This window comes from Mchenga conophoros, linkage group LG3 (assembly GCF_057382185.1).
Source record: "Mchenga conophoros isolate Kocher_MC1m ecotype Shallow Benthic linkage group LG3, M_conophoros_male_GT1.1, whole genome shotgun sequence".
Taxonomy (NCBI): domain Eukaryota; kingdom Metazoa; phylum Chordata; class Actinopteri; order Cichliformes; family Cichlidae; genus Mchenga; species Mchenga conophoros.
The window spans coordinates 67,815,538-67,887,223 of record NC_140528.1 but is presented as its reverse complement, the minus strand read 5'-3'; the positions used below and the strand labels follow the sequence as shown (position 1 = coordinate 67,887,223).

The following is a 71,686-nucleotide window of genomic DNA, read 5'->3' as shown; positions in this document are numbered from 1 at the left end:
CTGTGTTGTACACATTTAGCAGAAAGGTTAAATGAATCATTCTGTCTCTGTCTGCGTGACACAGAGGCAAAAATCACTCGCCTACCCCTGTGAGACCCGAGTCTCTAAGACATCCAGAGCCGGGTCATAGGAGGTGGGATGAGATTCATTTAATTTAGATTTCTGTCAAATGCAAATGATATGCAGATATACTTCTTTTTTTTTCCTTTTCTTTTTTTTAAATCTGCTTTATTTTTATATGTAAACATATTAGTTAACCACAGCGCAAAGCAGAAACTACGTCGTCCCAGATTTTTATGAATCAAAAGCTGCATTTGCTGACAGGCCAGTAACAATGTTCGGCTGATATACTGGTGCACACCTACTGTGAAGGCCGGCAGTCACCACATTATATCAGATGAACAATCGCTTTGAATGACAGGTAAAGCTCGAAAAGTGTGATAATAATCACAGCAGCACTTGTTTCTGCGTAATTTCCTGTCCAATTTAGGTGAACTAGCATGTCCTGACCTAGTACCTGTCAAGTGGCATGACAGATAAAAAGACACAAGAATGTCCAGGATCTGGAAATGCAGAAGTGTTGGTATTCAACAGTTTGCATTTATCTTCATTCACACAGCGTTACATAACCAGACCTTAAAGTACAGCATTAATCCTACTGGGACTGCTCTGAACAGGACACATGCTGAAGAGAAAGTAGGAGAAAATGTCAGACACACCCTAATTTGAATTTCTCAGTTGCTTTTCTCTGTCTTAAATCACTGCACATTGATCACCTTTGATGTTTGGACCAACAAAAATACTTCTGAGATGTCACCTAACAGACAGCATGGCTGTGTTCACAATCCTTCAGGCAAAGTGCTCGGGCAGAAAATAACTGCTAATGATAAACTGTAAACAAAAATGCAAAGAACTCATGTCTGCACGGGATAAATACACCACACGCTCACTATGGTGACAAATATAGATCAGCCAATGAAAGGAGCGTTGCAGCTTTCCTGCCAGTAAAACAGCACTTCTCCACTTGACACTGGCTGGGCTCTGCTCCAACAGTTGGCCATAAATCTGTTCACTGTGATGGTAATGAAGCAAGTGATCTGATTCAAACACTGTAACTGTAAGGCTTAACACTAAAGACACACTGACATGTCAAACCATAAACCTGTCTGTAGCTTTTATGACAAAGATTTATTTATTCATATGGAGAATGAATAAAGAAATAAATGCATCAGATGCTATCCAAATTCTTATTTGAAGCATCAGCACAACAATCTCACACTTTGGACATCTGAACAAGATGAGCTGCCTAAAACATCTAATCACATCTCTAATGAAACCTGCAAATGTTTAACACCTGGGGCTGTAAAAGCAAACAGTTGACAACAATGTGTTGAGCCTGAAACTGAACACCAGAGGAGGCTTCTTTGTTGCATTCATGAAGTGCACTGCAGGTAGGGTATGGTGCAGGTTGAAGTTCAAACTGAAACAATAATTATCTACAACAAACCGGATTTAAGGGAAAAGAAATGCACACAGCTCAATGCTTGCTCCTCCTCAAATGTGAATATTTGCTCATTTGGATGCCTGCCTGCACCAAACTAACAATCTGAAACTGTCAGCTTCATAGAAAATGTTTACAATTTTTCTGTCATTTTAACTAAACAAAGAAAAAAAAAAATCAGCACTTGTTCTTGTAACTGCATTACTGTTTTCCAACAGTAGACTATGGAGAGAAAATTCATATCCTAAAGACTCTATAAAACTCCTCAAATTAAGCCAGCAGCTCTAACGTGCATGAGAACCTCTGATGCTGTATATTAACCAAACTATATGACACTCCAAGCTATGCACTGGGACAATATCAGAAGACACAGACCAGCGTATCTACCAAACAACAGCCACCTGACGCAAGCTGGCAGTAACATGAAATACTTCCCTGCTGTAAAGCACAGATGGAGGCTGCAGGAAGGTGTGGCGACGCTCCGTGCACGGACATGTGTGAACTACTCCTCTGGGCTCAAGCTAACAGCTCCATCACTGCAAACCCAGCGAGCGCGTTAAACAAGTGTGTTAGTTCAATTTCCCCTCACCGGCATGAGCGCCCACTGCTCCACATCTCAGCACAGTGCAGTGTGACAGCGCTGGCTCAGCATCCCCGCTTCTCTTGGCTTTTCTGTGTACATGCGGCACGTGTACACGGCGGTGTTTTCCGCAGGTCTCGCCGACCGCTGATTGGTCTGCTCGCTCGACCAATCGCAGAGCGCGCTACTCAGAGGCTGGGCTGCAGCGTAGGGAGTCCGGGTTCCCACACGGCCTGCCAGACACTGGTCTCAGCTCCGCCCACATAGGTTTGCCTATTAAATATGCAACGCTGCGAGCAGACGCGCGAGCCGATTCTAGACCAGCGGTTATGAGCGACAGTAATAAACGTACATGGTGTACATCTGTGAGACGGGCACGCCCCTTCACATCACTGCCACACGATCGCATTATAATATAATAACTTCATTACACTAATAATACAGAAATATGGGCTTTCATTATGTTTATTTACATTTGCTGTACCTCTTGAAGTATGTTTATTTAATAAACTTATTTCACCATTAGCTGATTTAAACAACAGCAACAACATAAAATAATAAAAAACCTTTCAGGTTGAGCCTATAATCGAAAGGTATATTCGGACTGCATTTCCAAGCTGCAAAGCCTGCAGGGGACTTTCAAATTTAAGCTGTGCAAACCTATGTTGCAATAACCTAGTTGGAAGGTTATAAATGTGCAATAAAGTGGTTCAGCAACAGCTGAACAAATGGCAATAAAGCCTGATAAATATTCTGTAAACTAGTTTGATTTTCCTTCTGCTTATTTTCTTTTTCATCTTGGCATTACATGCACAACATCTGGCTACTTTCTCACTGGGTCTTGCTTACATTGCAAGCTTCATCATTCTCCAAGATACTGTCAGTCTATTGTCAACAAATGGCAGGAAGCTCAATTAGCACTCGTTGTTTTGGCTAGTACTACCCAACCACAAAGAAGGCTCGTGTTCTTATTATGCCGGACCACACCTGTACTACTAGTATCTTTGCCTCTAATATAATATGTGCCAACCAAATAAAATAAAAAAACACAACAACAGCCAGCCATGAACTTTCTCAAACTGCATCTGCATGAACAGGTTTTCATTTTAAAACACTGTTTTCAGAAGAGCTGATGGCAATAATGGCCAAAGCTATCACATTAACCAATTATGCACACTTTGCATGCACACTGGTGTACACAGGAAGTAGCCTGTGGGTTGATTCATGGCACAATGGCACAAAGTATGATCTGAGATATCTCTGCTTAGACCTACAAATAAGTCAAACTGTGTATGGGGGTCATGACAGTAAAAACATGGAATGGGACTAGTTGGAATCAAATACTGCAAAATAATAGAGCAGTACTGCACAGAATCAACATGTACTTTTTTATGACTCCATTACCCTTTCCAAGCAAACTTTCACAAAAATGTACATAAAAAGAAGACAAAGAAAATGTCATAAGTCTAAGTTTTGCAGCCTTAACATCAAATCTGGGCCCCTTTATCTAACAAAATTGATTGCCAAACACTTGTTCATGGATTTCAGTAAATCTTCCATGCAGTGATCTGCGGCCTAGATTCAGCTGGAAATATTTCCATTTATGAGCTAAGACGCTTTTGAAAATAAATTTTATAACAACCCAAAAAGAGAGTCTTGAGGTTTTCCAGAAACAAATCCAGCCTGCCTTAAATCCTTCTTGCTGATGGTGTTACTGCAGGTTCCCAGTGTTTCTATGCAGAAAGGTGATCCTTAAGGTACAAATGCTATTGATTTTTTTTTAATTCTTGGACTCTATTATTGTCTTTTTTGCATGATACACATCTCAAAATAATTCTCACTCATATTCCTGGCCTTGATCCAGTCCCTCAGTTCATTCTCTGAACTTTCTTCCTGCTGGAAAACATAAGATTTTAACAGCAGGTGGTGGGGTTGTCATACTCCTACACAGGACCATATAAAGGATATCCCCTCTGTCTGACATCACACAGAGCAAAGAGTAAAAAAAACAAAAATAGAAACAGACTCAATCCATGTGTTAAGTACGGTCTGAAGCCCAAGCTTTTGGTTCACAGTGATTACATCCACATCCATCATCATCATTAAATTCTGGCCATGTTTAATATGAGCATCCTCCATTGTAACAACCTATATGTGACAGAAAATAAGGAAAAGCACAATAGGTCCACTTAAATCCCCAAAACAAAAATGCTTTTCATTAGTGTCACTGGCTAACATTAAAAAAAATCAAGTGTGTGGTGTAAATTACTACATTCAGACATCAACATGTGGCAACTTGATCATTTAATAACAGCACCGGTTGCATGAATATATGCATGACTGCACACACTCTGGACCGCCTGCCAACAAACCTCAGCACATAAGCTCCTGAAGAGGGTAAAATAAAAGCCTGTAAGAAGCAGGTAAAAAACCCTACATCCACAGACTTGTCCACGTGTCTGTTGTGAACATCCTCTGTAACAAGTTCAGCTGGAAACTTTTAACAATGAACATGTAATACAAGAGTGAAAAAAACCCTGTGAGGCAATGGCAGCTTTGAGTGTAAAACCTCAAAACCAAATCAGAAACAGAGACATTTAAAAAGAAAACCTGAGACATTTCCCAGCAGTTTGCGGTCAGTCTGGTAACCTTGATGTTTTTTGTTTTTTCTTCTCTTATCCAAAACTAAGACAGACACGGTCCCTCTATCTGCTCATATCCAAACCCTCTTTGTCTTTCCAAACATACCTGACCATTTTAAAAGTATATAGTTCAAATAAAGAAATAACTTACATCGAACTAAAGATTCATCTCAAACATTTTTATTTTTTGTGAAGTCATAACGGGAAGAACGTGGTGCTCTGTTTCTGCTGACTAAACCGCTGGTAAATTAGTCATTCGTGCTTTGATGTATCACTGCGAGGGAAACTAAAGATTGTTTACTTGTCTCATGAGTTGAGTCATTACCCCACATATATGTGATCAAATGATTGCAGCACGAAGAAAATTACCCCTGCTGCCACTGCATGTCTCTGCCTCTATCAACCTTGTGCAACATTAGCACAGCTCGCTGCTGCCAGAAATCAAGTTTGACTTTTCTTTATGAGCTAGGAGAGTCATTGTTTCCTGCCCATCCATGGTCCGCTCTCAGACTTTCTGATAGGTCACTTATTGGGTGAAAGACATTGACTTTGGAGTCTTCTTTCTCTACAGTTTCTTCTGTAATAATAAGTAGTTGACACGTTTTCCTAAAAAGCAAAAGATTCCTGGTTTGATCCTGGAAAGAGACACCAATCCTTTTAAGGTTGTGTCATAAAGGGCATTCCATATAAAAATCTACCCACTATGGCAACCCCTTGTGAATAAGGGAGCGGCTCAGAGTAGATTCTGTGCAGCTTCTTTGCATTCTCAGTCACTCAGGAGGGTAAGAGTGCAAAGAAGCTGCAGGCTTGCATTTGTGCAGGCTCATGTTTAACCCTCAAGCCTCTGCGGTGCGCCACACTGTTTATGGAAGATTTACTGTAAAACTGCCACTCAGAGGGGATTACAAGCCTGGAACAGGACACCATCGCAAATGTCACAAGATTTTGGCACAGGTGTCAACTGAAACTGGTTGAGTGAAAACACCAACGCCGTGTGATGGTTTCTTATATTATTATGATGCAATGATAAAGTTATGCAGCCTCTGGGGGCGACAAAATACAATTCACAGGCATGAGTGGATCACCACTGTTCAGTCACAGGAGCAGTGGCATGCAATTGTCTACAGTGAATGCACAAGTCAAATAGTCCTACATCAAATGAGAGCAGAGCTGTAAAAACTGTGTTTGGCTTTCAGTAAAAATCTGCCAGCACCAAGAACAGTATGTGTACATTAGGAGAGAGGCCTCTAAGAATCCCTTTTAGCTGGACGTGCAGTTTACACTAGTCTGGCTAAAACACAGAGTAAACATTTGCTATGTTGCTTTAGTACCTCAATCAGAGTCCAAACGCAATGCTTAACATAACTAACATGTCTGCCAGACGACCACCGCACGTCACAAACCCCTCCCTTAAAGTAATAAAAAAAGGAGGGGGGTTACTTTGGGAATCATGAAAATATGGGTAGTTAATGAACTGATTAAACTGATGATCGGTCACAATATATCTGAAAAACAATAAATGCCCCATCGCTAGCAAGCATATCGTAAACACATGGGGGCAAATTTCCTCCCCTCTTAGCACACGGTGCAATATTCGTGTATGCAAGTCCACCACGCACAAACCAAAGGGGCTAGTTTCACACAGTTCACGAAAAATAGGTCTTGGAAACTGGGTGGGATGTAGTAGATGTAGATTACTGCTGTGTTACATTAGTTCAAAGTGTTGGAATCTTCTTCTAAATACATTTACACTGCGAAGTCATCAGTTCACATCAAGTTAACAGAGGAGGTTAAAAGAAAAAAGCTCGCGTATGATCTGTGAGATGAACAGACCGTAGTTGATATTAAGTTATGTACTGTAGCTATAATGTGAGGCAGTTAAATGTATTCATCTCTCCAATTTGTACACTGATGCTCAGTAATCACAAAAACAGCTTATATGCTAGCTACAAAGATCCAAACTCTTGTAAAACAAAGTGCCAAAGGCGCCAGCTTACCTTAAATATGCTTCAAAATAACAATAACGCAAGTGCTTCAATATCCCGCGGTGGGGAACTCAAAATTCTTGAAAGAGACGGCATAAATCCAGGTAGCAACGACAGCCTTCGCTTAGTGGTCTGTACTGAATCTCTAGACATTTTTTTTATTCTTCCCCCAACTGTAGTTTACACGCAGGGACACACGTGCAAGTACATGGTCTGGTAACTAATATTGAAATAGCCGTTGTGATTGGACAACAGGTGACGGTTTCTCCGCCCAAAGCCCGCCTCGGCTCGATATGATTGGTTATGAGGGGCGTGGTTAGCGGCACGGGGCCTGGCGGTCACGTTGCAGAGTGACTGGTCCTGAGTTCCTTTCAAAAAACACATTGGAACACGAGAGGGCGTAGCCACTGCCCACAGTTGGTGCAGTTGGCCGTAATGGATGCCGTAGCAGCGCAATTATAGTTTCAGCACGCAGCTGGTTAAGAGATTACCTGTTTTTAATAAGTAATTTTGTGTAGTTCCAGAAATATTATGTTTGTGATTTTTTGTAATTGTTTATTAAATTCACTGCTGCTACCAACAGAAATTATTCCTCATCATCTGTAGGCATCTGTGTAGTAGTAGTTTTATATTCTTATTATATTTAGATATATTTTTTGTTATACTATGAAAGTTACTTATTTACAACTACTTTTTATCCGTAGGTTTTTCTGTGAAGAGTTCAGCCCTACAGTCAATACCGCTTAATCCTGGAAACAGACAACCCAAGTTACTTTTATCCGGTATCAATCAATAACATCATATCTATATTTAAGTCATAATGAACTTTGACCAGCAGATCAAACAAAGTCCAGGCTATAGTGGAGCATCTAATAAAATATTTATTTATGAAAGTGTCGCCACAAAACTAAAAAAAAAAAAAGATTCAGCTTTGTTGTTTGTTTTGTAAGATTGCAGGCGAATATTCAAATGACTTGGCAAATGAATTATAAACCACTGACAGCCCGAGCTGAGCAATAATTCTACCTGTGCAAATATAGAAAAGATGCAATAAAAGTTTAACTGCCCAAGTTATTTGCACCCAACGCTAAGAAACGCGAATCGCCTTTCATGGTGCGCTTTTGTTTCGTATTTACGGCTGCGGCAAGGCCCAGACATGTACACTTCAACGTGCTCCATGGACGATGACGTCATTCGCGCCGTATGCCCTCTCCAGCGGCACGAGGCTGCGGGATGGTGTGTCGATGTCTGTAAACAGCGCAAATGTAGGGCACAGGTCCGTGTGCAGCTCCCATAAATCAGAGACGAATTCAAAGGAAAACACACGATAAAGCGTGTAAGTGAGACTTTACATGTCACCAGAACAGCTTGCTGCTGACCAGTGACCACTCGACCACTCCCACCCCATGCAAAAAGCTATCATTTACACAGTATTTACAAAAAATCAGACAGAGCCCTTCATCTAGTGGTGTCACTCAGATTATTAGTAAACAAGCAACAAACAGTGTATTAAGGCTTTAACATCATATTTATCCCATCTTCTTATGGAAAATGTATCTAAATATTAATTTACTACCCTTATCTTCATAGCTCAGTTAGACAGTTTAAAATGGATCTTTAATACAACTGAAAGAATGTATTTTAATACAAGTTACACCTTTGTGCATTGCACAGATCAACAACCCCCCACACAATCCTGCTGTTGAAATGCTCCACTTTTCTTTCTCAGTCACTGGTTTAGTTGGCCTCTCTGCCTGGCTGCCTCTGGTGGAAAGAAACATGCACATGTCCTGTGTGAGCTCATTTGCTGGGAACGTCAGAGGGGCTGTGCAGCTGGAGAGAGCAGCAGAACGGCGTGCCGTATACCTATATTAAATATGCATTCACGAGGGCTCTTCTGTATGTTACATATCAGCAACAGATTTATTTGATTCCACTGAGGTTTTATTTATAATGTTTTTATATTTCCCAGACTGTGGCCGTCAGCGTTGCACTGCAGCAGCAAGAGTTTCAGTCTGGCCTCCATCGCTTTAGATTTGCAAATAAATCTGATTCCTCACAACCAAATGCAACTAGGAATGTGTCCTACAGAGGGCAGCGATGCATAACAATTATAATGTATGAGTAAAAACTCCAAGAAGCACTGAACCAGTAACATCAACATACTTTTTAGAAGTATAAGCACTTACCAGGGACTTTATCAGGTACACTGTGCTACCGTCATACTAGACCCCCTTGTCCCTACAGAAGTGTTTTGATGCTTCATGGCACAGATTTAACAAGTTGCTGGAAAGATTCCTCTGAGATTTGGTCCATGTTGACAGGATAGCATCTCGCAGTTGCTTTGTTGGCTGCACATCCATTAGGATAGGGGTTTGTGTTGGTGTGTGAGGCTGTAGCCTGTAGGTTTATGTTGTTATGTGGTAATTATGAGACAGTGTGTTTCAAATCATTTTACATAGTAACATGAAGAAAACATAACAGATGTCTTTCTCCTGTGTGTAATTAAGTGATGTAATGCATTATTTTAAGAAAAGTGTTCTGTGTAATATACACATATTGCACAGAACACTATAATATATACACACACATAGCTAAATACGTTAGGTTGATGCCATGTGACTGGCTGTTGAGACATAATGAACAATAGACAGGTATACCTAATAAAGTGGTCTGTGGGTGTACACAGTCTTAAAAATAGTAATGTCATTAATAAATAACCTCAGAGACAGTCTCTTTCAGCAAATGATGAAATCTTTTATTTATTCCTTTGGCCCAGGCTTTTTCTTGGCTGGTGTTACCTCAAAGAGGTGGTGTACGTAAAAAAAAAAAAAGAAGAAAGAAATGTGTTGCTGCAGATCTGTGTCCAGACTCTCTGAAGTCTTTATATTGCTGCAAAGAAAATACAAATAAATTCAGTGTGAGTGTTTTATTTCAAAATTTTGGCTATTTTTGATTTTACCTTTGTATTTCACCTTTAATTTTTGTTGTCCCTGCCTCATTTGGTATTGTAACGTTCACAAGAACCAGACGGTTGGGGTCTCAGTTTGTCCGTTTATTCGGCACATAAGCCAGCGGGTTGTTAACTCAGGGGGAGCGCTCTCGAACTCCACCTCTCTTCAGCCTGGCACACACACAGAACTACCAGGTCCCCCCACCCCTTCCTGTACACCACCCTCACTACTTCCTGCAGCCCAACCAAACATGAATCTTAAAGGAACAACAACAGTGTGCAGAGAAAACCAACATGTCACTGTCCAGTAACACTTAACCATCGTTACACTGCCCCCCCCAGCAATAAGTTCCTCGTCCCCGAGGGAACGACACAGTCTCTGAGGCGGGGCGGTAGCCTACGTTCCCTCCTTGACCTCCTGAGCCCCTGAGGAGGACGCGGAGCTTCAGGGCTTTGGGGTGAAGAGTCCGAGGGGGGGGAACGCAGCCCCGGTCGGGGGCCCCTCTGAGCAGGGTCATGGACGCTCTGTACACGTCCCTCTGGAAAGGAGGGGAGGGACTGTCCTCTGTAGGGGGCCATCCGGTCTCTGTGCAGCGCTACTATCCTCCCCCTAGGAGGCAACTGCACCCTGTAAACAACCTCCCCCACTCGCTCTAGGACGCTGCAAGGCCCCACCCAGCTGCTATCCAGTTTAGGACACCGTCCCTTCTTCCTCTTTGGGCTGTAGACCCACACCAGCTCCCCAGCACGGAAGTGCCTCCCTTTAGTGGTGATGTCGTAATTCCTCTTTTGGCGCAGGCCTGCCTTCGCCAGCTGCTCTCGGGCGTAGGAATGTGCAGAATCCAGCCGGTCCTGCAGCTTCCTTGCATAGTCCCGGCCCGGTGGTGCCTCTGGCGCGTCCGGGGGTTTCCCAAAAGCCAACTCTGCAGGAGTTCTCAGCTCTCTCCCTAACATGAGCAGGGCAGGCGTACATTGGGTGGAGTCCTGCACTGCCGACCTGTAGGCCATGAGGGTAAGGGGAAGATGGTAATCCCAGTCCCGTTGGTGTTCTGAGGTAAGGATGGCTAGCTGCTGGGCCAGCGTCCTGTTAAACCTTTCCACCAGCCCATCGCTTTGGGGGTGAAGTGGGGTGGTGCGGGTTTTCTTAGTCCCAAGGCGTTCACACATGGCAGCAAATACCTTGGACTCAAAGTTACGCCCCTGGTCACTGTGGAGGGTCTCTGCTGTTCCAAAGTGGCTGAACATCCCCTCCACTAATACATCAGCGACCGTCTCAGCCTCCTGATCTGGGATGGCGTATGCTTCCGGCCACTTGGTAAAATAGTCCATGGCCACAAGAACATAGCGGTTTCCTCTGTCTGTGCGAGGAAATGGGCCCATGACGTCCACAGCTACTCGCTCCATTGGGGCTCCTGCTGGTTGCTGCTGAAGCTGTGCCCGGGACTGGTCTTGTGGCCCTTTGTGTGAGGAACATGCATCACAGCTGCGGCAAAAGTCCTCCACATCCCTCCGCTGTTGACCCCAGTAATAGCCCTGGCGGAGGCGGCGAAGAGTCTTGGAGACCCCAAAGTGGCCAGAGCCAGTGCTCCCATGGCAGGCTCCCAGCACAGCTGACCTCAGCGACCTTGGCACCACAACCTGCCACCTCTCCTCCCCCGTGGCAGGATCCTTCCAGGCACGCTCCAACACCCCCTCCTTCAGCCTGAGAGCTGCAAACTTGGCCCACAGCCCCCTGGTACAGATGGAAAACCCAGTGACCTCATCCCAAAGGGGTTGCTCCCCCTTCTCCAGCCACTGCAGGACCGGCAGCAGGTCTGTGTCTTGTTCCTGCCGTGCCCTCCACTCCGCTGCATCCACCACCAGAAGAACCCTGCAGGCGAGCTGTGCTGCTCCGTCTATTGTCGTGAGTTCCCGCTCTATTTCCTCTCGCTTCTCACAGTAACGGCAGCCAGCTGCAGCACATGGGCGGCGAGAGAGGGCATCTGCGTTAGAATGGTGCGTCCCTGCTCTGTGCTCCACGGTGAAATTGAAGGCTTGGAGCTCCTCCAGCCAGCGAGCCACCTGTCCCTCTGGCTCCCTGAAAGACATCAGCCACTGAAGGGCAGCATGATCAGTTCTGACAACAAATGCTGTGCCGCACAGGTAGTATTTAAAGTGTCTCACCCCCGCCACCACAGCCAACAGCTCTCGTCGTGTGACACAGTAGCGCCGCTCGCTCCTGTTCAGGACCCGGCTGAAGTACGCCACCACCTTCTCCCCTTCCGGTCCAACCTGCGACAACACCGCTCCCAGCCCCACATTACTTGCGTCAGTGTCCAGGACAAAAGGCAGGGCGGGGTCAGGGGGGGCAAGGACTGGGGACTCTGTCAGCGATCTGCGGAGGGTGTCGAACGCCTGCTGACAGTCCTGGGTCCAGATGAAGTCACGGTCCTTCTGCAGCAGGTGGAAGAGTGGTGCGGCTATGGAGGAAAAGCCCTTCACAAACCTCCTGTAATAAGACGCCAGTCCTAGGAAGCTTTTGAGCTGTTTCTGGTCTGCTGGTGTGGGCCACTCGGTAATGGTGTGAATTTTTTCCTCCAAAGTGCTGATGCCCTCACGACCCAGCTTGTGGCCCAGAAACTCCACCTCCCTCCTCATGAAGTGGCACTTGTCGGGATGCAGCTTCAGGCCTGCAGCCGCCACCCTCTCCAACACTTGTCTCAGGGCATCCAGGGCAGCATCAAAGGAGCTCCCGTGCACTAGAAGATCATCCAGGTAAACCAGACACCGTTGCCGTGGGACGCCAGCCAGCACACTGTCCATGAGCCTCTCGAAGGTCGCAGGAGCGTTGCAAAGGCCAAAACTCAGGACTTTGAACTGCCATAGTCCCCTGTTAGTGCAGAAGGCTGTCTTCGGTCTGGATTCCGGGGACAGTGGCACCTGCCAGTAGCCACTCCGCAGGTCCAGGGTGGAAAACCAGGAGGACCCGGCTACTAAGTCGAGGGACTCATCAATCCTGGGAAGGGGGTAAGAGTCTTTCTTCGTCACTTTGTTGAGTGGTCTGTAGTCCACACAGAAACGCATCCTAGGACTTTTTTTCTTAGGCACCATCACCACCGCGGAGGCCCACGGGCTATCAGATGGTTCTATGATGCCCGCCTTCATCATTTCACACAGCTCCCTGTCTGCAGCCTCCTGATGAGCCAGGGGCAGGCGGCGGGGGCGCACTTTAATAGGCTGGGCATCCCCGGTCTCAATGACGTGCTCTACCAAGTGTGTCAAGCCAACATCACTTTCTTTCAGGGCAAAAATGTCACTAAACTCTTTTAGTACCTGCCATAGACTCTCTTGCTGCTGTGGAGTCAGCCCCTCACAGTTCTTTGACCAGATACTCCTCACTGCTGAGAGCCTCTCCTCCTCCTCCTCCTCCGCTCGCTGTTCTGCTGGCGGGTCTGCAGGGGTCTCTGCGGTGGAGGTGGACGCCGCGGCAGATGCTGTGCAGACCGGGGGAGGAATAAGCGGCACCTTCTTCCCATCAGGGAGTACGAGGAGGCCTTTGCCTAAGTCCAGTACACCACCAATGGCTCGTAAAAAATCCAGCCCAAGGATGCAGGCGTCCTGCACGTCAGCCACCCAGGCAGCATAAGACACACCGAGGTCCCCCACCTTGAACTGGAACACTCCCTTCCCTCTCATTGGGGCCAGATCACCGGTCACAGTCTTAAGTTGCACGTTAGTCGGTTGTACAGCAGCTCCGGTTGGGACAATATCGGGTCGGACCAGCGTTGCATTGGATCCCGTGTCCAGCAGGGCCGTACAGGACACCCCCGCAATCGTCACTGGAACATGGCAAAAGCCGCCAACCTGGGTCCAGCCCACAGTGATGGCCGCACCGGGTGGAGGTGGCGGTGGTGTGGGGATGTCGTTCTCCCAGGCCCGTGTACTCCCGCCTACACGGGCCCGTGGGCGTTTCCCTGAACCGCTGCAAGCTTGGGGCACTGCCTGATGAGGTGTCCGACTTGTCCACATCCCCAGCAGCTCTGAGGTCGGCGGTGTGGGCCAGCCCGAGGGGAAGGCGACTGCAGCGAAGCTGTCTGCACCAAACTGCACAGGCCCGCTGGCGTCTCCATCTGTTCCACAGGTGCTGACACAGCCCTCACCACGTGTGCGTCGTCAGCGCCCCCAGAGGATCCTGCAAGCATCTCCCTCTCCAACGCTAGCTCCAGGGCTGCACTGAGTGTGGCCGGCCGAGCAAGCTGAGTTTGCATGCGGAGCTCTTTAGGGCTCAGGGCCTGCAGGAACTGGTCCCAAGCTAACTCCGCCTGCACTGATGGTGGCATGCTGTCATACGCCCTCCGGCAAAGGCACTCGACTTCATGGGCCAAAATGCGGAGGGGCTCACCTGGCAATCTGCGTCTGTTGTGGAACTCCGACCTCAGCAGCACTGGTTGGTTATACTGCCCGAAGCGCCTCTGAAGTGCTCCGACCAGAGCATTATAATCTCCCCTCTGCTCCTCGGTCAGCAGCAGCAGGCATGCAGCTGCATCCTCACACAGGCACAAAGCCAATTGGAGAGCTTTATGTTCCTCAGACCAGCCAGCTGCAACAGCTAACAGCTCGAACTGTGCGATAAACACTTCCCATGGCGTCTTGCCGCTGAACTTAGGCGTTTTTATATTCGCTGCAGCTTGCTGGGCACCGCCATGTTTGTTTACATCACGTGACGGCGCGCCAAGCGAGGTCGACTCCTTCCCGCCGGAATCGCGGCCGCTGTGCGAACAGTTCCCGAGCCTAGTCAAACCTGGAGAAAATCCAGCCTCGGCAGACAGCCGCAGCGCCGTTTCCCTCACTCCATGGGCGGGCGAGCGCGGACGAACCTCCCTCTCCTCCGTCTCCTCCGTCTCCTTCTTAATCCTGCCCGGCAACATCCTCGTCTCGTAACGGCAAGCGTCGCCGGCAACAGGGTCTCGGGCGTTCTGGGGTTCTTTTTTCACTTCTGACACCAATGTAACGTTGACAAGAACCAGACGGTTGGGGTCTCAGTTTGTCCGTTTATTCGGCACATAAGCCAGCGGGTTGTTAACTCAGGGGGAGCGCTCTCGAACTCCACCTCTCTTCAGCCTGGCACACACACAGAACTACCAGGTCCCCCCACCCCTTCCTGTACACCACCCTCACTACTTCCTGCAGCCCAACCAAACATGAATCTTAAAGGAACAACAACAGTGTGCAGAGAAAACCAACATGTCACTGTCCAGTAACACTTAACCATCGTTACAGTATCATTCTTTTCAGCACAATCTCACGTCTGAATTTACAGTTATTTTTTCAATGACATGCTGAATTAACACAACTGATATGAAATCACACAGAAAGATTAAAACTGAGTATGAAAATGTTATTACCAAAGCTTTCCCCCCTTCCTACATAACCAAATCCCACGTGTTACCAAATCATTTCTGTTGGTCAACATGGTACACTTTTACACCAATCCGGTTGTTCAGTCTGACGTCACTAGCCGTGTCTGGGCCTAAACTCCGCTGCAGGTCCATATATCAAACGATCACTATGGCATTACTGAGAGTTGAAAAACTGTCTAAAGTCTTTCATCTTTAATAAAATGATCAGCGTTCTGCTCTACCAGGTGTAACAATTGAGTTTAACATCCAGCCATCCATGAAAACGGAATTTATGACATTTAACAGAGTTAGACGTTAGCAGGAAGTTAGCTCGCTAGCTTCCATCTAAATACAGTATAGCATGTCCTGACTGCGGGGTTTTGGAAACAAATTAAAACGTACAGCTCTGTTATCACTTCCAGCATAAATGAAGTCAGAAAACGAAACAGCAGTGACGTTTGTAGGGTTACTGAAGTTTGGCTAGCTGGTATATAATGATGTGCTACGTGACCGCTAGCGACACAGCTATGTTAGCATAATATAAACAAGCTTTTTTTCCACTCGATAAAAGTTAACGTGAGTGTTGTCGGTGGTCAGGAACAAATGTAATTGCATGGCAGGATGCTGTAAAAGGACCAAACTTCAGCCAGGAGAACAACTGAGATAATCCATCCACAATACGAGGTTAGTCATTCATATACTGCTGCATGGGCTGGGCTGTACATCCTAAGGTTTTAAAAACTGAGCTTAAATAAATGATTAGCGGTAATAAAAGCCGAGGGAGGTCAACAGTGATCACTGACTGTTTTAGGAGCTTTTTGAGATTAAATAGAAGAAAATACATAACATTAAACATGTTAACAACACAAAAGCCATATTAAACGCAGACTACTTTAGGCCCGGAAGTAGGATTCGTCACGTCATCACTTAACGACCGAATACTGTTCACTGGTTTCACCATACTTAAGCTATTGTGCAGAGGTCTGGGGCAATAACTATAAAACCACATTACATTCACTTTTTACTCTTCAAAAAAAAAAAGGCAATTCGAATCATCCACAATGCAGGTTATAGGGAACATACAAACTCACTATTTTTGCAGTCTGAAATATTGAAAATTGACGATCTAGTGAAATTCCAAACAGCACAAATTCTATTCAAAGCAAAAAATAAAGAACTTTTTTTTTTGAAAGAAGAAAGTTATAATTTAAGGGGTTTTTGTAACTTCAAAACAATGAAGGTACGTACTACAAGAAAAGGCTATTGTGTTTCAGTTCATGGAGTGAAACTATGGAACAGTCTGAATATGGAATTAAAGCAATGTCCAAACATAAAACTGTTCAAAAAGAGTTATAAAAATATGATCTTCTTGAACTATAAAGAAAAGGAAACTATTTAAATTAAGTAAATGTCTCTATTTAAAAACAAACACAAAAAAACTCATGATGTGATATTATAGTATATAGTATATCAGAAATCTGTTCACTATTTTTATTACAAATTATATCAGTAAGGAAGCTGACTAAATATTAACTGATAATTTATGGCAAAGGGGTGGGATTAAATAAGTGTTTACTTCTTCCCACTCCTTTTCAACGTGTAAATTCATCAGAATGTTTTTTTGTATGTAATTTGTATAGTATTTTTTTCTCTCTTATTTTCTTTTCTAAATGTACTTGTATATTGTTCACATGTTGAAATAAATTACCAATCAATCAATCCATCAATGTACTCTCTGCAGTGTTTAAATGCTTACATATACACACACTGTCCCTCCACACATACGACTCGGTTCTGCTTCTATGCCCCATCTTTGTTTACTATTTCCCACTGAGGCTTCTAGACTTCTGATTGGCCAACATTTCTACACGGTTAGTAACATATCGCCGCCTGTTGCTTTGGCATGTTCATAGCAGCGTTTTTGCTTCATTTTTGCGTTTACGTGTGGACGGGATTCTTTTTTAAAATGAAAATGGAAAACCTCAGTTTTCCGGGTTCTTTCTCAGGTACAGCTTTTAGGGTTAGGAGATTTTAGGCTCAGGAGCTGAAGTGACGAAGCAGCAGAGTCTTCTTCCGGAAAAGCCCAAAGCACTTTCTCTTCTTTTTCAGGCACCGTTCCTGCAGATCTTTGTTCTGTACTGAGGTTGGTCATCTCACTGAAAAGTTCCTTATGCTGCAGCTCCAGTGTGTGGGACCGTTTCTCCAGTTCTTTCAGTGCTTCTTGCTTCTCTTGGTCCTTTTCTTGAAGTTCTTTGTTTTTCTTCCAGTTCTTTATAATTCTTATCCTGTGCTTTCTTTGATGTTGTCATTTTTTAGTTGTAATTTCTCATGCATGGCTTGTAATTTCTGACGTCTCTTCTGCATTTCTTCAAGCATGTCTTTATGTTTTTTCTCCTGACATTGTTTCTCCTCCCACATTTCAGTATTTGTGTACTGACTTTATCATAGAGTCCTTGCAAATGTGTATTTTAGGTCACCATTTCTTGGGTATTGCACTCAATTTCTGTGCATTTTGTCTCCAGTTGTTTCTCTGCTCAAATCCAATGTTTTTCTCCTTCATTATAAAATACCTCAAAGTCAGAATTTTTCTTGTCAAAGTCGTGGAGAAGATCCTGCATCTCTCTCTGTGTCTCTTCCAGTTGTTCCTTCTCTTTCAACATCTCTGTTTCTTCTGAGTGCTTCATCAAACATCACATTGTTCATATTTTTTTCTCCATGTCTTCATCTTGCTGTGTTGCCTCTTGCTTTTCCTTCTCTTTCAGCATTTGTGAATTTTTTTTGACGAGCTGCATCAAACATTGTGTGAAAGCCTTGATTTTTCTTTTCCATGTGTTGGAGCTTGCATTGCATCTCTTGATTTACAGCTTCCATTTCTTGAATTTTGTACTTCATCAGCTGGCATGTTGCCTCCTGCTGTTCTTTGTCTTTCAGTGTTTGTGTATTTTGTCGCTTCATCCAACATTACTCTCAAGCCTTTCACTATTTTTTCTCTGTGGCTTGGAGTTTGCAATGCACCTCTTGGTGTATAGCTTCAATGTCTTGAAGCTTGCAGTGCATCTGTTGTTGTATTGCCTCCCGGTCTTCCTTCTCTTGGAACAATTGTGTATTTTTTTGTTCTGATTCCACAGTGTCATCTCTCTCTCTCCCTTTTTCCTTCCAACTGCTGTCAGATTCTACAACATGGTCTCTGCAGATGACCACACATGTGCAACACACACAAACATCCAATACACCATGATAGCCTTCGCCCAGTCTCCCTTGTATGCAATATTAGGTCCAATACCAAGCGCGTTTATTTTTCCTGCTATAACAGTTACTGTTTAATTTTATTTTATACAGTATTTTATTAATGTTGTAAAGTCTGTTATTCTATTTTATCTTATTCTATTATGTTTTTCTTAACTTTTACTGCTCTTTAACTTGTACTTTCTGCCATGAACAAGAAATTTTCCACGCGTGGAAGTAATAAAGATTTGTCTTTTCTTATCCACAGTATTCCTAAGTTCGCACCATTACCCCTGATTCATAGCAGAAGATGGCTTTTTACTTCCACTTGCGCTATTGTTGACAATTGCGGGGTTACACCTTCACTGTCGATAAAGGTTTCTCTCACTGCAGTTTCTTTTACTCAGCATCAATGGCAACACATGGTTGGTGGATACACAGAGATGTTTTAAAAGCAGTAAGGACAGTTCAGTAGTGTGGCGTTATTTTTGTGCCTCTATTCTGATTCCACAGTATTTCCGCAGTATTTACTATTCTAATTTGCCTCTTGGCCTTTTTGGACCCTCGGATAAGCAATTGCTCATGGACACATAGCAGGGGAACCTCTGAAAATGATTTTTATCTACAAGAGAATTTTGAAAAAGGAACACGCTCTATAATGTTGCAAAAATCAGAGCAGTTATCAACTCAGTTGGATCATGACATTAGTTTCATGCATGTTTTGCCCAGAGACTTACCTAAACTTCAGTCTATTCTGGCCTTGCATACTTATTTCATTTGCCCATTTAATGGAGGTTTCAGCTCGGGTTCAACATATCAAAGCATTGAACCCAAATCAAAGGCGAAACAGAGGTTGTTGATTGTCTTGCTTCTACTTTTGTCAGGAAATGTGCAACCAAATCCTGGCCCTGAACTGCAATATTCCCAGACTCCTTCTGATTTTAAAATAATGTCTGGTGTCAAATATATTCATCTTAATGTGCGCAGCCTACTACCGAAGATGGACATGGTCAAAATTTGGGTTAAATCTACAGATGCAGATGTTGTTATAATTTCTGAAACTTGGTTAACTAAATCTATTACTAATGAAGACATTAACATATATGGGTACAATGTATATCGCACTGATAGGCCAAAAAAAGGAGGCGGTGTAGCTATTTATGTCAAATCAAGATTTAATGCTTCGATTGTTCTGTCCCAATCGATATGCAAACAAATAGAGTTTTTGGCCTTGAATGTAGATATTGCTAATACTTTTTCGATAACCATTGCTGGGTGTTACAGGCCCCCATCTGCTTCAAAAGAGGCATTATCTTCATTAAAGCACCTTTTGGCTAAACTAAATTATACTGAACTACTAATGGCTGGAGACTTGAACTGGGACTGGCTAAATGCAACTTCTGGTGAATTTAAAGAATTCTGCGATTCAATTAATCTTACCCAGCTAGTCTATCTTCCTACCAGGCCAAATCTTAAATGCCCTGAAAAGTCTACATTAATTGATTTGGTTTTAACAAATGTACCTCATAAATTCTCTTCACTTGGTGTTTTCTGTAATGACCTAAGTGATCACTGTGTTGTTGCTGTTTGCAGAAATGCTAAAATTCCAAAATGTAAGCCACGCATAGTGTGCAAAAGGAATCTTAAACAATTTAATGAACAGGCTTTTCATCATGATTTGTCATTAGTTAATTGGGAAAAAATCGGACTATTACCAGATGTAGAGCTAGCTTGGACATATTTTAAGGAAAGTTTTATGGGAATTGTTAATAAACATGCCCCCTTACGGAAAGTTAGAATTAAAGGTCGAGAAAATCCTTGGTTTTCGCAGACACTCGCAGATAGCATACACAAGCGTAATAGAGCATGGGACAAGGCGAGACAAACAGATACTTCCACTGATTGGTCTGTTTTCAAACAGCTTAGAAATAAATGTACTTCTCTTATTAAAAAGGCCAAATCTGAATACTTTTTGTCTGTCACCACTGAGAACCTCAATGATCCACAGAAATTTTGGAAAGTAATCAAGTCTTTTTCCGCCAATAAAATGACTCAAACCTTTCCTAAATCTGTTGTAAAAGATTCAGTCTCAATTAATGATAAAACTGAAATTTTGAATTGTTTTAATGAACACTTTCTATCAGTGGGTTCCTTGTTTGCTTCTGCAGAAACTTTTTTAACAAATACTTGCCCAGAACTCTCTATGTTTTCTGGAGACTGTTTTAACTTTGTACCTTTTAGTGTTTATGAAGTGCATAAAGCTTTAAAGGCTTTGGATCACAGAAAACCTCCTGGTCCAGACTTGATGGAACCTTATTTTTTGAAGTTGGCAGCTGATTTTATTGCAGAACCACTCTCAATTCTATTTAATTTTTCAATTAAAACCAAAGAAATTCCATCGGTTTGGAAATCAGCTTTCGTTTTGCCTTTATTGAAAGGAGGTGATCCATCGGTGTTGACTAATTATAGGCCAATATCAAATTTGTGTGTTTTATCCAAAATCCTGGAATCTCTAGTTTGTGACCAGTTGAAAGAGTTTTTGTACTCTAATGATATTGTCTCCAAATTTCAGTCAGGCTTCAGGAAAAAACACAGTACTAACACTGCCACTATGAAAGTGATAAATGATATTATTGTGGCACTTGATAAGAAATTGTACTGTGCGTCACTCTTTATTGACCTCTCAAAAGCTTTTGACACTGTTGATCATGCAGTCCTAAAAAACAGACTGCTCAGCCTTGGATTGTCAGAACATGCATTAGCGTGGTTCTCAAATTATCTGAAAAATAGAACCCAGTGCATTAAACTTGAAGGTCTTTGTTCTAAATTTGTTGCTGTCCACAAGGGGGTGCCACAGGGCTCAGTTTTGGGTCCCCTTCTGTTCCTTTTATATATCAATGACTTGGGTCAAAATGTCTCAGACACAAATTTGCATTTTTATGCTGACGACACAGTTATTTACTGTTATGGATCATCTCTTGCTCAGGCCATTGAAACTTTACAGAAAGCCTTTGTTGCTTTCCAGCATTCACTTATTCAGCTAAAATTAGTTCTCAATGCTGACAAGACTAAGCTAATGTTGTTTTCCAAGTCAAAGAAGGTCCCGGAGCCTATTCCAGTGGTGTCCACCCTTGAAGGAAATGTCATAGAGATAGTTCATGAATATAAATACCTTGGTGTCTGGATTGATGACTCCTTCACCTTTAAACCACATATAGAGAGACTAGTAAAGAAACTGAGACTTAAACTTCGTTTTTTCTTCCGTAATAAACAGTGCTTTTCTTTTGCAGTAAAAAAACGTCTTGTCACTGCAACCTTTTTATCTGTGTTAGATTATGGTGACATTCTGTATATGAACGCTTCTTCTTCATGTCTTCTAATGTTGGACACGATGTATCATGCTTCCTTGAGGTTTATTACCAATTGTAAATACCTGACCCATCACTGTGATTTGTACTTAAGAGTAAAATGGCCTTCTTTGGCCATTAGAAGACAGGGGCATTGGTACACTTTTATTTACAAAGCTATGCTTGGATTGCTGCCTCCTTATATTTGTACTTTGGTCACAAGGACAAATAGTGGTTCTTACTCCTTGCGCTCAAATGATCAGCTGCTGTTGTCTGTTCCCCTTGTTCGCACAGAGCTGGGTAAGAAAGCCTTTGTCCACTCTGCGCCTTTTTCGTGGAACATGTTACAGAAAGACTGGAAACTAACTGAATTGTTGTCTTTAAATGTTTTTAAAACTAAACTCAAAGGCCTACAGGCTGCCTCAATAATGTGTAATTGTTTTGTGTAATTTTAACTTTGTTTGTTCGTATGTATTTGTCTTGAAATGTGCTGCCTCTTGGCCAGGACTCGCTTGAAAAAGAGGTCTTTGATCTCAACGGGACATTCCTGGTTAAATAAAGGTTAAATAAAAATAAAAAAAATTCTGAACGCACGTGAAAAAAAATGTGAGCCCACGTAAAAAAAATTTCAGGTGTAAGTGTTGCATTTTAAGGAGAAATTTATTTTGAGCAAAGAAAAGCTAAATTTGAGTGAACAAAATTCATTGCTGCGTGCAAAAAATGTATTTCAGTGTTTGCTATTATCCATATACACCAAGCCTCTTCAAATGGTGGCCTGCGGGCCACATGCGGCCCAGAAGCAACCTCCGAGTGGCCCTGCCCATGGTCCTAGCAGAAACACAGAGAAAACAAAAATATATATGTAGAAAATACAGCATAGTGTGGACTATGAATGCAACACTCCTAGTAGCCTAGCAATATTCCACCCACAATGCACTGTGTTGTAAACATATCAAGCTATCATCGTAATGTATGATGCGACAACAGCATGTCGTTTTCAATCCACAAGCGTTAAATTGACAATGAAAACCGTCGGTTTAACCCTGCCTGGACTGACAAGTACTTATTCATTTTACCGCAAAATCCAAATGCCAAACCAATGTGTTTAATTTGCAGTGAGTGTGTTGTGGTACTTAAAGATTACAATTTACGAAGACACCACAATGACAAACACCAGACTTTCTGCAAAAACTTTCCAGAGGGATCTCAGAAGAGAGCTGCAAAAGTACGGAGTTTAATTGCATCTTACAACCAGAGCTGTACTACCATGGTGAGGTCATGTACAGCCCAAGAGAGAGCTGCAGCAGCTTCCCTTCGTGTTTGCTGGATCCTGGCAAAGAAGAAAAGACGTTACACAGATTCTGAAAGAGTGCATACTGGCCGTGGTGGATGAGGTGATAAACAACGAAAAAATTAAAGTGAGTGTGGCATCTGCTATTGAAAACGTGCCCCTGTCAGACAGTTCAAATATTCGTAGGATTGAAGTTCTGGCTTCATATGTGTTTGAAATGCTGTTAGGCTACGTTCACACAGCAGGCGAAAGCGCATCAAATCCGATTTTTTTGACCCTATGCGACCCATATCCGATCATGGTATGACAGTGTGAACGGCACAAATCCGATATTTTCAAATCCCATCTGGGTCACTTTCGTATGTGGTACTGAATCCGACACATATCTGATGTTTTAGAAGGCGACTGCTGTTTGAACAGTCATGTCGCATTAAACCCATCTTTTACGTCACTGACACAAGACAGACGCCAATTATCAGCTCCAGGAGAAGCGCCGGAGAAGACATCGCGAACGCTTCCTGGCCATCCAGTGTAGATGTCAGTGAAACTGTTGGGAAGACAACGTTGGAGAAACGTGAACATTTTATTTGTACTGTATAATCTGCAGATTCTGACAGAAATCTGCAGCTATCCTTTGAAGCAACGCTCCTCTCTAAAACAGCAATAAGGATAATTATTAGGTTAATTACATTGTTATGTAAATAACAAAATAACTTAAAGCAAAAATTGGGAAACATGAAGTCCGAAGTCTTTATATTAAGGCCATCAGTCAAACAATACTGTTTGGTCTGGGTCAAAACAGAGCGCGTTGTGTGTGACGTCTTCTTTTGCGCATGCGGGCCGCTTTGAGGGTTCACACTAGAGCACGTTTGCTGTCGCATTTTATTTGTAGTGTGAACAAGCAGACAAAAAAATTGGATTTGATCAAAAAATCGGAATTGAGCTTTAAGACCTGCAGTGTGAACGTAGCCTTAGATGACCTGGAGAAAACTGATGTAATGTCTATAGCAGTAGATGAGTCCACAGACAGAACTGATAATGCACAGTTGTGCATATATGTCCGTTTTTTTGATGGCAAATGCTTCCAAGAGGAACTGCTCGGCTTACTGCCACTAGAGGGACACACAACTGGCGAAATAATGTTTGAGAAGATTTCAGCTTTGGTCTGGATATTTGAAGCGTGTCTGTATGCTTGTGACGGATGGGGCTCCATCCATGGCAGGAAAAGTGAGTGGTTTGGCAGCGCGGTGGTTGGCTGTTGCACCTCAGATGAGAACCTTACACTGCATTGTTCATCAGACTGTGTTGTGCACGAAACTAAGTGCAGAGCTCAAAACGACAATGGACACCGTGATGGCTACAATTAATTTTATTCGCTCAGCATCAAGCCTCCAGCACCGCTTATTCCGCATGCTGCTCTCAGAAATGTCTGGTGAGCACCATGAGCTGCTACTGCACAATGATGTCAGGTGGCTGTCCAAAGGCAGGGCACTCGAGCGTTTCTGTGATCTCAAAGAGGCGATCACAGCTTTCCTCTGCAACAGCAGGCAAAAAAAAAGCAGAAACATACTTGAATCGCATAATGGACAACAGCTTCATGGCCAATGTCTGCTTTCTGACTGACATATTCAAACACATGAATGACCTCAGTGTGGGACTACGAAACAGAGGCAAAACTGTCACTGAACTTGTGGAACAGATGCGTGCATTCCAAGTCAAGTTGAACCTTTTCTAAACTGACTTGAGCGCAGGCCGGTTGCTGCATTTTCCAACACTCCGCAAATGCATCTCATCACCGACACAAATCATGGATGTGATGACTGATTTCATTGCGAGGTTGAAAGTAGGGCTGCCACGATTAGTCGACTAGTCACGATTACGTCGACGCCTAATTTAGTAGTCGACGCGTCGTTTAAATGCCGTAAAATCCTGAAAGGTGCAGGAATAACAGTAGGATTCAAGAGTGTAATAACAGACTGAAACAGAAGATGGCCGAAATGCATCTACAAGGATACCGTTAAACGCCAAAGACGAAGAAGAAGCAGTCTCCGTTATCATGGCTACTCAGCAACAGAACTCGAAAGTCTGGGAGCATTTTGACAAAAGAAAAGAAAAGAAGGTCCAGTGCAAAATCTGCAAAATGGAACTTGCCTTCCATGGCAGTACGACGGCGATGCACGAGCATCTAAAAAAGAAGCACGTCGTGGCATCCGACGACGAAGTGGTACAGTCATCTTGGTAAGCTAATTGGCTAGTTAGCTGCTAACATTATCGTAAACAACAAGCTAATTATTTGTGCTGTCAGCGTTAATCTCGTTAATATGATGTTAACGCCATAACCGCATTAACGCGACAAATCCCCGTTAGCGAGTCCCGTGCAGCCCTCGCACCGCGTTGTTGAGCTAACGGGGATTTGCCGCGTTAACATCGTATTGACGAGATTAACGCTGAGACGTTACAGGACTGCTAAAAAAATACGTTCGTCTTCAGTGGACGACTTTGTCACTAAGCCAACAACATGTACACCTCAACAAGCAGATGTCCTGACTGAATCAATCTTGAACATGTTGGTGACGGACATGAGACCCCTGTCTATGGTTGATGATCAAGGTTTCAAAGAGATGATCGAGCAGTTCAACCCAGATTAACATGCTAACTACCTACCAGGCCGATCCCACTTCACCAAATTGATGGAAAAGAAATATGATGCTACCTTTGAGAAGGTTGGTCTCTCTTTCTCTCCACTCTCTCACACCACAAACACAAAATAGCAATTTGTATTAGAATTTAATACATTTCATGATGAAATAATATTAAGAGCTTGCTGACTGAGCAACCAATAAATTAATCTTGGTTAAAGCATGTAATGGAAAGTTGTTGTTTTTTGTTTTTTACTGATATGTTGAATGTTTATTGTTTAACATACGTAACTGTATTTGATGTAAATGAATTATTCAATTGGTAAATTTAAATCTTGATGCATAAACTGACAAGCATTATTAATAATGAAAAAATATACTGTAATATATTTCACTAATGCTTACTATTGTTCCAAATCATCTCATATCTTTAGGTAAAGCAGACCCTTGGTGGTGTCAAAGGTTTCTTCACCCTGACTGCTGATATCTGGACCAGTCTTGCAACAGATTGGAAGATGAAGAGCTTCATCCTTGATACCATGCCTCTTGAGGAGAGGCATACTGGTGCCAATATAGTGACATGGATGGAAGAGGTGCTAACAAAGCTTGACATCTTGCCTGCCAAAATAAAAGCAGTAGTACATGACAGTGGTTCCAATATGGTGGCAGCAATGCGACTGCTTGAAGAAAAACATGGATGGGCCTCTATCCGCTGTGCTGGACACACACTCCAGCTCATAGTCGATACTGCTCTCAAAGAAACCACCATCAGCAGAGCACTAGGTGCTGCTAGGCAGCTAGTGGAGCACTTTAAGAGAAGCGAGCTGGCTAGTACAAGACTAAAAATGAAACGGGAGCAAATGAATGTGAAGAAAATACACTGATCCAAGATGTCAGTACAAGATGGAATAGTACATTCCACATGATAGAGAGACTCCTCGAACAGCGCTGGCCTCTCACTGCCACTCTTTCAGATCCCGAGGTAACACCAAGGGGGAAACACTACTTCGACTTGAAGCCAGAGCAGTGGGTGCTGCTTGAAGAACTGAAACAAGGTTTGGCACCTTTTGAGACTGCTACTGTTTACCTTAGTGGACAGCAGTACACAACTGTTTCAGGTCTTCCACAGGTGGTCAAAGGGCTGACACGGGCTGTACACCAAAGCCACCTGGAGACGAGCTCAGGAAAATCTTTCATTGCCAGTGCAGAAAAAGGCATAACACAGAGATGTGGGAATATATGCACTTTCTCAGCAGACAAAGAAAACCCTGTTATTCTCGCAGCTGGCTTGGACCCCAGATACAGAAAGTTGAAGTTTTTGGCTCCTGAAGATGTCATCAGAGTGCAGGGGACTGTTGAAGTGCTTGCTGTCAAAAAAGCAAACACATGAGCATCCAAAAATGCAGACAGTCAATGGTTCAGGTAGAATTGAAAAGACTGCTCTGGACAACCTCCTTGAGTCTGACACAGACAGTCAGGGTGACAATGAGGAAGAAGCATCTAAGGAGGACCAAGATGTCCAAGTTGTTAGAAGTGAAGTTCAGCTGTACTTTAAAGAAGCCACACTTTATAAAAAGGATGATCCTCTTAAATGGTGGAGCGAAAATGAGGGACGTTTCCCCACACTATCAAAGCTAGCTAAATCTTTTCTGTGCATTCCTGCAACCTCCACCCCATCGGAGCGGATCTTCTCCACAGCAGGGAACATCTACACTCAAAAGAGAGCAAGCCTTTCTGCAGAACATGTAGAAAAGCTAACTTTCCTGGCTATGAACAATAATCTCGTGTAGATTGCTATACTGACTATATAGTCCCAAAGTTCAATATAGTTGTGAGGACTGAGCACAAAATGCTATTTTGTTATATTTGTTTTCGGTTTGCTTCAAACTAGAAATTTCATTAAAAGTCTAATAAACTATTATCTTGTCTTTATTTTTAGTTTCACATACCTTAAACACTTATAGCTGTAAGCTAATGATAGGTCTAAAAGAGCAGACGCATGCTGGTGCAATAAGCTGTACGTTTTACATCCAATGGATGCACGATCTGATTAGTCGACTAATCGCAAAAATAATCGGTGACTAGTCGACTATCAAAATAATCGTTTGTGGCAGCCCTAGTTGAAAGAGAACTTTTCTGGTCGACTAGATGGACTTGCTTTACCCACAGAGGTGATGAGTTTTGCCAGAGACCCATTTAGTGTTTCAACAGAAGGCAACTCCATCAGAGCAAAGGAAGTGGTCCCTTCCACTGACGAGGGGAAGTTCATACTTGAAGTTGTTGACATGCAGTCATCCTTAGCCATGGCACAGGATCTTCGCACTAACGGGCCTGCAAAGTTTTGGACTGATGTCAATACACAGCAGTTCCCTAACGTTAAGAAAGTAGCAGTCGTCATCCTCAGTATGTTTGGGTCAACGTACACGTGTGAATCAAGCTTTTCACACATGAACTCAGCAGCTCTCGCTCACTGACTGACAACACGCTTCACCACTCCATTCAGATTGCACTGACACCTTATGAGCCAAAAATTACAGAATGTGGATGTTTTTTTCTGCATCAATGAAATTTGAAAAATATGAGTGACTTTGCCAGTGTTTTTATTTCAGTGGTTTAGCTATGATTCAGGTGTGTTGACCCAAGGTCATATCTAAATCATGCAGGACACTGGCCCTTTGTCCAACACTGATATAAACAGACACTGTAGTACTTCTGTTAGGGACAGCAAAGAACCTTGAACCCAAACGTCTAAGCCAGATAAACTTCAGACTTCACAGGGTAGAGCAACAGTACAACGTGAACTCCCAGACTGCAGTGACACAAACTCTCCCTAGCACATAATATCACCTTACACACACAAGACAGTGTGGGCAAAACACCAATGAAACCACTGCAGCAGTAAAGTTGATAAGCATTTTTTTCAGCCTCACCAAGCACACAGTTATGAACTAATCTGTAATCCATTCAGGGCGTTCTATCTTTCAAATTTCTGAAGAGCAACCATGGTAAAGAAAATGAAGTTAGAAATTGTCATCAGCTGAAAGAACAGGGCATGAACATTCCTCACATGGGTAGTGTTATCAGCATCCAGGAGCCATTGCGCTCTGCTAGTCCTGACGGGGTCATTGACTCAGATGAGCTGATAGAAATAAAATGTCCAGTGCCGACCCATCCTTCGCTCACTGAGCAGCTTAGCCAGAAGTGCAGCGATATCAAACTGGTAGATGGAGATCTGCAGCTGCAGAAAACTGGCAGCAGAGGCTATTACATGGAAGTGCAACGTACAGTGCTTTGTGTGCTAGTGAGCATGTTTCATTTACAGTGCAACATAATGAGGCATCTGTAAAGGAACAAGTAAAGCCCTTAAGAGGGTTTTACTTCTCATGTTTCTTATCTCAACTTGTAGAGGATTACACAGCAGGTTTCAGTTAAATGAGAGATATTTCAAAATACTAGGCAAGCTTTAATGCACATTTGCTCATGTGACAACTATAAACGGGATAAACACTAACATGATGGCAGAGTTTGGTCTGTCTTGTGAATGAAAGGAGACATTGGAAAGAAAAGCATCTGGATACCTTTAGGTGGCTTGAAGACGTTTCACCTCATCTGAGAAGCTTCTTCGGTTCTAGGGTCAAATGGTGAAGAGCCCCAGATTACAGCCTGTGGGACTGTCCACCTGAGAGGGACAACGGACCCCCTAATGATCCTCAACCTAATCACATGAGCCAAGGTATGAAAACGAGCGTGGGTCACAATCAGCCATGGTTTCGGGTGAACCCATTGTGAAACCGAGCCCCACCCTATCATTTGACTTATCGGGTCAAATGGCCCAGGATGTGAGTGGGCGCTAAGGCATCTGGGAAGGGATCTCAAAACTGGATTCTAGATGGCAGACAACCGTTGTCGTAAACCACCACCTCTGTTCCACTGGTCGCTCCCCGTCAGTTTTAACTGCTCTTAAATTAACATAAGAAACATTTTTCACCACCAAATTCAGTTCAGTGATTGGGTCAATGGGTCGTTCAGTAGGTCGTAAAACTGGGTCTTTCATTTTGTCATTCAGTGGCAACAACAACTACATTTTAACACATGGTGGAATATAAATACCAAACTGACAACATTTACTGTTGAAAATAGTTCTGTATTTCTGTAATTTTCCAAGACAATAACAAAATGTCAAGAATGCACAACTAATTATTGTAGCTTTGAGAAAAACATTTGTTTCCACTTGAAGAGCACATTGTGGTTGAATAAAAAAAAAAAGCACTAATTGTTCAGTTGATTGCACTATATGTGCACTTTTTAAACACGTAACCTTTCTTCTACAAAAATATTTACATCGTGTAGAACAGAAGATAAAAACAGACCTGGAATCATTTACTCCCTCCAAATATGTACATCAAATTTCTACCTTAAAATAAAATTACATTGGGTAACGATCTTGATATCCCTGAGTTTACGCTCGTTTACAACATGCACAGTTATTCTGTATCACGGATGATATCCTCTCGTAAGTTGACTAGAGCAGCACATATCCTTAGAATCTTTCCTATTTTAGGAGCCATGCTTATGGGAACGATTTGTGAGAGTATTTTGTAGACTTTCAAACGTCTGATTGCTCGTTCAACGTGGATTCTTACATTTGCAATCCGACGCGTGTCTGTTACCTGTTCCTTAGTTAGTTGTCCACGTTTTTTTGTGAAAGAGGGTATTACTAATCCAACTTCTCTCTCAAAGAGCAAGTCTTTTAATGTTAAATCTCCACCTGTCATGACTTCATCACCAGGTTTAAGGTATGTTAACATTCCAGAGTCCATTGTGATAAATTTCTCACTACATTGACTGCCATATGCTGCAGACACAAACATGATTAGACCAGATGGTGCAACAGCAACCAAATATTTGACCGTGTTGCTTGAGTAGTAATGGCTGTACGATCGCCTTCTTGAGTCCAGATTTCTGGGTTTCTGCAAAAAGGTCTCACTGCAGTCTACAATGCACGTAGTATTTGGAAAGGTCTTCTTGAAGGCTGCAGGCATAGTTGCTTTAATAGTTTCTTTTGGCAGCCATGGAATTAATGGCCGGAAAACCTCCTCCAGTTTGTCCAACCAGTGTAAGATGATCTTGCTGGCCATGCTCTGTGATATACGAAACTGGCGGCTTAGGTCACCTATTACACGGTTACTCTTTAATTTCATCAGAGTCATGAGGACTTGATCTCGCACAGGCATTGTAAATTCATTGTCGTCACATCCTTCCAGTGTCGACACAAGAGTGTTAAATGTTTCCAAGGCTATCCCAGTGTACAGCAAAGCGTCTGCATCATTTTGAAGAATGAAATATGCAACTTCATCACACTGAGTCATCTTATCCTGCACTTCTTTTCTGGGAGACCTGTTGCAGTATTGGTGATCTTGTTGTGAAGGATCCTCCCACTGTGTGTGGACTGAGTGCACATGTAGCTCAGGGGGTTGTTTGGAGATGCTGGCCTGGTCTAAGATGACTGAAGGTGCCACTGCGCAGTCTGAATAACACAAAAATACAATCAGATGTGCACTCAAAAAAAAAAACCTGTAAGCAATAAGAGAAACTGTCGAGTCGCACGTATTATATTTTTGAGGGGAATTTCTCATTCTATAATCTCTCACACACGGAAAATTAGAAACATTTTGTTTACATTTATAAGTCCCTGAAAATGTGTCAGAATTTTAGTTTTCATTTTTAAATGAAAATAAAAAAATCACAAACTTTGGTTTGCAAAGGTTGCATTTAAATTATTTTACTTGGTTTTCATACAGTTGCAGTTGCTTTAAATACATGATAAAATAACTGCCTCTAATAACTCATTAGCATGTTCTTTATAAACCCAAACCTGAGACTTTCACAGCCATTGGGGCTAATGTCTATGGGACAAATAAATGAAGACATAGTTCTGTCAGCATGCGGCTGGTCTTAATTACTAACCATGGGCCTAAACTTTCTTTAAAATTAAGAATTAGCTGCTAATAACCTGCTAACATCCAGCCTAACACACTTGTTACTATAACCAGCTAGTGCCGACTAACGCCATTCACCATAGCCTACTATTTAGGAGAATTAGAATTGCATGATTAAAATGTGAAACGTGGACACACCACATTTACACTCACCAGGTAAAGATTCTGTGTCTTTGTTTGTGTTGCTGGAAGCTGTCTGACTCACAGTGGTCTGAGTGAGCTTTCTTCTTTTCTTAGGTGGGGGCCGATCATAGCCCAGACAATGCTGAGTTGCTGCTACTACCTCTGCCTCCACTTGTCCAACACAACTCTTGCCCACAGCCTCCATCACGTGGTGATTATGGTGTTGGTCTTCTATCGTGTCCATCTCTGGCAGCTCTTGTGCGCAGGCCTTACCCTCAGACTCTGCTGCTTCATTACCAAAGCCTGTGAGACACAATGAGTGCAAACATATGAGGTAAATGTTCACCAGAAGTCCAATGAAAAGTGCATGAATAGTCAAAAAGCTATATGCTGATTACCGGACAGTGAGAGAATTTTCTCTATCTTTGAAGTGGGGGGTTTGTATTTTCCTCCGACTGCTGCTCTTTGTTGTTTTCGTTGCATTCGCCGACGGTGCCGGTCCAAGCTTGAAGCAGGGATTTCAGAGTGCCCCATGCGTAGCGTTGGAACCCAGTCAGGATTAGTTTCATCCATTTCATAGGCTGGTTTGCCTGCAATAATGCCAAATAATTAGCAACTCTATAAATAGAACGTCGTTCTGCGAAAATAGTCATTCGTTGTTCTAATTTGCTATGACCTCGGAGCGCATCGAAAATAAAACCATTAGGCTATAAAGAGTACTTATTTAGAACTTACCCGAATGAAAATGTCTGGAACACACCAGCAGATATCTGGGGATGGCAGAGAATTGGATATCCGCTCGTCCCACAGCTGCTATCCATGCTAGACGCCTTCTTTTGGTAACATCCGATACATGAGCTCCCTCATTTTGCTTCCAGGCGGGGAAAGAATGAAAAGAAAGCCCATTTTCAAGCTTATTTCCTTGTCGGTCATGCGATCGAACATTACAGAAGACCACACAGCAAGTACGAACCATGGCTGATGTTATTCGTGTGCTTTAGCTTCTCTCAATTGTTAGCACTTTGTTTGGCCTACACAAATGGCGCCTCAACCAAAACTCCTATCCACGCCCCCTCCCGCGACGTCACGCTCAAAGCCCTATAAAATGAAGGGAGCAAACATAGGGGCTGTCTCGTACGTACTTGGCGTACTTGCGTTCACGTGTACTCGTGATACGTCATCAGTCGGAGACCAAGTACTGTTCCAAGAACGCGAAAAATTCCCGGATGTGTTCTCGATTCTCTTCGGAGGGTGTTTGAGTCTAAGGCTTCCAGCCACGCTAGTTTCCGATCCTCCTTCCGAGGCATAGCGTGCAGTGGGTATGGCGCTGGGCACGGACAGGCCTTTCGAAGTTGTTGATGCTCTAAGCAAAATATTTCTAACGCGTTTTTCAGTTTTCTTGAATTACTAGGGCAGCCGATAACAGCACACCTTGAACACGATATCATCCTCGAATAGGTAAAGCCGCTAATTACAGCACAAAATAACCGAATGTGTTGTTAGCAACAAGTGAATGCTAGCTCTCGCTTTGAGTAACCGGAAGTATTAAAGTGAACGGCGGAAGTACTGAAATCTGTGGATTTAAGAAAGCCATTGCCAAAGTGAATAATGCGGAGCCCACCAAAACTAAAGCTTTATTTATTCAAAACAAATGTAAATGTTCCCAAAGATACTTATTTCAAGCCACAGATTTGACTCACATGTCCTGAATGTGCAGAAAGTTTTGAACATAAGCAGAGACATCCCAGACATAACCCCAACTAGAAGTATCTCGCCTCCCTTACAGCTGGAAATGGAAAGGATGTCATAAAAAGCTCCTGGAGGTGTAACGTGTTGGTGGTCTAATACTTCTGTTTCAAATTGTGCACGTGTACGTATATCTAACATCTTCAGAGTTCATCTTACGCCATAATGTACCAGAAATGGAAGTCAGGTTACTAAAAATGACTTTTCTGCTGCTTTCACAAACCTACTGTATACCCAGACCCAGCCTCTTGGGAGGCACTGCAGTTCATTACTAATTAATTAAACGTGAATTGTAATTGGTTGTTTAAATTCAAGATACGGTCAAATAGTCAGTTTTCCAAGTGCTGCAACCAGCTGCTCTCTTACTGCATCACGTATTTGGAGTCAGTGCTTTAAATTTGCATGTAAATATGTGTCAGATATGTGCAACTGACAAAACACCATGTTATCACACAGAGCAAATCTGCATTGTGTTTTATTTCTTGTTAAGAAATGCTGATTGTATTTTTTTAAATAAAAGAATCTGTAAATGAAGTAATAACCGCATCGGTTCTGTTTATTCTGCTGTTTAGTTTAAGTACCCTTTTCAGTGTTCATTCATTATGGGTAAAGTACGCCATCTTGTGTACAGTCATGTGCAGTTCTATTTGAAAATGAACATTAGAAGGGATCGTTTATGCTCATTGGATCGGGGTTGGGCTTTTTTAGTGATCGGTTAAACAAAACTGAAGTGTCTGTGTGGACCAAAATTTTTAGGTAGATCATTGACTGATGTGTACAGTTGCGAGGTACCAAATTATGTTTATTGGAAAGGGGAACTTTCAACCCATTTGCATTTGTGCTCAGGGGAAGGGGGGGACTGTCTTTGGTGCTGTTTGTGTGTTTACATTTTTGGCACTGTACAATAGAACCTCCAAGAAAAAGGACATTTTCATCAATCTGTAAACATTTTGATCTCATAATGCCAAATTAGGTCAGTGTTTTCCCTTTCCTGTTTCCATTTTTGCTCACTTGTCTTTGGAGTGAATTATGTTCCAATTCCTCCCTGAAGGAATCTTCAGGAAGGAATATTGTTATTTAGTTTATTATTAATTGATTATTCATTTTACTATATCACACAAATAAACTTAATTTTAACTCATTCAAACCGCTCATCCTTAATATACATAAACCCTGCTCTCACATACATGTACACAAGCACTCCCACTGTCACGAGAACTTATATTTCACGTTTTTCACTTTAACTTCCTTGCAAAGATGGGGGGGGGGGGGGGGGGTTTGTAAATTGCTATGTTAGTCAATTATATATTTTTTGTTAAGATCAAATTCACTGGAATATAGACACAATATAGCACTTCATCACAACCTGGTAATGTGAAGCATTCATCACTCATTTGGTGTCCAGACATCAGAATGAATGAACTTACCGGTAGTTCAGTCTCTCCCCATGCTCTTTATCCAGGTTGCCTGCAGTGGTTTTTGAAATCCTGCAGATGTCGCTCTTGAGCGGCACACCAACACAGTGTCGACACAGCATGGGGAATGTGCCACAAACTCCACGAGGCGTCATCTACCCATCACTAACTGTTACTGTCATGTGGGGAACAACACAGAGATGAACAGAGTGCATTGACTCATTGTCACCGATACCCAATTTACATTCTGGACCAGTGTGTCCCAATCTTGTACAATAAGGCTAATTTGAGTTTTTGAACGCAAAACAGGCTCTTGACCTGCAACTCAGAGGAACACATGCAAAGCACATGAGTTCATGTATGTGCTTGATGGATTTCTATACTCTTTCCACCACTGAAAGCCAGAAATGAACAGCAGAATTATGCACATTCGGTCAGATCTTCTGTACATTTATGATTTATTTTCAGGTGGTTTTCTACATGCATGTGCCTATAGAGACACTGTGGATGTGTACGAGGATGAGTAATAAGCACTTAACTGCAGTTAATAAAAGTATAAGGAGTTTATAACAAAAACAAAATGCCTGAAAAACTAAATCAAAAACTGATTAAACAGGTTGTGTTTGATAGTAGTAAAGAAAATTGGCTCCATCTGGATGAAATGACCTGGAGGAGGGTGACGGACCTAATGGTACAGTGGGATGTTGCGGAGCACCCTGGAGTCATGCACTGACCCAGGAGGCAAAACCAGGCCAGCCCACATATGTATCCACGAAGCAGCCCTGATGGTCACAAACTGCCCGCAGGATTATGGAGGGGAACAATTTCCTGTTCCTGTAGCACTGACCATCAGGGCCACTGGGAGGCTTGATGCAGACATGGCAGCCGTCAATTGCACCAGCAGCTTTCAAAAAGACTCTGTGTCTTGCCAGCCCTGCTAACCCATGAGACACGACATCTAGTTCTTCAGGTTTCCGAGGGAGGCGGATGACCCGATGACGAACAGCATACCACCCCCGTCTATGACCCTGTGGATGATGCAGTGAACTGTGTAATGAGCTATTGCTGGAGCTATGGAGCTATGGAAACAACTCTGTAGGACGCTCCACGTGTCAGTCAGAAAAGAAAAACAAGACCTCAATTGTGGCACCCCAACCATGTGTCCCATCCTGGTTAATCAGATTCAGCAACACTTTTAGAGACTCCCTGCTCAGGCGAAAATCAGGTCTAGTGTCCTCATTATTAAAAAATCTGTCCAGGACTGGGACACTCAGTTTAATCCTGCAGTACAGTGGTCCGGCCTGTTGAAGGAAAAAGTGGAAAATAACAGAAATTGTTTTATTCTTGTCATCATTATGAATGTTGCTGTTCTGGTTCTTTAAAAAAAGATTTTATGTGTAAATCATTATTTTGATTATTACAGTTGGGAACAGCAGGTGATGCAAATCTGAAGGCTAGACCGTCTCATGTACCTCTCACTTTTGGCATTCGTGTTATTGGCAGTCTTAGAAGGCCTATGAATTGGGACTCAGCTAATGTATGTCTGCAAATACTAACTAATCCTTCCTATCTGTTTCAATATGTACGCAATTATAAATGGTAAATGGCCTGTATTTGTATAGCGCTTTTCTAGTCCCTAAGGACCCCAAAGCGCTTTACACAACCTGTCATCCACACATTCACACACTGGTGATGGCAAGCTACATTGTAGCCACAGCCACCCTGGGGCGCACTGACAGAGGAGAGGCTGCCGGACACTGGCGCCACCGGGCCCTCTGACCACCACCAGTAGGCAACGGGTGAAGTGTCTTGCCCAAGGACACAACGACCGAGACTGTCCAAGCCGGGGCTCGAACCGGCAACCTTCCGATTACAAGGCGAACTCCCAACTCTTGAGCCACGATCGCCCCAAATGTGCTTTACTTTTCCAACTGTTTTCAGAGGCTAATGTTAGCGTTTGTACTCAACAGTAAAAATAAGTCTACAACTTGGGCTCTTCCTCCACTGAAATCTAAAGGTGGAAGTAAAACATAAATTAAGAGATCGGGACTTTTATTAGAGTCTTAAACTATTCCTTTCTACCTGTACAGTTGTTGAAAGATTCTGTCAGTTTATGTAACAGCCTTCAGCTGTTTTAGCTAACTAGCACTCACAGCTAACTTCAAAAAATAAATCATGTTGAACCTAAAATTACCATCATAAAAATAAGTCATCAGAATATTCCACATTTATCTAGTAACCACAGGAGTTAGAAAAAGATAGCAACTCTTTCTACATGCATACATTTATTGGTGGAGTGTGTGTAAATGTTAATTAAAAGTGCTCTGGTATAGGTAGTTGATGGAGACTTATTATAGTAAGTGATAGTAAGTGTATGACTGATAATTGAACAGAAATAAGTATGTTTAAATTAAAATAAAAATAAAAAGTAGTCACTTAGTAGTCAGTCTCCAAAAAAATAAAACACACACACACAGTGTACTGAGCATTTTGCTTTATTGCAATCCTTTTTGGGTTGGAACACACTTCTGACTTTAGCTTTCTTCCGGCGTTCTGAAGGAAAAACCTCCCATCCTCTCCACTCCAGCTTCACTAAAAGCAGTAGAGAGCTTCTCAGTGCCATCACCACCACCTGTTCTCTCACCTGCCTGGCACCGCCTCTTAAACTCACGGACACCCCTCCTCTGCAGCTGAGCCAGGGGCCACACATCTGTCACATTTTGTGAAATGAAATTTTTTTTTTTACCTCAAACATGCATTGTGAACATTTTTTTTAACCTTTTTGTATTGTTTTTGTGACCCAACCTTTTTTTTATTTGCAGCCAACAACACATTTAAACAGCATAAGTTGACCCAAAGTGCTTCAGCGACAGGCACATTTACATTTCAGGTTTTACAACAAACAAAAAAAACAACAACAAACCCAGTTTCAAAATACACGAAAAGCTGAAAGGTGCGTTTTGTTGTGTTAACTAATAATTGTGGGGAAAAATAAACTAGTGATTTTGTGGTCACTAAGTGTGTTTAAAGCTTGCAAACTGATGATGATTCATCTCATAAATCATGACACATCAGTAGTTATTGGTATCGGCATTTTAAAAAATGTGCAATCAGGCACGGCATCGCTTAAGGCGGCAACGAACGCGGAAGTGTCGGTGAGTGAGTGCTCTCGCTCCAGCTCGACTCTCTGTCGGGGACACTACAGGGCGTATCCGCTCTCTGAGAATCGGGAAACACGTTGATATTCGCTGCAACTCTCCGCTTTATTTTGATCAGTGTAATCGCTCCGTAGTGCTGACCGTCAGCGGCTGCCTAGAACATCGACACCGACACCAGCCTGCTGGATATCAGCCCAGCGATGAGCAACACGACCGCTTCTGACGGTTGGTTTCTGAGCTTTCTATAACTTGTGTGGGGATGAAACCGTGTTTCACCGCTGCAGTTCATGGTATATGGTACATATATTGCGAAAAGACCTCTGTAGTTTTCCATGTCGTGACATTGATGTCAGCCTTCCTGGAAAACGAACTTGTTAAGCCCGCGTGTAAAGTTTCAGGAGGATATTGCGCACCTACATCAGATGCGCTGCAGGGCAGAGGAAAAGGAAAAGTTAGAGTCTCGTTAGAGGCTTTGGGAAAACTATTGCTTTTGAATAATCAGACACACCTTATTAAGCTTTATTTAGTTATAATGACTTACATGCTGTCCCATTGTCACAGAAAGACTGTTAAACTTTGGGTTTGAGCGATTGAAATATGTTTTTGCAGGTTTGTGGTATTTCGGCATCATTACGGCGCTTGCAAAGTTAACGTGTTATGTTAAGTTAACTCTTTGTATTACTTGACCTATTCTGCTTTTTAATATAATAGCTCTTTCAAGATGTAAGGGGGCGATCGTGGCTCAAGAGTTCGTCTTGTAATTGGAAGGTTGCCGGTTCGAGCCCCGGCTCCGACAGTCTCGGTCCTTGGGCAAGACACTTCACCCGCTGCCTACTGGTGGTGGTCAGAGGGCCCGGTGGCGCCAGTATCCGGCAGCCTCTGTCAGTGCGCCCCAGGGCGGCTGTGGCTACAATGTAGCTTGCCATCACCAGTGTGTGAATGGGTGGATGACTGTGTATAGTGTAAAGCTTTGGGGTCCTTAGGACCAAGTAAAGCGCTATACATTTACCATTTAAATGTACTCACTGTTTGTCCTGCTGCAGATTTTCCATCACAAAACTCAAAGCCGACTGAATAACCTGTAAGATTAAACTGAGTACTGATAAACTGAGTGTGCAGTTGAATATTTGCTCATCAGATAAGGACTCTTCGAGCTATGTTAATAACGGTTTCACAATGTCAGATCACGCTTTACTGCTTCCCGTGAGAAAATGTTTATTTATTTCTTCTTCTGGTATAAAACAGAAAAGCACGAGTTTTGTGGTTTACTGTAATAATCAGCAGATTAAGAAATATTAACCATAAATGTCAGCTGCTTCTCCAAAAGTGCATCAAGTTTAATTTTATGTCAGAATGTCTGTGCCTAAATGTGTGAAGGTTGCTTTAAAAGCTCAAAAGCAGAGCCAGGCTCACCCTGGATGTTTGAGGGCTGAGATCAACACTGAACTGCCATCAGTGCGACGCCGTCACATCTAAATAAACCGAAGCAATTATTGTTGGATTATTTTCTGTAAAAACAAAAGAATATTCGGGGCAAATATAAATCATTGCTGCAAAAGGGATGGGTGCTTTCAGAGTTTCTAAGCAGCATATAAAGACATTACATTCGCTTAAATAATTTGCACGTAGTAAAATGTTTGTGCATGTTGGCAATATTTCCCCTCTGTGTTGTGATCAGTGTTGGAGTCATTACTACACAAAATGCTTTTTCTTTTTAAAAAAATAGCGCAGTACCTTACTTAATTTCTCCCAGGACAAAGTCTATAAATGTATTACTCCTTAGATTACTTTCATGTTTCGCCATAAAATAACCTGAAAAGCATTATGCACAATTACCACTAACATAAACCCCTATGCTAACGAGGACACACTCTTTCTCTTAGTACTTGGGTATGAGCACAAAGCCGACAACAAAAAGGAAAAATGAAAACGAGCACAGAGACTTCAAAGTGATCTCCATGGTGATTCTACCTTAGAAACATAGACGGGTAGAAATAGATGCCTGACTGCTCATCAGTTTGTTACCTGTTGAAGTTCATGGTCTGGCTGCTGGGCAGCGGTCGGCTTTTACTCGACTTTTGCTCTGGGTTTTTGGCTAGCTTAGCATTAGCATGCTATCTGTGCAAGGTGCTTGCAAAGAGCTGATTTTGTATTAACAGCATAATGCAGCTGTTTCTGTCTTGGATGTTTGCACTATAAAATTACTCTGTCCTCCTTTTATGCAACAAAATATAAATGTCCATATGCACGCTGCAGACTGTGCCCCGATTTTCCTCGAATCAATAGGCAGGCAAACTTACAATTCCAAGGAACTGAGCTACTGGAATCAGAATCAGAAAGGGTTTTATTGCCAAATGTTGAGCAGGTTTACAACATTAGGAAATTGCTGTGGTGCTTAGTGTAAACATACTGTCATAAACGCTTAAATAGATATAAAAATAAGAATTAAAAGTGCTAAGTAGATAGAAATTGGCTCTCTGTAAGAACTGGTTCTCAGTTCCCATCTCTACCCGTAATATTGGGCAACATAGGAAGACATCTCATTTGGTTAACCAAAGCTGTTTAGAAAAATTGGTAATAGTTCATTAAACAAAATAAAAAATAGATTGATAAATACCTTTCTACCTGTGGGAAATTTCAGTGAATATCAGTGCTTGGGTTTGTGCCCATGACTGAGATGGTTACCACGCCTTCCAGAAAGACCAGAAAGTCCAGGTGGGAGCTTTGCAGCAAGCAGGAGTGCTTAGTTAGTAGGTTGCCCCTAGATCAATGTGCAGCTACTTCTCTGAACTTTATCCGAATTTGTTAGCATATACCAATAATCTGTGCTTTTAAAATGGATCTCTGTTGTTATATGCTTGCTGACTTCACCCCTCTGAAGTTGCCTTACATAAGTGTGGCGCTGACCGCCTGATTGAAGCTTTGTTCGGGCTTGCAGTCACAGCCACAAGGAGGGTTCAGTTACAGTAGACAGTTTTTATTCTTTTTGTTCCACATCATTTATAGTTTTTGACGTTAGATGAAAACACACAAAACGGCACAAAACCCTGATACAAATCAGATGTGCAGTTCACTATCCTCCAACACTGTGTACAACCATGAAGCTCCTTATTTACAGTGTCAGAGACTAGATGTGAGTAGGAAGAAAACAGCTGATCTGTCTTACATAAACCTTTATGTATAATCTTTAAAATATTGACTGTTTGACTGCAACAGCTTCTGAGGCATTTCCTTAGACAGATAATGAGCTTGGGTTTTTGTTTTTGTCACTTTATGTCTTCACAATCTGATCTGTGCATTTCATTATGCTAACTCTGATAGTATTCTGTTTTTATATGAGGATCGATGGAGATGAATAACTTATAAGCAGTGATTATTGCGATGCCTGTTGAACGACAGAGTACTGTAGTGTCAGTCTCGCTCATTTAGTTCCAGCCGATGTCTTCATAACCTTTAAAAAGTGGGGACTATTTCCATCTTTCCATGAGAGGTCTGTGGCTTGAAGAAGGCCAAAGCTCATTCAATTAGACCCACTCATCCAGTCCCTTAATTTGGAGACAGGAAAACACTCGTATCACATGTGTTTGTTTATGTGTGAGTGTGCAGTAATCCTTTCCTAATTACCAGGCAGAATGTAAACTCACTCCAGTTTCAGCTGGACACTCAGGCAGTCACTGGTGTGTGAGTCTGAGAGTGGTTCCCAGTTTAGTCGAGCAAACTCCCCCAAAGTGATTCAAAGAAAAGAAAAGTTTGTCTCAAAAGCTAGAAGGAAAAAACGAAACTGGACTTTTTTTTTAGGTTTTTGAAGATGTTTCACCTCTCACCCAAGAGGTTTCTTTATTTCTTTTTTTTTTTTTCTTCTTTAACTGAACTTGATTTAATTAATCATTTGTGTCCTCACATGAGCCAGGGTGTGCAAACAAAAGCGTGGGTAATCACCACCAGAGGTTTGGAGTGAAACCATTGTGACACCTTGCTCCACATAGATTGCCTTCTTTACTCCTCTTTCACACCGTTGGTCTTCTCGGGCTAAAATGTGAACACTGGCAAACTCAAACGTGTGACCTTTACCCTTTAGGTGCAGGTGTACAGTGTTGAGTACACCTGAGAGTTGAGTGTTGTCCTGTCGAGGTGGCTCTTCTCGCTGTCAGCCACAGAGTTTAAACGACCTCTTAGTGATCTTTCAAATTAAAAGTGACTTATAAGTTGTACTACATACATAGCTGGTCTCTAGCCACGTACATCAGAGAAGATTACCCCCCCCACACACACACACACACACAAATGTCACCACCTGGATTTAACTAAGCAAATACTTAAACCCTTCCACTGGTTTGGAGGTCTAAGTTTGGGTAATGTTATGTTGTTGTGTGCTTGAAAAATGTGGTCAGCTGACTGCCTGAATATACTGAATGACCAAGTTTTTCCGTCAGCCATATTATTGTGGTGTAATAGCCGGGATTCATCGGGCTTAAATTGTGAAAGAGTGGCTCAGGGACAATGAGGCAACCCTCCAGTGTATTTATCGTCTCTTCACATGTCAACGAAGAGCATCCTTCAATCCAGCTGGGTAAGCTTGAGCCAAGATGTTGGAAAGAGTGACTTTTGGTCAGCTAGAAGCTTCTTTTTTTTTAAACACTTTGGTGTCAAGGAGTTAGGTGAGGAACAACAAATGCATTTTTTGTGTGTTAAACATTGGGAACTGGTTAAACTTTTTAAAAGTTCAGACTAAGCGGCTCAAATTGTTAACCGCGTCAGCAGCTCACCTTAAAGCTTGACTCTACCTGGCTGCTTTACATTGTTGAAGTTCATCAATACAAGTTGCTAAATTTCATTATCATCTGTCGCTGTCTGGTTGCCACATCGCAGCTCGTCACTTCCTGTGTGGACAGTCATGCATTTTCCTGAGTATGTGGAAATGAGAAGCCACAGTGAACAGAACTGCATCGCATTCAGTTGAAAACCTATTTCCCGTAACTTATCCGAGGGATACATAAAGTTCTGTCTCTTTAATTTCCTGAACAGTAGCAGTACTGTGCTCTTTCTTTATTTTGCTGGGAAAATGGGAAATAGTTTCCACATTTGTTAAAACTTGTACAAACATACATGGTAGGGCTGTGCGATATGACCAAAATCTCATATCCACATAAGACATTTATCGTCCTGACAACGATATAAATCACAAAAATGTAATATTTTTCTGTAAATTCTGTGAATCTCGGGCAAAACAATATATATCAGATGACGATATAAAAACGTCTATCATTTCATTTTACGCTATCGTTTGCTTCGTGGTGTCGTAAAATACACCGTTTACAGCAATATTTTTTTTTCATCGTTTTGATGGTCACTGCAGTGGCTATATTAATTTCTTAAAGTTCTCTCTTTCTCTTATATTTAATATAACCACACTATGGACGAACAAGAGCCTGTTTTCACGTGTTGTCGTTAGCCACAACGACGGTAACACCATCGCATGGCTCCGCTGTCCACTTGTTTGTGACAGTCCCAAAACGTCGGCTGCATCCTCCGGAGGCCGCATTTGAAGGCCGATTACGTCACAGCCAGGCGACGAAGGCTGTCGATAAATGATAAATGTCTTATACCGGGATATGAGATTTTGGTGAAATTGTGTGTGTGTGTGTGTGTGTGTGTGTGTGTGTGTGTGTGTGTGCTATGTTGTCTCTTATGTGTAGACACAACACTGAGTCATCTGTTGAGTTAAGGTGACCTTTTAATACTTGAATGATTTACAGGTCAGTGTTAAGTGGTTTAATAAACAAGCGTTCCTCTTAAAATGATGGATGATGGACTGAAAATGCAGCCAATGTCCAAAGAAAAAGAGTAAGTAACCATGTTTATGGTCTCAGGCGATTATGTCCATGCATGTCAGTAACTCAGGACCGAAACCTAGTGAGGAATCATTACATATGGTGCATTTTTATTTACTCCAATAAACGTATGAGACTATTTAGGAAAACCAAATGAATCAATTTGAGTGCAATCTGTGGAATTTCCCCCATTGAAAGAGAGGATATTTAAAAGTTAATGTACAACGTTGTGCTCCTTACTCATTGTGTTTTCACGAAATCCTGTGGACTTCTGAATACAATGAATCATCAAACATAGACAAAATGCAAAGAGGAAGCGATGTGGAGTAAACGTCATTGGACTGAAAGGGCACCGAATCCACAGGAATAAATAGCAACAGAAGGCTGATTATTGCATGTGGTCGCCTGCCGTAAATATTTCCCTGTAGCTGGCATCCAATAGTGTGAATATCCATAAATGGCATGAAAAGTGCTTTAATAATGTGCTTTTTCGCAATCTGATATTTATTGAGGTGTTTGAATTCTTGGTTGAGTCAATATATAAAGTAAATACTTGTTAAAAACCCAATCATGACATCAGAAATGGGAGATTTGGATAGAGTTTGATTGGTGCATGCTGATTGCATTGTGTTTGCAATCAGGACAGGAGAGTGAACAGGTGGAAGGAGCAGAGAAAATTAAGAGTGCAGCACACTGATGAGACACGAAAACAGCTGGAAAATTGAGGAAGAGGTAAGCATCAATAAAAGGCAAGACAAAAGTGACTCGGCAGGAGCTGCGATAGCAGGGTTGGTAAAGTTTAAAAATTAAACTAACACGTCAGCATAAAGTCTGGGATACTCTGAGTGCTTCATAGACACGGTTTTAATGTTTTTCTCAAGGTTTAGTCCGTGCTGCTTAACAACAAAGCTGAAGAACTCAAAAAGACATCATTAAATGTCTCTTTAGACTCTTTCTCTCCTAGGGAGCTTTCTTAACTAACTTCAATCATTTCTTCCTGTAATGATCCACGTGTCTCTTAGGCTGTTCAACAAAGTCTTGCTATTAATTAATGCTACAATATTACATACAATAGAGTTATCTCTATCAGCAGAGTGTGCTCCATAGACTTCCAAGGTGGCTGCAATTACAGCACTACTTTAAAGTCTGTCATGGATCCACCTGTTTTAGTGGATGTTCACAAGCCGAACAAGGGTCAGCGATCAGATGACATGCACGTTTCCACTCGTGTGATGGTGTTGCACACAAAGGGTCAGATTACTAACTGAATGTAGCTGAGTGCTTTAAATCTTGCAGCCGTCTCCGATTCCCTAGCTTACACTTTTTAATGCCCAGTTGCCAAGAAGTGACTCACAGAGTTTGACGTTAAAACGAAAAACTAAAATGAAACTAAAAATCAGCCCATGTGATTAGCAGGGCTCAAAGAATGCAGCGACAGCCAGCGTGCTGCTCTTTTGTACAAATGACCCCAATTTAATGGCCTGTTCTTGGTCTCTCGTTGCCCTCCACATCTGCACCATTAATCATGAAAATTGAATATGTTTTGGTCTGCACAGCAGTTGGATAAAAGGAGAAACTTTTAGATATCAGCTTGGGTTCTTGGAAATGGTTATCACTGCTGATATTTTATCAGTAATTTAAAAAAAAAAAAAAAAAGCTCACAAAACTGCAACTTTAGTCAAGAACGAAAAGAAAACGACCTCTTCGTTCAACAGAAAATCCAAAAAGTCCAAATGTTTCTTAGAAGTTGTAGCTGGAAACTAATGTAACCGCCGCCCCGCTGTTGTTGCCGTTTAAATTCATTTTGTTAATCCCCTTCTGTGAAGTGCTCATGTCTCTAGCTTTAGTTTGTAGTTCTCTCTCTTTTATAGGAGCTCCACCACAGCACCAGCTGTGGTTACAGAAAAGATGTCTGGCTCCAATTCAGAAACTCCTCAGTGACCCCGTTCAAGCCATTTGCTAGTCTCCAGTCTTATTTTATTTTAAAACAGTCATCTAATTGGCCCGTGATTACTTCTGAGTCATTTTAGAGGCGCACAGGACCGTGCTGTTCCAACAGTGTGGTTGTCACTGTTATTGCAAGCTCATAGACATGCAACTTTTGGTAACAGGCTGGTCAGTCAGCAGACAATGATCAGTGTGTTCAGGTTTGGGCACCAGGGAACTGGGACAATGGAGGAGCACTAATGTGTTTATGCATCGGGTGCACATAAGCTAGTATTTAGATACATGTCTCCGCGCGTGGTGCTGTTCTATAGTTCGTGCAGATTAGCTGTCGTGCTGCCCTCTCTGTCTGCGTCTCTCTATCAGACCCACCCCGAGTCTCTTTGTGCTGTGCACACACAGACCTGAGCAGACAAAAGCTCTCTTGTTTGTAGAGCTGGAATGCGTCATGTGGTACCTCACCTTTGAACTTTGACCTGATCGAGATGTTTGGTTCAAAATGTAATATTTCATAGTATCATCTGATTTATTCACACTTACGCTTTTTTTTTGTTTGTGTTTTTACATTCAAACATTTACAGTTTTAGTCATTTTACAGTTTTACAAAAGTTGTGTTCTGAAAATATTGGCATCAGTAGCATTATTGACACTTCATATTTCCTCCATGGCTTAAAATGGGGAGTGGAGTAGTTAAGGTGGTGATATTACTTTACTGTAATAGGCCTAGGTTGCTGGGGTTGCCCCATGATGCAGTGAGCATTTCTTTTTCACTCTCTGTTGTATTATACACCAGTATTGCAGTTATTCATTACTCAACTGTGGCTCTGTCACGCATAGTGTGTCTTTTGTCCTGTTCTTCTCTGTGCTCGCTTCCCCCTCCCATCAACCCCAACCGGTTGTGGCAGATGGCTGTCCCTTCCTGAGCCTAGTTTTGCCGGAGGTTTCTTACTGCTTGCTCATAGGGGGTGATGTGACCGCCGGTGTTTCTATCTATTATTGTAGCGTCTTTACCTTTACGATATAATAAAAACCTTGAAGTGACTGCTGTTGTAAACTGGTGCTATATAAGCTGAGTTGAGTTGAATTGAAGGGACTTGTTTTGTTCTTGCAACAGCAAATCTAATGGAAGTCAGGTTAAAAGTTAATTTGCTCATGGTGTGTTTTATTTATCATAATTAGCGGTGACACCATGGGTGCAGTGGGTGGCTGGTTTGATGAGCATCCCTGCTGTCACAGATTAGTGCAAGCAGTCCTCTGTTGACCGTGCAGCGTAAATACAATGAATTATGATTTTTAAGCAATTTTTTCCCCATGAGCTTTCCCATATGGAAAAGATATATATAAATCTTATAAAGTTTGTATCTGTCTTGTGTGAAACTTGTATGAAAAGCATATAAGAGTGAAAACAGATATAAGATCCCTTGAAAAATTATATAATGAAACTCATTAAAACTCATGAAAGTGGCCACTTTCATGAGTAAATCATATACGTTTTTACTATTTCTTTTCCATATGGGTTGGGTGAGCTTATAAGTTCATTCGGTGGAAGAGTCATCACTTGCTATCATGTGAATACTACAGTAAAAACTTACTTAGATCAGGTAAACATTAACACTGTTTACCTGCTTTAAGTACAGGCCTACCACCACTAAGGTAAATGTTACTGTTTGAGGAAATGTGGTATCTTTGTGTCTTTTAACAAAGTAATTAAGTAATGGATACACAACTAAATGACAGATAGGTGCCTGTTTTTCACAATCTACTTTAGAAATGTTTGTTTTTTACAATAAGTCCACAGTTTTGGGAAAAAGGACTTTTTTTTTTTTTGTGAAGAACAAAAACTTTCTGTTTTATAATTACTTGAAAATCTGGGCATCGAGCTACCAGCACATCTTCTTATATTTTGCACATTTATTTCTTACAATTTAAATGTAAGAAATACATGTGCAAGGCCTGCTGACAGGTTTCCTTGATTTACTGCAGCAATATTTCTTTGTCATGTAGAAAAACGGAGACATTCTGTTGAAAGTGCACTTCTTTTTTTCTGATATGGAGACGTCTCAGGGTTTGAATGTGTAGTAAACTGGTTTGGCCCAGTTGAGATCAAAGTAGGCTGTGTGTTGCCCATGATGTAAAGTGAGTTTGACATCCCTGGATGACAGTGGCAAGACCTCCTGAATTTTTTTTTTTATCTTCAAAATATATTTTTGTTGTTTTAATTGAAAGTACAGGATTTGGAGCCCAGGAGATGTTTATTGTACCCAATCCAATAATCTGGACTTTAGACCCCCGGGTAGGCAGGTAGGAGTGGGAGCAGAGGCAGATTGAGCTAAAATGGTGAGATGTTTGTGGTCCTTGCGTCTGCTTTCTGCTGTCGTCTGTCTGATGATGTAACCGCCCGCTACGCCCAGGTTGGGTTACATCTGTTATGTTTAACATGCATTAAAGTCACCTTAAATAAAACATGTGACTGACTGCTATCACAGTTTATGGGACCCTTGTAAAGCTGGTTTACAGGAGTGCCTGCTCTCCTCCCTCACTCAGAAATAAATCAATAAAAGGGGAAAAAAACCAGTCGAAGACAGAAACTAAAAACCTTGGAAAACATTCCCAGTGTTCTTCACAGCTTTTTTGTTTTTGAAGTTTGTGCCTGCTTCCTAAATGCGTGCTCAAAGTTGTAAATGCGTCAAGTTCATGTTGCAGCTGATAACATTTGAATCCCATCAGCTGCTCGGCTCACCCTTCATGTGTTCTCCTCACACCCTTTGTAGAGATCAGGTTGCAGTGAAAGGTGCTGTGAGGACAAGGGTTTTGTTTTTCTGCGCCGCCTTACAAAAATGTATTGAATTACTGCTTTTTTTTCTTTTTTAATTTAAATTGTTTCTCATCCTCTAGCTGGTGACAGTGCTGGAACGAGCGGCGGGACCAATCCGTACTACATCGCCTTTGTGCTGGTGCCTATTCTCTTCCTTCTGGGCCTGCTCGGTGTGGTGATCTGTCATGTGCTGAAAAGGAAGGGCTACCGGTGCACCACAGACCATGATGACGAGGAGGAGTGTAAGGAAGAGGTCAAAGATCCCGAGCTGGGCGGAGGTAAGGTTTCAGAGATTCTGGGAGGTCATTGGAGGTTCTGAGAAATTTGACAGTATCGTTGGATTTATGTTTTTATTGAGTCTAAGGCTTAAATCATCCATCGCCTATATACAATACAAGCCAAAGATTATCCCACAGCCAGGCTCATATTAATCCAAGTGGACGTGTCGTTGTGTTGCTGATGTGTCTTCTCAGAAAAAAAGGGCCTTTTTTTCTTCTTTAAATAAGGCAAGCCAAGGTAACCCCAGTTCATTGTCAAAGATAGGACCGGTTAAATTAAAACAAGCCTTACAGATTCAATTTAGTTTTGACCCAGTTTTAACAGGAAGAAACCTCCAGCAAAACCAGTCTCAGCGAGGGCCTCGATCATTTGGCGGATGCGGGGAAAACGAGGGGGAAAAAAAGAAGACAAAAGAGAGCGCAGGGAGACGGGACAAAACCCAGACTGAGGGAGACAGAGGGCAAAAATGTAATGATATGTTGCAGCGATGCATAAACACGCGGGCAGTTTGAAGAGGTTGATGGAGGAGTACCGCTCGGTGTGTCACGTGAAGTCCCGCAGCGGACCGAGCCTGTCGCAGCATAACAAAGGGAGGCTTCTGATTCAGCCCTGACTGTCAGTTTTATCAAAGAAGAAAGTTTCAAGCCTAATCTTAAATGTAGAGATTGTGTCTGTCTCCCAAATTCAAAACTGGGACCTGGCTTCACAGTTTCAGTAGCAGAACATGACTATGATGCAGATCCAGGCGTACCCGGCCTCCTGCAGGCAGTGTCAGTGTTGTCGGTCCTTTAGCTTAGCCTCTGCACAACCGAGAAAACAATGAAATCAGTTCTCTTCACCCACTGTCTCTGTTTCCCCTTTCTTTTGTTTTAAACATTTGTCATCTTTTTGGACCCCGCTGACGCTCCATTTCCAGCGTGAGACTGTGATTCAGGTCTCATGACATGTTGAGCTGGCAGCGCGATTAGAGCTGAGAGGCTCAATTGTGTGCATTGTTTACCTCAAATCCCTTACTCATCCAACGTCCACATGATTCGAGGCACTGCGTAAATACGCATTGCTCGTCATAAATACTATCGTTAACTGTTTCATAATCTAAAGGATTTAAAGTATTTATGATCACGCCTGTCCACGTCTCAGTAAATCCACTGCGATGCTGTCGCACAGCAGATGATTTTTTTTTTTTTTTTTTTTTTTTGCACAAGTTTCCAAATTAGTCATCGGCCCATGTGATCTTTTCCATTTGCCTGTCATGTGGTAATAAGACGTCTAGAAGGCAGAAATCACCTTCGTTCTGGTGCTTTCAACCCTAGACTACATTCCTGAATCTAATTACCTTGTGTGTGTTACTTAACGTAGACGCAGGCGGTGGTGTGTGACGTGAATGGCATCTCAAAGCAATAGCATTTCAAGCTCTTCCTGTATAACAGACAAACAGACTGAACTTTACGTTATTCGGTGTTTATGCGTTCAGAAGATGAAATAGACAAACGTGAGCTTAGGAATGCTCTTTTGGAGGTTGGGGTGCATTTTTAGAAGGGCTGTCATTTTATTTGGAAGCAGGAAAGCAGAAACCAGGAAGACTTTTAGCATTCCCTTCATCCATTCATGTGGAGTTCAGTGAGGTGAAACGTAATTACTGTGGGATTTGTGTGCGCACTTCACTCAGTTTCCCTCCTTCTACATCTGCCGTGCCTGCTCGTCTGTCGTTCTAGTAATTCTTGAGCGCATATGTGAAATCTCTGCAATCACCCTGGCTCTGTCGCAGGCATGAGAAATGTTATGGAAAGAATAAGCTGTTTACGCTGCGCTGTCCAACTTCCTGCCATCACGCAATGCACCGCACGCCAGTGTTTTCCCTTACATATGATGTCCCCACCATTCCCATTAATCTTTCCAGTTAACTGTGTGAATTACAACTCAGTTTCTTATGTCAAGAGCTGGTATTGGAAAGTACAGGCGTGAAGCGGGTTTCGCTCATTGAGTAAGTGCAAACTCCTGCTGCTGGCAGCACAATAGTCATAAGTCCATTAGGGTTTTTCCCGGCCATCTATTTGTTTGTGTGTGTTTGTTTCTTCAAAAAGCCCTACCCTATCGTACGTTAGAACAAAAACACAACACTGCTTTGTGTTGCGGCCTCGCTCGGTCAGTCAGTCAAGCGTTCCCTTTTTTTCCTCCTCAGTGTCAGGTTTCCTGCTCGCAGTCAGCCTCTGCATACCAGAGGATTCCAATTTACGTTTATCAGTAGCGAGGAAGAACTGAGGAAGCAATCAAAAGGAAACTCCAGGAAGTGCCTCACAGGGGTGTGTGTTGACCAGTGGATTTGTTCTGCATAGTTGAATGATTACTGCGACGAATTTGCAATATTATAGAAATCCGACAATTTCCTTTTGAGAAATGGCAGGAAGTAACGTCCGGGGACGGCGTGAGCGAGGGACAGTCATTGATTCTTCCTGGCAATAATCACTCAAAAGGAACATTTTAGCTCTGTGTGTGATCGATAAACATCTGCCACAGAAGCGTTATAGTTGTGCTAAAACATATTTCTGATGTCAACAATGGATCAAAGTGCGATACGGTATAAGGGCCACAAAAAATCCACTGTGAATTTTCCCCGTCCCTTTAGCTGTACGGAGGCTTTTAGCATCAGCTCGGCTTTACTTTGCTGTTTTGAATGCTCCTTTTCCTTTAAGGCCACCTTCCCCTTTAAGCAGACTTTCTTCTTCTTTTTTCTTCTTCTTCTTCTTCTTACAAACGTAAAGCTTTATTCCTGAGAAGTTATAGAAATCCACTAACTTCTCTCTGTGCCATCCTGTAAAGCCAAGAATAGAAGAACATGCATGAAGAGAGTATTTTTACTAAAGTCTGCGCTTCTAATTCTCTCTATGCATACTCTACACACAACATTGTAGTGTGTAATGTGTATAGTACAGTAAAGTAAAGGAGAAAGTGACTGGAATTAGTTCAGTGCAGCATGAGCAGGAGACTGCACTGACTGAACTGGTGCTGTGCTTTTACCAGCCTTGATTTGTATATTGCTGACCACTACTTACCCACGATTTAAATACCAGCTTTTATATGAAAATTTACTGAAGCGCCATCTATTTTTTATCCTCTGATCCAACTCAAGGATGCCGCCTGCCCCAGCTGTCACTACTCACTTACATGGACCAGTTTCTCTTTTCTGCTCGTCTCCATAATTTTCCTTAAAACTGCTTTGATCGTTTGCTCATACCGAGGCTGCTTGTGGCTAGCTCTGAGCTCTGGATAGCTTTAGCTTCAGCCACGTTGCCTTTGTTAAAATTCTGGGTGAGGGTGATTTAAGTGTCCGATTAAGATTAGGATTTTCACTTTGGAGATTTTTTCCGTTTTCACTGATGTAGAAAACTAAACAGTGGAAATCTGCAGGAGTTGTTTGCTCCTCAGTGCCTGGCATAGTTGTGTGAGGCTGACTTTCTTTCAACATGTATCATGTTTCTGTAGCGGGCGACCCTTCAGCTCAGTGCTTAATAATACTGATGTTTCTATTCGTGTGTGTGTTTGTTTTTCCAGAGCTCAATGACACCTTCAGTGACTACAATGACACGGTTGGACAGATTGTCCACTACATCATGAAAAATGAAGGTATGTATTCAAGGCTTTGTGTTTGTTTTTTACATAAGAGCACCTGTCATTTCTGGTTGAAGGTGTGAACCTGTGACTTCAGGGAAATGGCCCCTTTTTGTCCTCCTTCCCTGAAGCGATTACAGCTGGCATTATTGTTTGGTACATTGTCACACGCTACTCGGGAAGGAAGTCAGTTGTGGACTCTGAGCCGTGCGTGTTTTCTCAGACGAGTCTGGCTCAGAAATGAAGCTTTTAGTGGAAGTTCACATTCAGGACAACGGCAGAAGAATCTGAGACCATTTGTTATGACGTAGGGGTTTTCACGCTTTTGAGTACAAGTCACACGAGTGTTTCATCTGCGATTTCATCCCATTCCTTCCCTTTGCAGGAAGCTAAATTCATGATAAATCACTGCAAACGCTTTGTAGCGTGTTATCCTCTGTAATCCTTTGTTGAGCCGCGTTCAAACGCGGCAGCAGCAGAGACGAGGATCGATGGCAGCATTGTGCGAAACACAAACCAGCTTGATTTGTGGCATCGTAGGTATTTACTGACAGTGTGGATTGTTTTCCACAGCACCAATAAACTTCCCATAACTGTGAAGCGATGTTGAATTTAAAGAAGGGTAACAGCTGTCTGTGACTTGACTCCTTAAGAGAGGATGCTTTCGTGTAATAGAAGACGCCCTGTTCCACTTGTTCACCCCCACCAAAGTCAAATATGCACATTTTTTTTCCACTGGCCTGCAGAGCAGTTTATCCATCTTGATTATTTAGTTTTGAGTTGCTCCGGTTTTGTAAATACTGGCTGTAGATGTTTGCCTGCTTGTGAATAAAATGAAACTAAATTGCAGGAGCACTTTGCGTTGTTGTGCTCAAGAAAACAGCATCTCTTCAAGAAGTCACGACCCCATTACTCAGGAAAAAAGAAATGCACAAGGTAGCGATAGCATTATTTTCCTTTTTTTGGACTGAGCAGTGTTTCCATCCTGTCACAGCTTGAGCCTCGTTTCACAGGTAGATGGACGCTTTCTTGTGCACAGTGACATGACTGGTGAAAGACAGCAGTTCCTATATATTTAGTAACCAGGTCATGGCTTCTGCAAGGAGACATTGCTGCAAGAAAGGTGTCATTTAGTTCCATTATGTTCAAGAGAAGACAGCTGATGGCCCCAAAACTTGGCATCTCACACCGATCTATGGATGGCAACTAGCACCACAGGGCAAAGGAACAAAAATGTTTTGGGGTTGTTTGGGGTTTTTTTTCACGATATGGTCTTTTTAAAAAGTTGAAAAAATGCAGATGACTCAGTCTAAAGTTCAGTTTTAGGTCATTTTTAATCTGGAACTTTTCAAACGAAATATTTACTTCATAGGTTTTCTATTTTTTTTTTCTCTCCTGCTACAAACAGACCGGCTGAGACATTTATTTGCCGTTAGCTCTGATCAGCATTTTAAGAATTAGGTGTTTAACACAGAAGTGGCACTACCTCTTGCAGCGGAGGAGGACAAAAGGATTTATTCAAGTCTTTTTGCGGAGCCCAGTCTGAGTTCAGGATATATGTCTGTACAAACTAAGAGTCAAAACAGGCTTTTAAATGCTAAGGCAGAGAATTATACTGAGGCAGGAGAGGAAAGAGAAGAAAGAGACGGTTATACTTTGAAGATTATACAGTAAAAGTTAGCAGTGTTCTGCACCAGCTGTTAGGAGGCCGTGTGTAGTCTAAGAGGCTGGAAAAGTAGCTGTTCACCCCGGTGTTTGGAGGGTTGAGGGCAGACAGAGGACTCGGTCTTTGACAGCGCTGCTCAAACTTTCCACCAACACTGTTACCTCACACCACTGTCCAAACGTACTGGTAGCAGGACACAGCGCTTAACACATTTATCAGAGCGCCACCATAACTGAGACAATTATTTACTTGAATTCTCGAACGCGAAAAATTAGTCTTACTGGTTTAATGTTGTGCTTAATTAATTACTGACAAGAATTCCAGTGTGCCGGCTCAAATTTGATATAAAATGCATATTTGCCTAATGAATAATAATAATACAGTGGAACGCCGACTTACGAATACCCCGTTTCACGAAAAATTCAAGTTACGAAGGCACTGAGCGGCAATATTTTTGCCTGTGTTACGGCAAAATGCCCGTGTAACAAAATCTGCTGGTTCTGATTGGCTGAGCCTACAATGCCCACAATGCCTTCCGAATCATGTGACAACCCCTTGGCTTCAGTACTTGCGCTTCGCTGTTCCACTTAGACGACGTATTGTTGTTCTAGCTAGCAATTAACCTATAGCCTATCGTTCAGCATCGCCTCAGTCAAAACGGGCGATGGGTGCTTCGACTTACGAAAGACCCTCGGGAACGAATTAATTTCGTAAGTCGGGGTTCCACTGTAATATGATTTTTTGTTTTAAAGAAGTTTTTGACAGGCTTGTAAAATATTTCTGTTTTATTGGTTTTATGACAGGTTGTTTACTAAATGTAAGCTCTGTATAGAGAATTTATAAATAGCAATCCCCGGGCCACAGACCGGTACCAGTCCGTGAGTCTCGAGAGTTGAGGCGTGAAATTTATGGTTTTCACGGTTTTTATTGTTAACTCGGTTTCCCTGGGTCTTTTCCCGAATTGTAGCTGTGCGTCTTATTTTAAAGAAATATTTACACGTTACCATAGCGACCAGAGAGCATTAAGGGGCAGAGAGGAGGATGTTACTCTCAATGTTGTTGGAGGACACTGTTAATAAAGTTACACAGTTACACAGTGAAATGACGTTTATTATTATATTTACAAAATACCACAGTTTTTGTCTTGGTCGTATCATTTTAATTTGCTGTATTTATCCGCGACACCTTAAAGGCCTGTGAAAATATTGTCTGACATTAAACCGGTCCATGGTGCAGAAAAGGTTGGGAACCGCTGCCGTATAGCACCCATCTATAAGAAGTTATATCATATAAGAGTTGAAAATGTGCCATGTCACTATTGATTCTTTAAGTGTAATTCAATATTGCACTTTGACCCAATCCTGTGATACACAAAGGCTGTATCGTCCCATGTTGGTGACTGGCCATCATTGTCCTGAGCTGTACGTTTGCTCTGAGCTGATTCACGGCTGTTTTATGAAGCAGTCATGCTCGTAGGATTCTGATTATCGTGACTCGCCTGTGTCAGTCTGCTGTGGAGTCAGCACGTCATTGTGCTCTCTATTTATAAATATCTGTTTTACTACACCTTCTCTCACCCTTCAACATTGCTCAACTGATGGAAACTTGGCCGATGGTTAAGATTTAAAAAAGAAATCTCTGTAGCTGTTTTTTTCCCCCTCTCTCTCTAATGAAAACAGGAAGTTGTTGTGTCCACTCAACATTTTTGCAGCAACAGCCGTTTCAGTCTAAATAAAGAGAGGAGGAATTGAATGCTATAGCGTGCACCGCTCTGATGGCTGATCAGACAAAGGAAAACACTGCCCTCTACTGATCAAACAAAGGAAAAGTCACTACCATGTTTGCAACCAGTGGGAAGTACTTGAACATGTACAGTGTGGAAAAACTTTACTCATTTTTATTGGTATTGTTGGTCAGATATCATTTAAAAGTAAAGTTCTTCATTATTTGAAGTTAATTTTACTTTATATTTTCCACCTGGTTTTCCACGCCCAGTAGTGGGTCCCACTCCACAGTTTAAGAACCACTCAGCTATACTATTAAGACAAGTAAAGAAGAGAAGAAGATGTTTGAGAGTTTGAAAGCTAAAGAGTTGCTGAAATGTTTACTGCAGTTTGCTTCGGCAGTGTCACATACCTTACCTCACATTTAGGCACATAACTGCATGTTTTTAACCTTAAGATTATGTTCTAGGAATATTTCAGAAAGTCTTTCAGGGAAAGTTGCCTTTGAAGTTGAAATCTTCACAATGATCTTCAGGGAATGTTTTGTAAAGGGTTACAAAAAAAATAATTTCCTCAAAATTATCCTTTTTCATCCAAAAGTTTACTTTGTAAAAGACGTAAAGGAACATTATCCGTTTCTAAAGTGATGACATAGTGACCCCTTTTTCCAGGTTAGTTTCACTTGGTTTCCAGAGTGGGTGTCATTATTTAGTTAGCAAAAATTAAGCTAAAATTCAGGAGCAGTACACAGTTCACTACTTCCACGAGTTTAGAGGTTAGCCAACTGCTGCTAGTCAAATACACATGATTAATTTACCATCAGCAAGTGTGAGCGCCTCTATAAAAGCAGAGGTTTTGATAGTTTGCTGCTCTGGAGCACATCAGGTGTGTTTAACTATTTGTTAGCACAGTAGCAAGGAGGAAGGATGACGATTTTAAAGAAGCAACTGTTCCTGTCCATCCGTCTGAGAAGGGTTATGAGGGCATTTCCAAACAATTTGATATCCATCAAAGATTATTAACAAATGGAAAACATTCAGCTGTCAGTCATTCAGTCTGAGGTCAGACCCTCAGAGAAACAAAAACCCAGAAGCTGTATCTGTGACTCTACAGGCCTCAGTTGGCATGTTAAATGTTAAAGTTCATGACAACACAATTACAATTAGTTACAATAGAAAAACAGAACAGGTTGCCAGGGGAAACCCTCTTCTTTCTAAAAAGCACATGACAACAATGTTTAACTTTGTAAAGTTGCATCTTAAAAAAACCACAAGACCTAGCTAGCGCTATGTTTGGAGGAAACCAAATCGACCATATCACCACAAACACCTCATACCAGCTGTGAAGCACGGTGGAGCAGGGGTGATGATTTGGGCTTGTTTTGCAGCCACAGGACCCGGACACCTGGCAGCCACTGAGTCGACCAAGAACTCCTCTGAATACCAAATTATTCTAATGCGAGGCCGTCTGTCTGACAGCTAAAGCTTGGCTCAAACTGGTCATGCACTATGATCGCACAGTAGCAAATCTACAACAGAATGACTGAAAAAGAAAAGGAAGGACTGAAATTAAGAGAGCTGTGCATGAACCAACAATATGCCAACATTTTATTTTCTTTCTTCTGACCACTACTCATGTTAGGGCCTTCTTCTGGCAAAAACAAGTAGATAATGTTTTTGCACTAAAATTAACATCCGTTCACCGAGGCTTCCTTCATGACACGAGGAGGAAGTTTGAGGCAGACGTTTGTGAACGCTGATGTGAAATCTTAACATGAAACTCCTACGTCCACCTACATGAGTCATCTGTGTTTGTTTGTGTGTGTGCAGCTCATTTGTCACAAACTCTGCACAGATTTCTTTATCTGTGTACACAGCGGTGTGTTAGTGAAGTCAGTGAATGCATCGAGGCCTGGCCTTGGGGAAATGTGTCTCTGGGAGCAAATTATGTAAATCTACGCCTGAGCTACTTTGTCTGCAAGCAGAGGTCGGGCGCTGTTGATCGTGCGCACTGTGAGAATTTTTCAAACTTTACCTCCGAAGGCTGCATTCTCGACGGTTATGTGGAAGTTTGAAACTTTTCCGAGTAACACTCTGAAGCAACTTTGCTCCAGACAAAAGTTTTCACGGTCTGCCAGATTCCTCCCACCCAGCCGAGGTCTTCTGTGTACAGTTGTTATGTGTTCAGTGATTGCATGTGATGTGCCGTTTCGCTGTGTTAAAGAGTTAATCTGCTCGAGCCATCTTTCAATAAGCGCTCTGCTTTTGAAGTCACTGGAGCGTACTCCTCACTAATTCCAAACACGACTTTTATCTCCCTCCGTCTCTCTCCCTTTTTTTTCCCCGTCTTTATAAGCGTATAACTTTCTCTCTCTCTCTCCCTCTTTAGCAAACTCTGATGCCCTAAATGCCATGATTCATGAAAACAGCATTGATTCGGATGGGTAAGTGTGATCTCACGCTGTGAAGAACAAGTCCATCTGTTATTAAAAAGGCTTTCTGTCTTTGTTGGGCTCATCTTAAATTAATTGGGCAAAGACTCTGTGTACTAACTGGTTTGACCACCAGGTGGCACCATAAGCCTCCTTGAGACTCTATGTGTCTGAGTGTGTCTGAACTGAGAGCATGCAGAGCAGGACAAGAAGAGTCAAGGCAATGAGGCCACAGTTTCCTCCTGATCCTATCCACATTGGCAGGGTCCGATTGGGGACACGTAGCTGGAGACCATTCCCAAAAAGCCACTGTGCGCCACTTCACTGTATTGTGGGATTATTAAAACATAGTAACTGGAGCTGCTGACATATTTCCTCATAAGATTCTTGGCTGTAAAATCAAGTAATTAAACAGAGTGAAAATATAAGAAATGCTGGAGGCTTAAGAACAGCAGAAGCTTTGGATGGTTAGTCAGTCGAGCCACTTATCACTTGTTAGAAGAATAATGTTCACTATAGACTTTGAACTTCTGGTCAAATATCGAACTATAGACATTTATAGATCAAATCCACAGTTAATTGTTGGTTAACAAAAACTTGGCCTTAGCAGATGGCTGCCTCGCTCTTAGCCTGGGTCTGCTGGAAGTTTCTTCCTCTTAAAGGTAAGTTCTTCTTCCCCACTGTCACCAAGTGCTTGGCCAAAAGGGATTGTTGGGATTTTCTCTCTGGTATCGAAGGGACTTGACTAAGCAATACAAAGCATCTTGATGTGTTTATTGATGTGAATTGACTTTAGTTCAATACCATTTTATTTATATAAATTAAATTAACTGACAAAATAAGTGAGAGTAACTTTTGAAGTTAGTGAACCTTAGAAGGTATTTAATATATATAGTGTCTAATCTGTTAAACTGAGTTATTAGCATATTGGCTGTATAACTTTTGTAATTTATACAGTTAAAAAAAAAAGTGTAATATGTAGCATTATTAAAACAGTTTTATGACAACTAAACTGATCATCATAAATGTCTTTTCTATAAAAAGTAGTTTGAAAATAGAATAGAATAAATATTAGATTTTGTTGCACATGTACAATGATAGTAAAGGGCCATTCTAATCTGAAATGTGATGTTACCTTTGTTTGTGGTTCCCCTTGTGTGTAAATCAGGCTGCCAAGCAAACTCCAATCTGATTTAAACTTTTGTTTGGTATTAGCTTTAGCTTGATGTCGCAAACAAAGAAATCTAGTTCCCGTTTTAAAAACCTTTAAGTTGTTTTAGGGTCAGTTGAAAATACAAAGAAACTTATATAACATAATGCTAACTAGCTTAAGTTAGCTTAAGTTGGCTAGCTAAAGTCCTTTGAGTCTTGCCACTTAGCAGTGCTATGAAATACCTGAAGTTCCTTATTTGGTGGTCATTTTGGACTATTTGAATTAACTTTACTTTTGAAGGTCACCACAGCATAAAAGCTATATCTAAAGAATCGGCAGTCAAAACTTGTTTAGCCATTTGATCTGAGCTGCCTCAAATAACATTCAAAATGTTTTTCCTAAAATGTTTTGACCAGTAAATGTGGAAAGAATACTGTTGTGTATTCATCACTCACTTTCACAATGTAGATGGTGGTAAAAGATATATTTCTGCTACATACTTTTTTTTTTTTATCATAAGATTATCATTATTCATTGAATAGCAGGTCTCCATGTTAAACGTGTGTTGCGGCTAACAAAACACGAAGCTGTTGGTCTGCTAGAAATCACACTATATACAGTATGTGACAAGAATTATTACATTAAATCACTTCTAATAGCTGCTCTTGAGATTAAATGACATGTCTAGCATACCATGTGAAAACTGGGCAGCTATGAGCTAAAGCAGCTTTAGCTTGCTGCCTGTGGCCAGGATCACCCAGTAGTATAAAACCCGATGGCCTGAATGCATATGGAGTGTCTCCCACCACCCGTAAAAGAGCTATGACACGGTGGAGCGTGGAGGTGACGTAAAGACATTACTGGGGGTTCATAAGAGCTTATTGTGTAGCTTTAAGTGCAATAAAAGCTGCTGATAGCAGGGAAACAAGCCACGGCTAGAGCACCAGTAGCTCTCCTGCTGATAGCGTTGCAACTGGACTCCCCCAACCAGCAAACACAGGATGATGGGCTTTGGCCTAATACTCCTCTATAATCTAGCAGACGTATTTTGGTGAGGTCGCATGCAAGCCTGTAACTTAATGTCTTTACTCCTTGGAGCAATCATACCTCAAACAGAGAAAATCGGTGCAGGGGAAACACCGCTCACCGTCCCACCTCCGTCCATACAGAGCCATGAGCAGAGGAGTGCACATTAACAAGTGTAGTGGTGCTTTGCCTCTAATACAGGGGGAGAAGGAGTTGGGCAGATAGATGGATTAGAGGAGGAGATGCTTGTGACAGTAGGAGTCTAAGTAAATCGAGTTAGTGGAGTATGTTTCCCCCCTCTCTGTATCTCTCTCTCTCCTGCTGTCATCTTTCTCTCTCCGCTTCATATTGTGCTGGGCGGAAAGGAGATAAGAGAGGAAAGGTGTTTTCTTTTGTTGGGAGAAAACAGTGTGGATAAATGGTAGCCGTGTTGCATCTGCCAAGGATTAGGTACTGAGGTATTCTGCTGTGTCACACCGAGTGTCCTGTAACAAACATATAAATACATAAAAGGGAAAAAAACTAGAAAACTGTGAATTCACACACAATCCCCAGCGTCACTTTCATGTGTCTCACTTCTTCAGTTCTCTCTCCAAATGTTTTCCTTCACATATTTCCACCCCTAGTTTGCCTTTCGCTTTTTCATTTTGTTCAGATGGCTCTCTGTGGTAGTTTCTCCTGCTGTTATGTCCCACATCTGTCTTTCTCTCTCGCGCGCTCTCAGCCAGGATGGGCAGCCTGCCAGTGGATCACTTAGAGATGGCAGAATAGGAGGGGAAGAAAGGATATCGGTGGGGGTAATTTATTGGATACTTGGGGAAGGAGAGAGGGAGGAAGCAGGAGAGAGGGATGGAGAAAAGGCTTCAAGGAGGAGAGTGACTGACTGTAGTGTCGCCAGAGCTCACTATCTGCCTCTCCAGCTTCAGTGCTTAACTTCCGTTCTCCTGCCATCAGTCCTCCACCACCTCTCTACCGTCCTTTAGTCCCTCTCATCATCTTTCCACAGCAGTTCCTGTTCTCGTCACTTTATCTCCAACATCACGTCTTTTGTTCTTCCGGTGGACCAAAATCACATTTTGTACCCTATTATTGGCCAATGACTCAATCTGCAGTGGCTGCATATGTTTATGAGCTGTCACATTTCTTGGAATAATTTTTAAAAGGCATTAAAGGCTTTCAATGTCCCAATAACCAGATTTGTTGAGGCTTAAAAGTACATAGTGCTCATTAAATTAAATTAAATTTTATTTATATAGTGCAGTATCAACATCAACAATAACAACTCTCGTCTAAAGACCCTTTTTTTATCCATCTATTCTCTTCCGCTGTCCTTATCAGTGTCCTGGGGAGGGGCTGAAGCCTATCCCAGCTATCATAGCTACCAGAGCCATGAGCGCAGGTATCAGCACAAAGCAAAGATGACGATTGATTCTACTATAGAAACATGAAGAGGTAGAAGCTGAGGCTTTAAGCTTCATCACTGCCTTTGTTACCTGTTGAAGTTCAGGCTCTGGCTGCTGGGCTGGGGTCTGCATGTGCTCGGCGTTACCATCACTCTGGGTTCTTGGCTAGCTTAGTGTTAGCGTGCTGTCTGTGCAGAGGCTTGCAAAGAGCTGAAGCAGTGGAATGCAGCTGTTCCTGTCCTGGACACACACGAACTGAAATCAGCTGATTGTAGCAAGTACACATGTTTTTTTTCTTTTCTATTTGCCAGGCACGGATAATCTTTGTAATACAGGTCACAACGTAATTTTAACTGTAGCATGATTACTGAATTTAGTAAGATAACGCATTACAATACTGCATTACTCAAATATGTAACTTTGTTCCAGCACTGGTAAAGACTCCACAGTATTAGAAAAAAACCCTCAACAAAGATGGCCTCCTTTGAGCAGCACTTGGTGACAGTTGAAAGGAAAAACTACTTTTAAAAGCTCTAGCAGAACCAGGCTCAGGGAGGAGCAGCTATCTGAGGCGACGGGCTGGGTGTGAGGGGAGGGAGGACAAAAGTCACACTGTGGAAGAGAGCCAGAGATTAATAATAACTAATGATTAAATGCAAAGTGGTGTGTGAACACACGGGGAGTGAATGAAGAAGAAACTCTCAGAGGAGGAAGCTGGAGACAAACATCATGTGACGCGACACCCTTCGCGTCTGCGTTTGCCATTATTTGTGGGCTTATCTAATTGTTTACTTATGTTGTGTCTGAAACTTCACCTGCAGCCGCAGTAAACTGCTTCCATTTTTACTTTAAAGATAATCACTGAGGGTGATTGTTCTCAAAGAGCTTGTCAGTAATTGTTTTGAAGTATGAAATATTGATGTGTCATTTCTGCAGCGGCGGGCTGCGATAAGGGAAGCACTGCAGAATCCAGCGAGCTTAAATGCTCTGGGTAAAATGGGCCGAAGTCTTTAGCTCGTGTTGGGGTTTGTTCCTCTTACCTCACATTTTGGATGTTTACAGTTGTTGACCTATAAAAGATTTCTTAGTTCATTTCACAATAATATTGTGTAATTAATTCATGAAGGCTTTTAAAAAGTGGCAATCTGAAGAAAGAGCTGCGAGGATCACACATTTCTCCTCCTTTATCTTCAAGTCCTCCGCTCACCCCCACCTCCCCCGGCACTCCCACTCCTCCAATGACACCTGTATCGCCGGGGGCGCCCCCGGGAGCAGCCAAGCACACCTGTAACCACCTGCACACCATCGGGGGCCTGGGAGGCAACAAGAACATCTGCACCCGCTGCAACCAGAAGAAATGGCCGCTAATGAGGAAGCCGTCAGCCCGCAAAGCAGAGCTGCGGCACAGTAACTGTGTGGAGGTCACAGTCCTGGCTGTAGGCAGGTGGGCGCGTGTGTGTGTGTGTGTGTGTGTGTGTGTGTGTGTGTTTGAATCATAACTGAAGGACAAGCCTGGGTGTATTACTGCCTTTTGATGATTTTCCTGCCTTTAAAATGTTCTCAGAATCGCATCACGAGGTGGTTTAATTAGCAGAAGTAAATGAAAAATGACACACTGTTTGCCCCAGAGGGACACTAGGCTTGAGTGCACACAGACACACACACGGCGCTAACAATCAAACATTAACTCTCGAAAATATTCACACTTCATTTAAAAGGCACAAGCATCTCATGCACTTTGATACCACACTGGGAGGTCAGAAACTTGTGGTCAGACTGCTCCACGTGCCACTGTTAACAGCACAGGTCCTCACAAAACCGAGACACGAACATTAATAAGCAGACTTCTAATATCTTATTCAGGATATCACCAGGACTGTCATGTTGACTAGTGAGTGTTCACTCAACTCTAAAGCATTAATCGATGACAGGAGCTATTCTTACAATTTAATAGACATCAAGCTGCTTGCAGAAAGCATGTGTATTTGGTCCCCTTGTAGAAAATCAGTATAAAACATGACCTAGCTTCAGGTTGGAAAAGCCAATCCCGAAGTACCTGCATTCTCTCTTAAAGCCACCAGATGGCGATAGCTGTGGTTCCAAAAAGAGTTCTGGTCCTGTAGAAGTGTGTAAGAAAATTAGTTTCTGATATCACATGCTTATTGGCTGATGAGTTGTGGCTGACAAGTCATTTTTAAGCGAGCGACCCGCCCCTCTCCATCACATTTGTTTTTTGCAAATAAAATGGTGTTAGCAAAAATGCTTTCTTAAACCAGCGGACAATGTTGCAACAAATGTGAGGGTACCATAGACAGATAAAACGGTGTAATCACAGTGATGTCACTGGTTAGTGTCTTATTTAAAAAAAAAAAAAAAAGTAAAAGTATCAAGCATTTTCGCTGTTGCCTGCTTGTTGTTTAGAAACTGGACATGGCAAGGAGCTGCTCTGACTGAGCTGTGAGAAACCATAGACACTGCATGTTCATTGGCGAACAACTTTTGATTGAAAAATTGTTCGTCAATGAACATAATCCTATTTTCTGGCTCTGGTATTGACCTGAAACTGGCAACTGAGCGCATAATGTAATCAGAAAGAGAGCCGAGGGCTGTTGAGGCAGACAAGTCGCCCCCTACTGGTCATGAGGGCAAAGCATGCAGCTTTAAGGCACTTCTCCACCGGGTTCACCTATGTCCATCTTTTACAATGTCTGTGCAGGGAATTTGGACACCCTCATCATCAACCCAATGATCCTGCAGTGTGCAGGAATTTTTCTGGTTCTTCTTGTGTTTGTGTTCAATGTCCAGACTTTTAGTTTCAGTAATTATAAGAAGAATTCACCACAGTGAGAATTAAATCCTGGCAGTGTACTCCCATCATAAATCTAGTGCCGCTGTGTCCTAGATCCAGTTTAAAGTAAAGAGACCATTTCTCAATCCACCAGTGAGGCCGGGAAAGTGTGCAGCCTCTTCGCCGTCACGCAGCCTTCCTCAATGTCCCGCTGAGAGCTGATTGGGATGCGAAGAGGTTTCTTTTCATTTGCGCACTTAGATGAATGGCGCCATATGCACAGGGGTCAGCATGACCTGGATACAAATATTCATTTGCTGATTTAATTAAAGCTTTAGAGTGGGCGGATGAGAGAGATGTCATGTTTAGGTGAGTAAGAAACCAAGAAAGAGAGAGAGTGTGTGTGTGTGTGTGTGTGTGTGTGGCTCTAAGAATGGCTTATGACCTGAGTTTCTGTCCTAGATCACTCAATAACAGACCATTTTCTGTTTTTACCTTGGTCATTTTTCCATGTAAATATAATATTTATGAAGTGCCACCTAAATTCTCTTTTATTTTTAGGTAAAAATATGATTCTTCATACACTCTACTGTATATATGTAGTCATTGTCATGTCAGCTGCTTAAGAACAGGGGTTTGAGCCAGCCCTGCGACCTGGACCAGCTCTCTCATTTGGATCGCAGGCTGCACAAACATTCAAACCCTTCTATCGTTCTCAGGTTCCGCGTGACAAAGTGTGAAAAACCAGCCAGGGAGCGGCGAACTCTGCTGATATTAGACTCTAATGGGAGCGTCCCCGCATCGCCCACAGCGGTGGAGCCGAACAGTCGACCAACATCCAAGTCCCCTCAGGTGTTTGTGTGTGTGATGAAAATGTTACCTGTTTCTGCTTTTGTCTTGCCTGCAGAAGAGCTCCGTTTCTTATGTATCCATAAATATTTATGCGTGCACATATCTCACATTCCTCTTTATAATATGCACTATATTACTCAACCATCCACATCATTGCATTTAGTTGTTTCAGTCACTTCAATAACCAAAGGTTTATAAAATCACTGCTATGGTGTGGGGCTGATTTTCAGCAGTTGGTCTCAGCCCTTTAATGTTTCAGCATAGCGAGATATCTTGGACAATTTCACGCTCCCAACTTTGTGGGAACGGTTTGGGGATGACCCTTTCCTGTTCCAACATCACTGCACACCAGTGCACCAAAGAAAGGTTCATAAAGACATAAGAGAATTTGGTGTGGAAGACCTTGACTGGCCTGCACAGAGTCCTGACCTCATCCTGATCCAACACCTTTGGGGTGAATTAGAGTAGAGACAGTGAGACAGGCCTTCTTATCCAACATCAGTGTCTGACCTCACAAATGTGCTTCTGGAAGAACAGTAAAAAATTCCCATAAACACTCCTAACCCTTGTGGAAAGCTTTAGAAAATGCCTGAAGGTACTGAACTACACGCGACCTGTCATTTCGGCTCTAAACTTTGTGCTTTTAGGTAACAAGTCAGTAAAATGCCTGCAACACTTACAGTAGAAGTCTGCAAACACTCAGGTCCAGATGGAGACTTCTAGTGAATAAATATAAACACATGGCACTAGAGAAATATTACTTCTAGTATTTTCAATAAGAATAAATGAGATGGAGTAAAAGCTGCATTCATGGACAGTAGTTTTTAGTTTCTGTTCACTGATGCTGTCTATTGCAGTGGCTGTAAGAAAAAACGAATAAACGAGTCTTTAAAAAATTCATCATGCAGAGCTGGAGAAAAAAAGAAGACCAGCCTCTGGCCTGCTGTCTTCTGTTTACATCACAGGAAGTCTGGTTTATGAAATGCTGTGCTCCAGGTGATCGTGAGCAGCATCCACTCGTCTCTTTTCGATGTCTAATTTAGTGTTTACAGGAACAGGAAGCTGCGTCGTCCTGTTGCTGCCGTTAAACAACAGAAATTTCCTCGCAGATAACGTGTTTTCATATTCTTCAAACAAAAACAAACAGTGAACAACAAAAAAAGGTGCTTTCAGGCGCTTTGCAGCAAACTGCAAAGGTCTTTAGAGAAATCGGGTGGGTGGTGCTCCTGCTGTGAAATTAGCCATCAAGGTGAATCCTTGATCATCACATTTAATGTTCATTCACACATGTGAGCATTTCTTCTTGATGGATGCTAGCCGTAAACAGCTAATCGTCACACGACTCAGTTTTACATGGCTGTGTTTTTGTTTTTTTGCTCGTTTGCAAAACCAGTGAGAGTGAAAGATACCGCCGAGTGACATATGACATGGGTGGTAAATACTTTACAGGCAACCAGAGACTGGAATGTCTGCTAGTGACCGACGATCGGCTTCAAAGCGATGTGCCTAAACATGAACAGCAACCTGACGAGTTGTTCTCTACTCCAGTAGCATTGAGGTTGGCAGCAGACCATGAGAACTGGACGGGTAACCAGCTCTGACGGGGGGCAGTTGGCTCAAGTTGCTGTTTAAAAAAAGAAAGCTACGTATATGTTCTGTATATTTACAGCCATATACAGACAATGCACTCTCTGAGAAATGTTGCCAGAGACACAAAAGTGCAGAAATATCAATATCAGCTGCAGAGGCAACGCCAGAGATGAAAAGGAGAGAGGTTTTCTCCTTCTGCATTAGTGGATCGGTGAACTCGCCACACACTGAGTGCACAGTCCTCAACACTTTTTTGTTTTGAAGTCTTTGAGTACGATCATTCTTTAAAACTGGCTGCACATGCTGATGAACGAGACATGAGGGCTACTTCACAAAGCACTAAACTAGAAGGTGTCAAACATAAGGGCCCGGGGCCAGGATTGGCCCAGGAAAGACTCCATTCTGTCCCAGCGGACAGCTTTGGAAATGTGAAAGAGGGTATAAATTTGTAACATTTAACTGTATTTTCATAAATTCTACAGTTTTTCCTGCTGATAAAGGTCTTTGTGTTTGTTTCATTTTCTGTCAGCTTTCATGTTGACTTTTATCTTTCTTGGATGGATTTTATAATTTTTTATTATTTTATTTGTTCAATGTGTAAATTAGTCTGTGTATTTTTCTCTCTACCAGGAGCAGACAGACAGCGTGGACCAGGGGAAACGATAGAAAACCAGGTAAAGTGTGTTTGCATCGGCTGCACGCGTGTCTTAATTTTTCAGAGCTGTTTACATATTCTTTTATATTTCTTACAGCTATTAAAAAAGGAGAAGAGGAGCAACATCTGGACACTTTTTAAACCCAAATAAGAACTTTCAACATCAGTGCAGGAGGGACAGATGGATCCGGGAATCGTCCCCCTGTCCTGTCGCTCCACAGGGAGTGATGCGCTGCTGCTGCTGATGGTGGTGGTGATTTTACAAGTAGAGATGGCTCAGGTGTGTCTACTTGAAATGGTAGCTGGACAGCAGTGCCTCGCCCAGGAGTGTCAAAAAGTAAATGGAAAAAAAAAGCCGGGCAACTGCTTGATGTAACGATGGAGGCTCGACCAGCGCTGTCCCTCCCAAAAACTACAGCCGTACTCCTCAAAAAGCAACTGGTCCGTGATGCTTGTGCATTACAGTTTCACAAGGAGGTTTTAAACACGTATTACTTGGTTTATTTGTAGAACTAAATCCCAGGAACAGGTCTGTGAACCAGTTCAGGTCATCATTAACCAAACAGGAAGGAGTATATCGTGGCCAGACGCTAAACGGGAACATTAGCAGGCGTGACCAAAGCAAGGTTCTCACATCCTGTAATCATATGAACAGGATGACAAACTGTCCTCACAGTGCATGTCAACCTGATCGTCCCTTTTAATAAGAACTCCGGGTCAAAGAGCAAATCGGTTCAAATATTCAGACACGAGCCGCTCGCTGGATGTTTTCTGTTAGTCTGTTATTTCTGTTCTTTTTTTGTCCTGTGCAGCATCCTGCTAATACATTCAACTTGGAAGATATTAGCATACATTTGGAGTCTAGCCTGGTAATCACTCCTTTTAGCTCCGTTTTTGGTCTCCACCACCGTGACAGAGAATTAAAATGAAAAAGCAAAACCTAAAAGACAAACTGAAAGCAGCTGATACACATACTGCACTGGTCCCACTCTAGATTTGTTTTTTTGTGCTATAGTGTATCCTTAATAACAAAAATACAGTTTATATCAGTGTTGTGTTATATTAGCGTAGAGAACACGTATGAAACACATTCTGAGTTAAAACCTTTTGTAAACACATTAAAGTAAAAAGGGCGACGCTGTGATGTAGTGAGCCTCAGTATGAACTGTTGGTTTTTATGAGGCTGTTTGTTTTCTTATCGACTTCGTTCTGCCTTGACTTAATTTATCAAAGCCTTTTTTTTTTTTTTAATTTAGCCTGGATTTATTGTATTGTAGCGTGAGCTGCCTTTATTATATTCCATCCTGAGAGCAGATACTGCACAAATGGTTTAATCCATTGTGGATTATGTTATCAGCAGGCCCACCAGGATGTAAGCCTTATTTTCTCTTTCTAATGAGATGTGCCTTTCGTTTCTAAACGTGCTTGTGCTCGCACAGGTGTGTCGAGGCAAAGGTCAGATGGTGCTGTGATTCATTCTGTTTACTGTATCAAGAATCGTTTACTGTGTAGAGCAGAGTACTGAGTGAGTTACATCTTTAAGGAAATAGTCTTATTGTGAATGTAACCTCTTAAAGTGAGTACATGAGGATGGCCTAGTGCCATGGGCTGATGCAAGATGAGGTGTGTACTCATTTTCACTCTTTATCCTATCACTTTTGTGGCCATGCTAACTTTGCTCTTAACCTCTAAGGAAGTGGGCAAAAAGCCTATAAACACAGTGGATCATGTTGCTTGTGGCCATAATTTCGGCAGGTTTGCTCTGTGGTCACCAAACCAAAGACGTCTCTGGAACATTGCACTAACGTAGATCAGCGTAAATATGATGTTATATCAGAGTTTCATGTGATGCTGTTATGTCATCAAATACAATATTTGAAAAATGTAAATGTAACGCTTTTCCATCGTGATTCTGTAATGGTGATCCTGGTCATGTACCAATCAGATGGTTGGCGGTTCTATCCTCGGCTCTACTGGTCTGGAGGTAAAAGTATCCTTGGACAGGATGCTGAACCCCGAGTTCCCCTTAAATAAGGTTAAAAGCACTTAAGCATAGAAAAAAGTGCTTACATGAAGGTTAAGCGGTGTCACAGGAAGTGCTCGCCACAACAGTTGGTCATGAGCAGCCGTTCCAGGCTCCTGTTGCTTAGGTAACCCTGTTGTATGTTTTTACTAACTTATCTAATGTCAGTCAGCCGTTTCCTGTGCTCTCATTGGTAGTCGCTTCTCTCGCTAATGTCCAGGCAGAGAAAAGTTTAACTCAGGACCCGCCAACTTTTCAATGTGTCTTTGACTTTCAGTCGTCTCTCATCTCCACGTCACTTTTAGTCACTTCCTGTGTGGACGCCCCTTAAAGAAAGATGTTATTATTATTGAGACGTTTTCCCCTGTGGTTAAAACTGTTGTATTGATTGGCTGATGTTTAGCACCTGATGTAGTCCTATAGCAACAATGTTCGTATCAGAGATGTTTCAGTTATAGTCTAGATTTTTTTCGTCTTTTCTAAATCGTATTGAAGATGATGCAGGTGTCAGTGACTTAGTATTTACAACAGTCTCAGCAGCATCTGCAGCTCATGTTGCAGGACAGCGTGACAGTAGAGGCTCAGAGACGAGCGATCGCTCCAGTTGAGTTGTGTGCAGACTGGAAGCAATTAGCAGCGACGTGGCGACCAAAAACTGTAGAAAGTGAATGCTACTTGGCAACTTCAGGAGATTACACGCAAAAGATGCAGGTGAGCAACTGAAACAACTACCAATGAGAATAAAGAATACCTATGACTGACATACTTCCTGGTAGCAAAGACATTAGGGGGTTACCCGGGTAACCATATCCTGAAATTACTGCTTGTGACCAATGATCAGCTTCAAAGTGATGAGCCGGTTGCGTCCTTTGTGGACGCAGTTTAAGCTTTTTGCTAGTTTCAGAATTTACTGCTGGATTGGCCCCTGAACTAACACCAACTTATTTTTTACTTCAAAAATATGCAGCTGCCCCAAAACTCCAGTATTGGTCTCACCCAAGTCAAAGGTTTCCCATCTAGTCAGCATCACTGACTGCACCCAAAGTTTAATCATACAACCCGGGGAGAAGCTGAACTACTGAAGGATGTGTTAAGTTATTCTTTTTACCCCATAAAGACATTTTATAAGCTCCCCTGTACCTTTAATGACAACGTCTGACACCTCAGTGTGCAACAATAAAGCTGTAGTTTGATGACATTTAGAATAGTTTCCAAGGGTCGCTGCAGAGGCAGAGAACACTCTCGCTATCTTCTGATGAAGATGAACTTCAAAGGTTATTCCTAGAAGATCTTAAACAGAAATACACAGTAAAGGTTGTAATTTTTTTACTTTTTCTACGATTACCACGTAACAGCTGATTCATGTGGTGGTTTAAGCACATTTTAAAGGGTAATTCCACCAGTTGTAGACATAAAAGTTTGTTTGCCTACTTGTTGTCAGTGTGACGTCATCTTTCAGTTTTTAGACCGTGACTAAAACCAGAAAGCAAAAGTCCCTCCCCTGAGTGGAGAGCCATGCAGATGTGTCACCCATTTCATTTTTTATTTATTTATTTCTTTTAAACATGCATGCACTTTTTGTTCTTGATATTATGGGTCTTTCTTTTTTCCTCATTGTACAAAGACAAAAATAAAATCGACTAACACATTTTAAACCATGAAGTCGCCTCTTTTTGTGTTGTCCTGCACTGCATCGCCGCCGCATTGCAATGATTAAAGCCAGTGTCCGCTGACCTGCAGGCTGACGTCTCCCTCCCCTTCCCTCGTGCGACTGAACCATCCGTCTTCATATCCTATTCTGTCTCATTTCCTTCTTTGCTCACTGCCCCTCTCTCTCTCTTTTTCGGCGCCGTAATGAAAAGATGATTTGTCTTATTCATCTCAAGGAGGTAGTCTGTCGACCTCCGGCTCTCTA

General features: G+C 42.3%; 3 protein-coding genes and 2 pseudogenes across 5 annotated transcripts in view; 2 read left to right on the top strand and 3 right to left on the bottom strand.

Annotated features, from left to right (window-relative positions):
• The window catches only part of per1b (period circadian clock 1b), a 20,643-nt gene extending 13,734 nt beyond the window's left edge, over window positions 1-6,909 (bottom strand). Inside the window, exon 1 of one of the 2 annotated variants that reach the window (XM_085266845.1) lies at window positions 6,721-6,909. The gene's annotated coding sequence lies outside the window, so the exon portion shown is untranslated. Of the gene's footprint in view, window positions 1-2,090; window positions 2,234-6,720 lie in introns of those variants that run through there. The other variant, XM_085266847.1, reaches the window with a different exon arrangement.
• An 18,049-nt stretch (window positions 6,910-24,958) lies between these two features.
• LOC146580211 (E3 SUMO-protein ligase ZBED1-like) lies at window positions 24,959-27,331 on the top strand (annotated as a pseudogene).
• A 2,339-nt stretch (window positions 27,332-29,670) lies between these two features.
• On the bottom strand, window positions 29,671-33,225 carry LOC146580210 (uncharacterized). 2 transcript variants are annotated; one of them, XM_085266855.1, is made up of 5 exons: window positions 32,637-33,225; window positions 32,399-32,534; window positions 32,062-32,253; window positions 31,694-31,966; window positions 29,671-31,068 (listed from the first exon to the last, which is right to left on the bottom strand). In XM_085266855.1, exons 1-5 carry the CDS (start codon window positions 32,637-32,639, stop codon window positions 30,026-30,028), a joined length of 1,647 nt encoding a protein of 548 aa, XP_085122981.1. In that variant the 5' UTR covers window positions 32,640-33,225; the 3' UTR covers window positions 29,671-30,025. The 2 variants fall into 2 exon arrangements, with proteins under 2 accessions (XP_085122981.1, XP_085122980.1); XM_085266854.1 differs by having other exon boundaries at window positions 32,399-33,225.
• A 2,191-nt stretch (window positions 33,226-35,416) lies between these two features.
• Window positions 35,417-36,312, bottom strand: LOC146580209 (uncharacterized; annotated as a pseudogene).
• Window positions 36,313-37,968: 1,656 nt separating this feature from the next.
• rell1 (RELT like 1) lies at window positions 37,969-71,426 on the top strand. The gene is made up of 8 exons (XM_085266835.1): window positions 37,969-38,207; window positions 48,653-48,850; window positions 52,404-52,475; window positions 58,239-58,293; window positions 63,059-63,307; window positions 65,371-65,503; window positions 67,724-67,767; window positions 67,846-71,426. Exons 1-7 carry the CDS (start codon window positions 38,183-38,185, stop codon window positions 67,757-67,759), a joined length of 768 nt encoding a protein of 255 aa, XP_085122961.1. The 5' UTR covers window positions 37,969-38,182; the 3' UTR covers window positions 67,760-67,767; window positions 67,846-71,426.
• The last annotated feature ends 260 nt before the right edge of the window (window positions 71,427-71,686 follow it).

Coding starts and splice junctions, on each gene's coding strand:
- rell1 (XM_085266835.1), top strand. CDS start 38,183: ATGAGCAACACGACCGCTTCTGACG. Junction 58,294..63,058: donor AACAGCATTGATTCGGATGG/GTAAGTGTGATC, acceptor TTTATCTTCAAG/TCCTCCGCTCACCCCCACCT. Junction 65,504..67,723: donor CAACATCCAAGTCCCCTCAG/GTGTTTGTGTGT, acceptor TCTCTCTACCAG/GAGCAGACAGACAGCGTGGA.
- LOC146580210 (XM_085266854.1), bottom strand. CDS start 32,639: ATGGTTCGTACTTGCTGTGTGGTCTTCTGTAATGTTCGATCGCATGAC. Junction 32,254..32,398: donor TTCCAGACATTTTCATTCGG/GTAAGTTCTAAA, acceptor GCATTATTGCAG/GCAAACCAGCCTATGAAATG. Junction 31,967..32,061: donor GAAAATTCTCTCACTGTCCG/GTAATCAGCATA, acceptor TGTGTCTCACAG/GCTTTGGTAATGAAGCAGCA.